The following is a 62,834-nucleotide window of genomic DNA, read 5'->3' on the forward strand; positions in this document are numbered from 1 at the left end:
TCCAAAGAAAATGTCATGCAACGGTGTGTAACATTCTAATATATAACTTGAGTAAATGTGATGTATCTTGATCTAACCTAGTAGTTTCATTAGCATTTGCATGTGATCAATAACTGACCGTCAAATCAAATAAATTCACTATGGTTCAAAAACATTTTGACAACATGTATTAATAAACTATTTTTGATGTAACTGTACATCTTAAAGTAGAGTGCAGAACTTGGAAAAATAATGACTGAGCAACCTGAACCAACTTAAATATATCTTTAACAATACCTGAATGTCAAAAAAATTGACAATCGAACACTTACATTTTTTTCCAGTCTTACATCACTCCACTTATATCCTCTACCTCTTAATGGGAGAGGTGAGCTGCAGCTTGCCCTGCCAGTATTTTGAATGGTATCAGGGTCATTCTCAAACACATTTGGAGCTCATTGGTGAGTCTGGATATTTAGTTTTGATCATGGTCGTAGTTCAGAAAGTTGCCTCACAGCTATATGTTGAGCCAAACATGGTCAGCATGTGACCAGTCTGTCCTCCTGTCGTCTGTCCCATGCCTCTCAACTGTTTTCTGATTGCAAAGCTACTATGTATAGCATCTGCAATACAGAGATTTCATTGGCTGAGCGTCACATGGGATGGTTGTACTTGTACGTAATTGGTCTGTGTGTTTCCTGAGCTGATAACCAATGCCGTAAACACTGGAAAAGTTGAGCAGGTAAAATAGAAGCTACTTTAATTTAAAATCCCTACGTTTTACAGATTACAAGTCCAAGTCTGTATAAGAAGGCGTCTAGGTCAGGATCTGGACTGCGGTCCACCATTTAGTGACCCCTGCTTTAGTTGATCAAGATCATTTAATCATTTTACAAATTGCTGAATAGTGCAAGCAATAATAAAATAGATATTTTTTCATAAAATAAAGTGATTAATGTTCAAAATGTATTGGGTTTCCAAAATAAATGTAGTAAAACACAAAATAAATAAGGGACTGCTCTGTACCACTGTACCACAATTAAATCAGATGTACCAAAAACAATATGGACGCAGAACCAATTTCTGGGTCACTGAGCAGGGCAGTAAGCAAACACAAAACAATAAAATATCTGAGCAAATAATCAGCAAAATATAATTCAAGGCACAACATAAATAAACACCATTTTTTTTAGTATTACTCCGCCAAGGAATGCAGCTGAGTTATGTGACCATCAGCACCTTCCTCTGTGAATCTGTCAGTCCTGTGCAACATTACTCAAAAACAGACAAACGGATTTGGAAAAAAAAATTCAGAGAAGGTCAGAAATGACACATGGACCGAGGATGAGGTAGAGAGACGGGCACTGAGCAAGATGGAGGCCATTCTGACAAACGTGGATCATCCACTTCACATCTGCCTCAATGAACAACAAAACATCAGTGGACCGCTCCTATCGATGCGCTGCAAGACCGAAAGATTTAGGAAATCTTTCTTGCCATCAGCAGTCAGGCTATTTAATTCAAAATTAAACAGATAAGAACCCTGACAACTGAATTTCCCTTCAGGGATGAATAAAGTGATTCTGATTCTGATTCTGATTCTGATAAGATTTTGGCAGTGATGCTTATAGTCCGGATCCACGGATTCGTGAAGGATTTCCCATTGCAAGATATCTGCGTCAATTCCCCGCTGACAATCATGTGATCCTGCTACAAATCCACCGTTGCCGACTTATCGGAACTGTTACAATAAACGATTGATTGATTAAATTGTGGGGGTGTTTCTGAGTCCAATCTTTTCCTGCCGCCCGCTACATATTTAGGTCAGGCGATTCCCACAAGAATTCATAACACACGTCTGTGTTTAGCACAAGGTCAGAGAATGAGCAGTCTTGGCGGATTATTGCACTCTCTGAGTGCTTTTCTTGTTGATGTATATTTTAAGGCTTTGTCAACCCTCCCATACACTGCACATCACCTCAGAGCAGCACTACGTGCAGCGATCAGACGTCTGTGTAAAACGGACAAGGCCAGATACTGAATGCTGCTATACCATATGCCCTATAGTCAAGGGAGACAGAGGAGACTGACGCTATGGTGGCTGAGCCAATCAGAGTCCAGCGCTGTACATTACGCATTTTATTTCGATCATAGACTGTATATAATCTTTATATGCAGTCTATGATTTTAATTAAATATTTTTATACATAACATTTTTTTAATATTGTTTTAAATTTTGTGCTAAAAAATGCTTATCTTACCATAAAAATTATTAAATAATGTAGCAATTGCAGGGCTGAACTGATTGAACTGTGGTGCTGCAATGTACTATGGGAGTTCAGGGTGTTGGGGGTTTAAATGTCATTATTGTGGTTTATGTTAGTTATTAGTATTTGTGTTTTATTGTGTTTTTCTGGTTTAGTTAGCCTAGTTTGATTAAGCATTATGCTGTCAGGACCGTGAGTGTGAAGTGTGTTTGATGACTTCATGCCACATTAATGCTGTAGTGTGAGTCAAAATAAAAGCATCTTATGGTTATATAGTGTATAAAAAAATCAGTATGTATCATCCAGTGTTGTTATTCAGCACGAATTTCCAGTACAACAAAATCAGAGTAACATCTGAACAGCAAAATTCTGTGATGTAGTGAGACTTTGGCAAAACCAAACCCAACCACAAAATCTGCAATACAGTGAGACTGAGAAGTGAACTGTGATATAGTGAGGGACCACTGTAATGCTTTATTTCTTTTACACTTCTGCTAGTAACCTTGTCTTCAAAGCCAGTATTCTCTGAACTCTGATTTATTTCATGCTTGTTTTATGCTTGCCCCGTCTGCAAGGTCCCCGCGGTTCTGTGCGGACAAATTACGTAATTTTAGCAGCCACGTCCCCTCAAGCGGCCGTTCTCAAATGGAAAATTTCTGTGTTGTGCACCTCCGCATTTTTCTAAATATGTGGACAGACCTGCAAAGAAAAAACATGGCAGAGGACCAGGACCTACATGTAGCTGAAGTCTATGGGCACGAATACGATTCATCACACAGAGATCACCGTGACAACCGGGTTATGACCAATTCTTGGTGTGAAAATAAACTTAACTGCTGAAATGCAATTAATTGGTAAAATGCGGTGTTGTAAGTTGTGCACACCATATGGTGTACACAATGTCAAACTTCTTCTACTCTAGTTTAGTAGTAGAGTAGACTAGGTAGACATGTGTTTAGATACACTGCCCCCTGCAGTTTGGGAACAGACGCTGCACGGAGTATAAAGTTACATACGGTCTATGGCTTGGATTTCCACCTGGCTCATTTCCACACAGCTTGTTCGTGCGGAAAGTATAACCCAGCCTTTACTCCCTCAGCCAAAGCCTGTCAAAATGGGAACTTACAGAAAGTGTGCGTAAAGGGCTGTAAATATAAAAAACTGCAAGTGTGTGTGTGTGTGTGTGTGTGTGTGTGTGTGTGTGTGTGTGTGTGTGTGTGTGTGTGTGTGTGTGTGTGTGTGTGTGTGTGTGTGTGTGTGTGTGTGTGTGTGTGTGTGTGTGTGTGTGTGTGTGTGGTTTGATTGCACCTGATCACTCATCATCCCTCACACAGTTACCTTCATTGCTGTGTTCCAGTTGCTCTGTGTTTCCACCACCTTCCTCCTCCTCTTGTGATCCTGTGTGTGTGGACATTATATAGAGATCGGTGCTTGCCTGCCTGCACTACACTGTCACCAAAAACCTCCCCACCTCTCTCTGCATGGAATCAATACCATGAGACTCCAATCCTCTTGCAGCTCAGACCATGCTATGTGAGCACCGTTCTGAATGGATCTGACATGAGCATGTTGCCATAGCAACACAGCTTACCAGAGCTGTTTGCATGGTATAGAGAAAGAGAGGAGTGTTTTAAGGTAATGTACACTGTGTCTGCAAGGTTGAGTCGTTTCTTAGCAGTACCTTAAATTAACAGTAAAGATGTGTGGAAGAAGCAACTTAAATGATATAAAGACTTAAAAGAAATCAGATTGGAAGTAGGGTCATTAAACTTCACAAATGAGAGGCAATAGGTAAGGCTTCTGGTGTGTGGTAGCACAAATTGTCCATTGAACTGTATGTGCAGTGTTTGACAAAGATTGATTGATCTTAGGTTTCTGAGTGGTTGGTGTGGGTAACACATGTAGGAGGAAAATAAATTCTGTGGATTATTGCTGTTGTTACTGCTCTTCTAGATGCTATTGTCAATTTCAGGAACACACAGGAGCAAATGGGGAACAAAATCAGTGGATGACACAAGTGCCATGGTCTACTAAACAGGATTTAGGGTTACTGAGATAACTTCATGTTTAACTCTGGGTCCTGATAACTTTTGCTCAAGATCTATCTGCTCTGAAGCAGTTTGCATTTGAGGTAACAGATCAAGGCGGATTAAAATACAGCTTACTGTCCAATCCAGTATCTTGGAAAATAGAGTCACTGTTCCTGGAAGATCCTGTAGAGTTCAGTGAGCCGATAGTGAGGGAGAAAGACGAGAGTTTTGTGAGGCATTTCATTGTTCTATAGGCCTTTGTAGATATAATCCTAAAATAGATACTTATTGAAACACTACAGCTTTATAGCCTACTGGTTGGCCTTCAAGGTTCTGCTGTTAGTTTACTTACCAGTTTTGTAGATGTTTTACATATGTTCCTTAGCTGCCTCCAAAACCGATAAACACTGTCCAAGTTGCAGCTGAAAAAAATAAGCCTATATTTGCTTGCAGGCCATAAGAATGAAAGTGAATGTGAGATTACTGAATTTCCCTTCGGGGATGAATAAAGTGATTCTATTCTATTACTGAATTGATCCCCATCACCGTGAAAATATGTTTTGGTACTTGGTTATTCTGTGAAAAATGTGTATTTTGTGTGAGTAGCATAAAGGGACTAAATCTGTAATTACGCCATACAATTTTGCGATGCATGATGATAATTAAACTGAATATCGAATAAGAACCCTACATCAAAGCAGCTTACATACAATGGGACAGGGATATTAATGAGCCTGTTAATTATGCATTTACATAGTCTGGAGTTTTATTGCCAGCTTTCCCTCCTGACTTTGGCTGCAGCAGCTGCATTGCTTTTTTATATTATATTTGAAAAATAATCATATTGGACTAGGATTAGTTTTTTATTGTGAGAAATATGCCGCTCCTGTTCATGTTTGTGACAGGTCATCTGATGTCAGCACCAGCCATTTAATTTCATGTGAACTCGCTCATAGCCAGATTCAAAAACCCTGGATCCACGTACTGAGTTAATAACAACTTAATGTGACTGCTTAGGCTGACTGCAGTTTAGTGAAGCCAGAAAAAAAAAGATACTATGAATTTGTTAAAGTTGCTTCATGATACAGACCTCTGGTGTGTGGAAGGTCAGTGTGTGTGTTTGGTGAAACTGAACCCAACTGCCAAATGAATTTAGTCATTTTGTAGATTAGTAGCTAAGGTGGCAGTTACTTTTTCATAGGGGAAGGTGGTCCGGACAGCATTTTTCCTCCAGTAAATAAAATCATCATTCATTTCATTGATTATTTCATCCATTTATCCATTTTGTGTTTTCTTGGGTTGTCTTTGTTTTATTTAATGAGCTGAAACAAGGGCTGCACAATGGCTCGGTGATTAGCACTGTGGCCTTGCAGCTAGAAGATCCCCGTTTCGTGTCCCAGTCTGGGCCTGGGATGTTTCTTTATGGAGTTTGCATGTTTTCCCTGTGCATGCGTGGGTTTTGTCCGGGTACTCACGCTTCCTCCCACAGTTCAAAAACATGCTCAGGTGAATTAGTGATTCTAAATTGTCTATAGGTGTGAATGTGAGTGTTCTTGTTTGTCTCTCTGTGTAGCCCTGTAATAGACAGGTGACCTGTCCAGGGTGTCCACTGCCTTCACTATCTATCCCAGCACCTGGGATAGATCCAGCCCAATCACACCCCAAGATTTTTGATTTATGCCTGCTCCCTTTTCGAAAGTCTTTGCTATGTTGAGCTCCTGTGCTTGACTCTTTGTGACTCTATAGCACCTCTCCTATAGTGAACATCCAGTTTTGCACCTTGGTAACATGTCACAGATATTTTTGGCCTTTTTTAAATATTCTGTGAGAAACACTCTTTTGCTAAATGAGCAGTCAATGCCATAGCCAAGTATTTCAACCTTCAAAGTGCAGTGTACCAATGACCTTCTCAGGAAGAAGTTTTTAGATTTCTGGGGTTTCATACAAAACAGATGTAAGAAACCTATCCTGCCCACTTGCAACGTGAAACTTCCCATGTATTTACTGTTCTTCAGGAACGTTTTCTGGCTCAGATACATATTGCTAGGTGAGCTGGTGTCTTTGAGCTGCAGCAAATAGGGAGGGGTTGGTGGAGAGAGAGGTGAAGGCTTCTTAAATCTGAATGTTGTAGAGACAGACAATAAACCTTCTACCTACAGATGACAGTCTGAAGCTGTGCCAATTGTCACAGCACTATTAATGGTTAACCCACTAAAATTTATTTGAAAAGTGATGTAATCCAGGAACACCTCCACTTCCAGAAGTCACTTTTAAAAGAGAAGGTGCACCCACAGTGTAATGTTGGAAAAAGCAGCCTTTGTAGATTCCAACACATTTAACCTTATCTAATTGGCTTTTACCTTTACTTTTAACTTTAACTTCTTCCTTTGTACCCTGACCACAGGCAACCAGAGGCTTTTCAAGTGTTGGCAAAATGGAACAAAGTGTCAGGATCCCCGCTTAGTTTACTTTATTCATCTGTGGTTTTCCCCTCTGTGATTAGATTTTTTTTGTAGTTTTGCATTTTCGTATGAGATTTGGTTCGGTTTCTGCCCCCCAAGCTTAGTTTCACTTTCCTGTTTGGTGTAAATTTGTTTTTTTATTAAAACCTTTGAATGCTCTGCCATTCTGTCTACTGTCTGCACCTGGGTTCCCAGATACACCATGACAGTAAGTATTGGAGTGGTACAGAAAACCAATAGCTGTAACTGAATTTTAATATTTTTATGCTATTGTTGTGTAGAAGCTTTTCGAAAACTCCGTTAAAATGATTTAAGAAATCAAATACTGATACAAATGCATAGGAAAAACATCCAAAGTTTATTTATTTCAATAGTGAAAATTTTGTGCATGTCTGGTGTTTTATCATGTTGTCAGCAATTACCATTACTACTGCATTGGGATGAAAAATTGGCCCTGGATTAACCTTGACTGACCCATTACAATTGGTCACACAACAGTCATCTTGCAATACTCCTTTATTGTTCTTCTGTGTGTTGGTGTGGAGGTGTCCAAAATGACATTTCAGGAGTAAATATGCTGCTGTCAGTTCTCTTTCTGAATGCTAGATATACAAAACAATGTACGACATCTCTTGCAATATGTGGAATGCTTCTTGTTGATACTAACTTGCAGATGAATATCTTCTGCACTACTTGATTTCTAGTTTTCTGTTGTGCGTGTGGTGATCTAAATTTGTCAGGAACATAGATGACTCCGAGCTCCCCTCTCTCCCTGACACTTCTTACACACGGAAAACCCAACAGATCCAAAGATTTCTTTTGAGCAGTGTGTGGCTCAACCTGTTGGGGTGAAGGTAAAGGAGAAAGAGAAAAAGATAGTAGAGTGAAATGGATAATGACTAAGCGAACATAAAAACTGACAAAGTTAGTGGGACCAAGGGCTGCAGGTCATTTAAAAACTCAAGTAAAAGCACATTTTAAGACCACCACATGAACCCGATGGTCAAAGATGGAACATACTGGCTTGATTAACTAGAGGTAAGACTAAACAACCAAATTGGAAGAAAACTTAATTTTTAATATAGACAGGGTAATAAGGGAAATCTAAGCGTGGACATGGCTAGGGCAGCCTGAGGGGGAACTAAAGTGAAGGGAAAAATATGACTCTTTAAATTTTATTTGAAATTACCAATAGTGGGACAGGATTTAATGTTGAGTGAGAAACTTGATGGACAGGTAGAGCAACAGCTTAGCCAGTTGCCAGTTCACTGCCATGTGATGGTTTGCACATTTATGAATGCTTCTCCAAACATTATAAAGTAGTTCAGTGAAGACAGTAATGTTATTACTAATTTCATCAGTTTTGATTACATGGTGTGCTGAGACCTTGAGGCCACTCTGTGTCTACCATCCCAAAACCATATCTCATCCATTTTCCAAGTAATGCAAAACATCCCCACAGACCCAATTATGCAAATGAAAAGCAATAATAGGAATATTCTGGCACAGTAAAATCAAAGCATTTTAAAAACATAATTTCCCATTTACAAACATTGCTGTTCAATTGGAATATCTATAAGAGAAACTGGTGGACAGTGAGTCAGTGGACAGGAAAGGAGGGGCTGGGTAGGCAGTGGTGGAGAGCATTTTGAAGTGTGGAATAGAGGATGGATGTAGTCACAGGCAGGATTTTCTCATCAAACTATTTCCTTTTGGGTCTGCATCTCATCATTATGAGGAAAAGACAATCTTACTACTACTATGACTACTGTGGAGTCAACAAATGGATAGTTCATTTCAGTGAAATCACATGGTGAATCACAGGACTGAAAACATATATAATTACTGTCAATTTTCCATCTTTATGCTTTTTCAGCCCAACTAAATCCATGTTTTGATTTTTCAAAAATTACGTATGCTGCACATGTCTAATTATAGCCTAATTGATGATAACCAGCAGGAGGCCTGAATAATCAAAATGTGGTGTGCTGAGGTGGTTAGTGTGTGAGCTGGGGTAGAAGAGCGAACAAGAGGGCAGTCACTGTGTTAATGTATGTACTCTACTGGCACCTAGTGGCCAAATACAAGCATATTCACCTGTGCCTCCCCCAGCCTTACCATACAGTCTATGAGCCTTACACACAGCAACACGTTGTGGCATGAAGGACTTAAGTAAAGACACATACTATAAAACTGTTAGACTAACAATTAGGTAAAAAGGAAGCTGATGATCCTAAACAGGTTTACATTTTCTAAGTGTGTCGGAAATCAAAACTTAGTTGCCAATATGACCAATAAAATTGCTTTTTCAATGTTGTTAATGCTCCCCTCTAAAACTCATCTTCCTGTCATATGTCCATAAACATCTATGTGCCCAGTACACTTGCTAACATACTGCTACATCATGAAGAAAATGTGATCTTTGAGTGCCAGATCAGTAAATTTTGAGACAGTGTTTAGCTAATCTGAGAAAGATTTTTTTTAAAGGACTGAAATAAGGCAAGAAAGGAACATTTTTATATCCAGTCACAGTGAGTCAGAATACTGCAAGGATGTTAATAAAATAGCAAAGACAGGAAATAAGATTGAAAAATGGAAAGTTATAGTGACCTACAAGGAACACTCACACACCTTTGACTGCGCCGACGAAGCCGAATACTTCATTAAGAAGAGCTCGTCTTACAGTCCCTGACAAAAGTCTTGTCGCATAAGGATATAGTAAACTTAAATGGCATATAACTTTATTTCTAATCAATCAGTTCTCACGAAAAATGGTTCATTTTAATGTCAAGGGCTTTCACATTAATAACTGGGTGCAAATTGAACCCGTCATAAAGTGTCCTGATGTTCACGTCTTGGTAAAGCCCATGACATCTGTTTTTGCAAGGACAAAAGTCTTGTCATGTCTTTAAATGATTCAACCAATCACGGATTAGAAGTTCACCTGTGACAAATTCTGTAACTGACACATCCCCAGGTGTGTATAAAAAGAAACCCAAGACACAAGACCTTCATATGAAGCCCAACCTGACCCCAACAGCAATGCCAAAGATCCAAGCACAGACCAAAGTGCTGATTATCAAGACCCTGAAGATCAAGTCTGCTGGAGGCAGCAGGCGAAGCAGGTCGTTCCAGATGTCCCTCCCCCCAGCGACGCTTTCCAGCTCTTCCTGGGGGATCCTGAGGCGTTCCCAGGCCAGACGAGATATATAATCCCTCCAGCGAGTTCTGGGTCTACCCCGGGGTCTCCTCCCAGAAGAACGTGCAAGGAAAACCTCCAAAGGAAGTCTCCCTGGAGGCATCTGAATCAGATTGCCAAACCACCTCAACTGGCTCCTTTCGATGCGAAGGAGCAGAGGCTCTACTCCGAGCTCCCTCTGAATGTCTGAGCACGAAGCCCTGCCTCCCCTTCCTGAGGCGTCAAATGGTTTGCGAGAACTTCCCCGAGGCTGACCGAAAGTCCTTCTCCATGGCCTCCCCCAACTCCTCCCACACCCGAGTTTTAGCTTCCACAACTGCCACAGCTGCTGTGCTTTTGGCCAGCCGGTACCTGTCAGCTGCTTCGGGAGACCCCTGGTCCAACCAGGCCCGAAAAGCCTCCATTTTCAGCCTGACGGCCTCCCTCACCGCTGGTGTCCACCAGCGGGTCTTTGGATTGCCACCGCGACAGGCACCAGTGACCTTCAGACCACAGCTCCTAGCAGCTGCTTCTGCAATGGAGGCTTTGAACATGGACCACTCAGAATCCATGTCCCTAACCTCCCCTGGGATGCAGGAGAAACTCTTCCGGAGGTGGGAGTTGAAAACCCTACGGACAGAGTCCTCCGCCAGACATTCCCAGTTCACCCGCACTACACGTTTGGGTTTATCAGGTCTGTCCGGCAGTCTTCCCCGTCATCGGATCCATCTCACCAGTTAACAGCTCTGCTCCTCTCTTCACCCGAGTGTCCAAAACATACGGCTACAGGTCTGCCGATACGACTACAGTCGTGGTCAAAAGTTTACATACGTAAAACAGTAGTAGTAATACTAAAAGTACAAGCAGTAGTAGTAGTATAAGTAGCTGTTAGAGTTGTTGAAGTAGTATCAGCATGTGTACTAGTATTACAAGTTTTAGTAGCAGTGACAGTATCAGCAGCAGTAGTTGGTGTATTACTGCTACAACTAGTAGTAGTAGTAGTAATAATAATAATAATAATAATAATAATACATCAAATTTATAAAGCGCTTTTTGGGACACTCAAAGACACTTTACAACAAGACAGACAGATAAGCAGAGTAGTAGTCGCATTTCTATTAATACCACCAATACTACCAATAGTAGTTATAAAGTTTTGATGTTGACAATAAAGTAGACCACACGAAAATCGATTGATAAATGAGCAAATTATGATTTATTTTCAATGTGCATGCATTGCTTTGAATGGGAACTTTGCCCCCTCCAAGATGGCCGCCACGTGGGCACGTCGATTAGCCGGGTGCTACAGCGCGCTGGCGCATCCACTCTTCATATCTATGAGGAGGAGGAGGCGACGGCGACGATGACGATGTACCGGAAGTCATTCGCGTGTTAGCGTGTACTTCGTAATGTAGCATCATAGGAAGACACTAATTTGAAAAAATCTTCATTTTTTTGATAGTGAGTTGTTTCTTGCCGGGACTTATCGATCCGTTTTGGGATCGTCAGACAGCAGCAGTAGGCTGTACCCTGCATGTACTGTAAGTGAGCTGCGCGACGGGAGTTTGATAAAACGTCTATTAGCACTTCATTCAAAATGAGAACTGTTTTGATGGTGGCCGAGAAACCATCCTTGGCCCAGTCGATTGCCAAAATACTCTCCAAAGGTAGGTACGACTTCATAGTTATGTAGTATGCCAAAGAGAGTCATTAATTATAATTCAACGTTGTGGTAGAATCCTCGAGTGCAGTGTCAGGCAACAGCCTAGTTTGAATACTTAGATATGTTGACGTAATAATTGTTTGAGACAATTAACTCAGTTGGGACGAGTTACGGTTCACTTTAAGTGAGCAAAAGTTAGCCCAAGCTCTGTTAAAAATGTTGCATTTAGCCAAACTGAAATGCAGTATCTACACAGATTAATTTAAGACAGAGGTCCTCATTTGATGATTGTTTGAATTTAATAATAAATGATGTATACAGCTTTTGGCAAAACATAAACAATCGATGTAAATCATGCTTGCGACGTCTTGACCAGCAGACATGTAGATTAAGTGTAGAAATGTAAATTTTGAGATTTTAAATGTTTCATAATACATTGTTGAACCACATAAATAAAGTTGTAACTTTATTTATGGGGGATGGGGGATCTCAAAATTAATATCCGGATGCACAAAAACCACAGTCTACGCCCATGGATTTCATGATTTGTTTTGATAAAACAAGGCTAGTTAAATCACATATTTAAATACAGCTATAAATTAATCCATTTTATCATCATTACTAGAAAATGGGTGGGCATGAAACAGTTTGTCCTAAAATGAAGGTGCACAATCCAGTTAATTTATTATAGTACACCCAGTTCTGAAAACTTGAGAGCCTTTTCAGATTTTTTGTAGTTACTGCTCCCCAATTATGTAGGATAGTACTACTACTAGTTGTAAGTTTAAGCTTTTATGGATGGACCTCAAACAATAAGGAGAAATGTGGCAATGGGCCTGTCACAATTTACCATGTGGACACAATAATGATGCCATTTAATCTCAAATGTCTTTAATTATTATGGTATGCTTTGATAATGGTGAGACTTTCAAAGTCCACTGGAAAACAGTAACAATTAGTGAAATGGACCGTTTCTCAGTAGCCACTACCTCATGCTCTGTCTAAACAACCACATATTGTTAGTTTGCCAGTGTCCTGGATTGACATTAGTACAGTCAGTTATGTTCAGTTTTGCCGAGAGATGGCACATATACATGCTACAGTGATGAACTCAAACTCCAGTGAGTAGCTGGCTGTGGGGAAGCAGCTGGGGTTTTTCTTAAGGACAGGCATCCGCAGGGATACAGGGATGGTCTCTAGACCATATGCATTGTCAAGTCCCCTACAGGAGTGACTGGTGTGGCAGCTGGCCTCATGGATGACCTGAGGAACCCGGTTTAAGTCGATGTTCTCCCTAGAGAGAGATGAAAAGTTGAAAGTGATCAGAGGCAGGCTTTCATTCCACTGTTAATGTGGTAGACAATGTCTGGTATATACTGTATAACTGTAGGACTGTCCCTCACTTAATCATCAATTCATACATTGGTTATTTTTCTCTTGTTCAGTTAATTGTTCTATAAAGCTCTAGAAAATGGTGGCAATTTTACCAACAATTTCTTTGCCTGAGGATAACTTTAATGACAAGTGATACTCAGTATCTATACTCACACATAGGTCCAAGTCGCAATGCTGCGCTCATTGATGCGGCTGGGCAGGTTAACCAGTTGGCTGTAGTAATCCTGCAAACTGTATGTGCAGAAAGATTCCTCCACACACTGGCTGCCCAGTGGCATGGCCAGGCACCGGTGGAGGGCTATCAGGCACAGCAGAAAGACGCGCAGCAGCTAGACAGAGAATAACCACGATTTTTGTCAGTGTTGACTAATTTCTGCCAGGTTTCCCAATATTTTTAGAGTTGGTCATGTGCAGTCAAGACACGTCTAATTCTTGGTCAGGCTTGTTACTCATTAATCAGATAGCTCCTAATTTTAGACTATGTTTTGTTCCAATACTTGTACTACCTCATGTGTTTCAAGGGCATTTACCCTTTGGCTTTTTTCAGAAACTAACAAAGTGTTTTGATGAAAACTATGTTCATGCTCATATTAATCATACATCAAAGTAAAGTATTAGAAACAGTTTTGTTTTGTGTCTGTACCAACACTCAGATAGCACTTCGTCATTAGATCATCGTTACGTCCAGACCAAGTTTTGCCTCAGTGTAACTTTGAAAGTTAGTAAAAAAATACATGAGTTAGATAGTTCACTATCCTTTATGCTCTTCATGCTGAACATGCTCCATATACCGAGCCACTCATGCCTACTACAGTAGGTGCTTTAAATTCCTTGAATGAAATTCTTGCATTAATCCATAAAGTACTTAGCCCTGTAAGTCCTGAAAGATATTTTTCTGTCTTGTTTACACAAATGATAATCGTCATGCTGTTGTCTTGTGCAGATAAGATAATATTCTGAGTGCACAAGATGACTAAAATGAAAAGAAATATGACTTATTTATTATTTATTTTGGTTTGTTTCCACTTTAATTGCAAATGTAATTATTTTTATGTAAGTTGTCAAATTCAGAGCCACACTGTTAGTGACACAGATTTTTGACTTATCTTAACTGGAAAAGTACAAGTGGAATTTACAACATTAATGGTGTCTTAGTTTCTTTAAGTGCCACAGTAACATATTCATGTGAACCAGCTTGAACAATGACAGGATCTCACCAAAGGACAATGCAGAATCATTAATATGACTGTGACTTTTCTAATGCAACATGGCAAGATGTAATTTGTAGATGAGAACTATGGGTGGACTACCGTAAACTTTGGTACTTGCATTCATGATTTCCAAAGATGAACTGCAAATCACTCTGGTGATTTTGTCACTAACTAACATTAAAGTCAGCCAATCAGGTTTTCTATTAGATTCTGTCCTTTGTTTTAAATGATTAACTTTAGAAGATGTCGAGTTGACTCTGTATGTCAATTCACTAAAGTTGAATATTAGCTTTCCACTGGAATGTACAAGGACTGCAGATGAAATAATGATTACAACTACCAGTAACTATTTTACTGTGTATGTTCGTGTGTGCATATTGCATGAAAGAAAAGGTGAAAAACTGTGAACCTATCCTTTAATCAACTAGTTTGCTACTCTACAAGGCAATAGAATCTTATGCAGTGGCTATCAAGCAGTTATCATCAGCACCAACATAAAGGCAAGTTTCTTACCTGGAGCTGTTCCATGTTTGAAGTGACTGGATATTGCTGCGATGGAAGCCTTTATCTTTTGCCTTCGGGATGCTGATTGGTGCTGCAATTTAGTTGTTTTCTTTATGCGTGCTGTCTTTGGTTGCCAGTATGCCCTTTAGCTCGATCTACAACTTGTATCTGAACCTTCTATTTATATGCCCTGTTCTTGTCTGGATTTCTGTCAGCCCCTGTGTATCTGAATTGGTCCAGTTATTAGCATTGGATTGTCCACGTGAAGGAGGCTGGAGTGGCTTTAGTGCATACACGGGATGGGGTTGGGAACATGTTGGTCACCATTATAATAGTTCGTGTCCATGTTCCTGTCATTAGCATTCAGCCTTGAGAGACTCCTTTTATTCAGAAAGGACGTCAGCATGTAGCATTGAGTGCTAATAATCAATAGGAGGATTCTAATTACTCCATCATTGACCTAAAAAGCATCACAGCTTTCAGAGATCTCATGGTTCTCCCTTACTTGCCATCACTTTGACCTCCTGTAAATCTACATGTCTGACTCATCAGCAAGTGGACACTAAGTTTCAAAAAGGATAAAAGTTTGTCATTATTCTGTACAGTTTTGAACATGCTATGAAGTTACAAGTATTGTGTGTTATATGTATAAAGGACAACTGAAAGCTAAGTAAAGCTGATTTCATTGAGGATCATCGAGCTATTGAGGAAATGCACATTTCTTTGTCAAGACTTGCATGCTGTTAAGCTTCAACACAGTGAAAATGGCAGCTCTCATCTGGGATTATGAGGCGCTTTGCTTCATCAGCTATATGTTTTTACTCTCACCTAACAGTCTCTTAACAGACAAACATTTTTTTTATTTTTTATTGATGTTAGATCCCTTATGTTGTTAACCCTAAGTCCAAATTCTTCTGCAGGGCATGACGTCTTTTGTATCAAGTAACTGCATCCATTACTGGACTGCACTTCAAATTTTTAAAGTACCATTAAACATATTCAACCTTCTTGGAAGTTTTCAGTTCAGTTCAATTTTATTTATATTGTGCCAATGACAATTCAGATTGCCTCAAGACAGTGAAACTCAAATGTTTGAACTTGAACCCCCAGACCAGTCTCTAAGGTGACATTTGCAAGAAAAAACTTCCTTTTGACAGGAAGAAATCTTGAGCAGAATCCAGCTCATATGGGGGAATCCAACTGACTGGGCAGGTTAAGAGGGACAGGGACAGGAGAATAGGTTTGGTGGGGGACAAGGAAACATTTAATATGCATTGTCATATGTGCATAATAAGAGTAACAGATGATACATACAAAGTACAAGCCAACATTGAAACTGATTCATAAGTTTACTATTATGGTGTAAGGCTCTGGCATTAAATACACTGCATATATAGCTGGTAAGTAAGATGCAAATCAAGTATAGTAAGGGCAGTGCAGAGTCGATTTTTCGAAATGCGCACCAGGACACAATGGGCTGGAGAAAAGACAGCAGCAGCATCTCACAGTGCACAGCATCCCATCCCACCTTTGTCCCCCTAAGAGCAGACCTTTTGCAATGTCCCAGTGCGCGGCTGCAGTGGCAGCGGCGGTGTTCACTGCCTGCCACGCCGCTCCGCACCTGAGGCGGGCCTTGCCTCCCGCTCCCCGTCCAACTCTGGGACCAGAGACACTGGAAGAAAGGACACAATGCAATAATGGTATATATATAGTAAATACATAGGTAATGAGAGAAGGGCTCAGTGCATTGAGAGAGATCAACCAGCAGCCTAGGCCTATAGCAGCATAATTATGGACATAACTAAAGGAAGTCGAAGAAATCAGTTGTGCCCCGTACATGTGGACTCCAACTGACCCCCTCAGGTTCTTCCTTTTTATGTCTTTTGATCATTGACTTATGTCCATTTAATTTAGATTATGTTTTTAGCAAGAATTTATATTTAAAAGACTTTCATATCAAAATGAAAACTAATTTCTACAAAGTAATTAAAAATATTACTTGCCTGCAAGATATGTAATTCTTGCCTATAAAGTATAGAATAAGTTATTACATAAATATTCACCTCTTCAAGTTAATATTTAATAGATGCACCATTGGCTGCAGTTTCAGGATTCAGCCTGTGGATAGGTCTCTGTCAGCCTTGCACCTCTGGACACTGAAGTCTTACCCCATCAAAAACAATTCTCTATTGTTTTTGTCCTGTTTAAGTGTATACTGATCAAAATTCATCAATTAGCCACACTGTTGCTCAGCTGCTTTACAATGCTGCTAGGCTTTTTTTTTAATTCAAACTACTAATTTGTGATGGAGATCCTCTCAGTGGAATGACTCCATCAAATTACACACAGCATTCAGTGGACATCAAACCCCACACATCACAAACACACTATACTTCTCTGCAGCAAAATATTGGGAAATCCCCAAATTCTTTCCAGTTTTGGAAAGAATGGATCCCATTTTGCAAACTGTGAGTATAATTTAATACTGCAGCGGAGAATTCAGAAATATAAAAATAATGAATTGAAGAACTTAAAGTAAATCTGGACAACAGTGAAGCTTTATGGCGCAGAGAAATAAGACTAATATATCAGTAGCATATTGTTAGCAGGATACACTCCTTGTGGTTTTGAATATTTTCAAGAGTTTTAATAATCTAAAATGCATCTGCAGTTTGTCACTTCTGTTCATATCCATGTATTTGTATTTAATCTTTAATTTCAACTTGGACGTTACAACGTAGAAATAACCCTATGATAAGAGCTCTGTAAATAACTTACTGACTATGTTGACTTTTTAATACCTCATCCTTTCTTCTCCTCCTTTAGGAAATTGTACAAGTCGCAAAGGACTCAATGGAGCATGTTCAGTTTACGAATACACTGGCAGCTTCGAGGGCCAAACTGTACGCTTCAAGATGACTTCAGTTTGTGGACATGTAATGAGTCTGGATTTCATTGGTGGGTATCATCCATATTAAGGTTCCTGCTCAACAGTTCTCTGACTCTCATCGAAAGTGTTTGCTTGCTTAAAAAGCCCAGGGTTTCTCCCTTCTCATTTACAGTTGTAAATACAAGTTTATATACACTTCTAAAGTGTCAGTCTTTAACCCTTTACGCTTCAGTGCGTCGTAGGTGTACCGCCAGCGGTACACTTACTAATTTGCATAGGAATTTCAAGAATGTCCGACGGCTGCAAACACGATTATACAAATACTATACGCCGATGGAAAGCTTAGATTCTCATGAATCCGCCGGTATAAACCACTTTCAGATGTGATTACCACAGCGGGTGAGAAAAACACATTTGTTCGACAAAAACAAATATTCATCCATCCGTTCTCTATACACGGCTTCAACGCACACAGCGCAACTCACATTTCCGGGTTCATTATTACACACAGAAAAAAAGATTCCACAAAAAACGGTCATAATCCAACCTTTTACATCCAGACGACACAAGCCAGTAAACTATTTTGTCCAAAACATGTCCTGAAGTCGGTATAAAATCCACGAATCGGTCGTTTTCAAGGAAATGCACCTCGCGATGTGCGTCCAATATTCCCTGTATTTTTCGTCATTTTTTTAAATTTAAAAATACAATATTAGCGATTGACTGAAGCTTAAAGGGTTAAATTTCACTGACTCCAATTTTCTATGATAGAATCATTGAAATACATGTCTTTGTCACACACACACACACACACACACACACACACACACACACACACACACACACACACACACACACACACACACACACACACACACACACACACAATCATGCATTTTAGTTCTTTCACATTTTTTGATTCATTCAAGAAGAAATGAGATACATTCAAGTTAGCATAATTCACTGCATGTATTTCCACTTTATTCAGAAGATATATAACAAACACAAAAATGTAAGCATATAAAAGGAAAAAGAAAATAATTGTGTGTCGTCTCTCCAAAGGGCAATGTCAATGGCTGTCTTGGAGTACAACAACATTGACATTGCGGGATGGGTTACCTTTGCAGGTTTAGCTACAAGACAGCTAAAGACAGACAGTGAAATACAGATAGTGAAAGATGGATACTGAGGAGCCACAGATCATCAGAAGTCTAAAGGGAGACCACTACTGCCTTACTCCTGGATGTAAAAATTAATTTTATAGAGTTAAAGCCATGGACAAAACAGTCCACTTTCGTAAACTGCTGCTTCAGTGGAGAACAGTACTGATTTGCTGGCTAGTGGCACTGAAGAGGAAGAGCCTGTAATGGACTTTGACTTCAGGGTTTGTGGTGAGCACTTTCTGGAGTACGATTGCTTTGAGGAGAAGGTAGTGGAGTCCAGCAGGCTAGTTGTTGATCGGACCAACAGACTAAAACCTGGCATTGTCCTGTCAGTGTTCAACTTCACTGGTTGTAACATTGATCTATTGACTGTCCAACATTCTCTGAAAATGGCTGTACAAGGGCATCAGTCTGCCACAGGAAAACAGCACTGAACAGCTCTAAACGCATAATAGAAACAGCTGTATTCACTAACACCTGTCACAGACATGTTGATGTTTGATCAGAACATCATCACTGTCAGTAATAAAATTCCAAGTCATGCCTCTCTGAATGTCTCTTACTGAACACGTTTCAATGTGAACACCTATTGTCATCCTTAGTCTCTAAACCAGCGAAGCTAACCCATCCTGTGATATCACCAATTCTCGTCCTCCAAGATGGCAGCATCCTTTGGAGAAGAGACACAAAAGAACTTGTTTTTCCTTTTATATGCTTACAGTTTTGTGTTTCTTATATACACCACTGGTCAAAAGTTTTAGAACACTCCAATTTTTCCATTTTTTTTATTTGAAATTATACATTTTAATGTCTCATTGTACTCTGAAATGAATGCATCAGACAAATTAACAAATGTAGTTGAAAGAAATTCAGTTTAGAAACCAAAATGTACCAGTATTCAAAACTTTCAACTCATCAAAGTAGCCACCTTTTGGCATATTTAACAGCTGAACACACTCGTGGCATTCTTTCCGCAATGGAAATAAAATATTCTTCATAAAATTCTTTCCACTTTGTTGCAAAAATTCCCATAAATTTGTGGCACTTGTAGGTTGTTTTGCTTTCACTCTTCTGTCCAGTTCATCCCAAACCAGTTCCATGAGGTTTACGTCTGGAGACTGTGCTAGCCACGCCATGTTTTCAAGCTTGCCATCTTGTTTGTTTTTCCTGAGGTAGTTCTGGCATAGTTCAGATTTATGTTTTGGGTTATCTATCTGTAAGGTGAACCCCTGACCAAGTAGGAACATACTAGAGGTTATTGCATGGTGCTGCAGAATGCTGTGGTGACCGTTTTGGTTCATGGTATCTCTAACTTTGTACAAGTCACTGATCCAGCAAAACAGCCCCAAACCATCACACTTCCTCCTCCATGTTTGACTGTTGATGTCTCACACTGAGGAACCGTCCTTTTGCCTACTGGACAGCGTCCAAAAATCCTGCATGATAGAACCAAACATTTCAAATTTTGATTGATCAGTCCATAATGCCTTCTTCCCGTCTCAGTAGTCCATTAGCAGAGTTTCATTCCCCAGGCAAGTGGCTTTTTATTATTCTGATGTCTTAGCAATGGCTTTCTTTCTGCAAAACCTATTAAGCCTGCAACTCGAAACCGTCACTGTTGAAACAGAGACTTGCTTACTATGACCACTGTTACGCTGGTGTCCTTTGAGGCACAAGCTGTTGACTCAGAAACTTTCCTTCTGATTATGTTGTGTCTTTGGATCTTCCAGATCTCTTCCTGTCAGAGTTTCCCCCAGTTTCTGAGTGCCTTTTGATGTTGAAGAAAACTGCACTCACTGACACTTTGACTTTCTGCGCAATTTCTCTGTAGGAAAGACCTACATTTTTAAATATTCTGTTCTGTCTCTCTTCTATTGTTAATTGCCTTTTCCTCATCATTTTTATAGCAATATACTCCTCTCTGCAATAAATGCTGTTCAAATATTACTCTCATGGGTATGGTGCCACACTGTGTTCCAACACTACTTTTATGCAGACAGAGGGGTTGTAAGTAATCAAGAAAAAATGGGACATTTGTAGGATTTGTTCTGGCTTTGGGTCTTTCAGACCTCTGCCTGTCAGTTTCCCCCAGTTTCTGAGTGCCTTTTGATCGTGAAGGAACTGCACTCAGTGACACCTTTCTTCGCACTTTCTCTGTAGGAAAGACCTACATTTTTAAGTGTTATGATGTTCTGTCTCTAATTGCCTTTCCCTTGCAATTTTATGGCAACATACTACATTCTGCAGTACAATACTCTTCAAATAATGCTCTGGAGGGTATGGTGCCACGATGTGTTCCAACACTGCTTTTAAGCAGACAGAGTGGATTGTCAGTAATCAAGAAAAGTTGGGACACCTGTAGGATTTAGTAGTACCAACTTTCAAGGTTTGATCAACCTCCATTGATTTGCATTTCTCTGACTACGTTTTCTTTCTTTTTAAAGGGAAATACAACAACTGGGACAAGGTGGACCCTGCGGAACTCTTCAGTAAAGCTCCTACAGAAAAAAAGAGGCCAACTCCAAACTCAACATGGTCAAATTTCTCCAGGTAGGTTAACACAGTGATTAGCTTTAACAGGACATTGGCGATTTTGACATTTTATACGACTAGTCTCATGCCTTTTGTCTTTGTTACTCAATCCAATTTTCTGGTGTCATGTCAGGTTGAAGCCAGAGGGTGTGACTATGTGGTTTTGTGGTTGGACTGTGATAAAGAAGGCGAGAACATCTGTTTTGAGGTAATTCGGGTCCATTTACACTTATTACCATAAGATCCATATCTGGATACTGACATCTAATCTGTGCCACAGATTAGGTATATGTTCTACATCTTTTTACTTTGCTACCACCTCAGTTAGAAATATGGTTGTCTTGTGCAGGCTACATTTGGGTCATTCCATTTCAAATCATGACATTTTTAATTTCACAATGCTGCATATCATTACCTCATAAACATGTACTTGTTAGCACTACCCACTAGTAATGGCAGCATGCTTTTTCTACACTATGTGGAGCTAATACAGTTGTGGTCAGAAGTTTACATACACTTGTAAAGAACATAATGTCATGGCTCTCTTGAGTTTCCAGTTATTTATACAACTCTGATTTTTCTCTGATAGAGTGATTGGAACAGATACTTCTTTGTCACAAAAAAATTCATGAAGTTTGGTTCTTTTATGACTTTATTATGGGTTCACAGTAGGGCAGGACCAGAATATCCCGAATATCCGAATATTCGTTAGCTACGGCAGTATCCGGATATTAATTTTGGTATCCGACATACTAACCTATGATGTTTTTGTCATATTTTGGACCACATACTAAAACATACTGTAGCACTGAGCGGCGACTTAAGGCAGGAATGACGAAGGATCTTACAGTTAGCACACCAGGCTTTATTGTCTCTACCACAATAAGCACTCCAGAACTCACAACGTATCGGCTCGCAGGCCGAGGTCACTCCTCTTGTAACCCCCTGAGCTACGGTACACATGAAAACAACAAACACACAAACGAACTCAGAACGCAGAACTGAACTAAGTGCAACCAGTAATTAAAGAACATCTGGAACAAACAAACAACCCCGTAAAACAATTCCCAAAGAACACATAATTCCCCCCATGATGCCTAGCGGCCCCCCTATCCGGAACACAGTCACAGTGGCCCCCACGGCCGCTACAATACTAAAAAATTCAAAGTGATCCAGAATCCAGGATCCTTTCTGGATTGCCACCAAAATTAAATCAGCTCTTCCTCTTACCATAGTCTACATCCCCTCAAAATTTCATGTGAATCTGCCCAGCCGTTTTTGAGTTATCTTGCTAAAGGACAGACAGACGGACAGACACACAAACGCCGGGTGTCACATAACCTCCTTGGCTGAGGTAAAGATAAGACCTTCTGGAGGAAAGTTCTGCGGTTAGACAAAACAAAAATCGAGCTGTTTGGTCACAATGCCGAGCAATATGTTAGGAGGAGAAAAGGTGAGGCCTTTGACCCCAAGAACGCCATGCCTACCCTCAAGCACGGTGGTGACAGTATTATGCTGTGGAGTTGTTTTGCTGCCCGTGGAACTGGTGCTTTACAGAGAGTAAATGGGATAATGAAGAAGGAGGATTACCTTCAAATTCTTCAAGATAACCTAAAATGATCAGCCCGAAGGTTGGGTCTTGGCCACAGTTGGATGTTCCAACAGGACAATGACCCCAAACACACACCAAAAGTGGTAATGGAATGGCTAAATCAGGCTAGAATTAAGGTTTTAGAATGGCCTTACCAAAGTCCATTGAGAACATGTGGCAAATGCTGAAGAAACAAGTCCATGTCATAAAGCCAGCAAATTTAACTGAACTACACCAATTCTGTCAAGAGGAGCGGTCAAAGATTCAACCAGAAGCTTGCTAGAAGCTTGTGGATGGCTACCAAAAGCACCTAATTGAAGTTAAAATGACCAAGGGACATGTAACCAAATATTAGCATTGCTGTATGTATATTTTTGACCCAGCAGATTTGGTCATTTTTTCTGTTAACCCATTATAAAGTCATAAAAGAACCAAACTTTATGAATGTTTTTTGTGACAAAGAGTATCTGTTCCAATCACTCTATCAGAGAAAAATCAGAGTTGTAGAAATAACTGGAAACTCAGGAGAGCCATGACATTATGTTCTTTACAAGTGTATGTAAACTTTTGACCACAACTGCACAGTGCTACTTAACATTACATGACACCACACCTGACCACACTCAGCTGAAGGGTGTATTTAGGTTTAATAATCAAGAAGCCGATAGAGAACCATGCAGTTAAGCATTTGCAACCTGTAAAATCTTAGATCATATAGAAAGTGGTTACTGTATCTGCAAACATGCTCCAGACAGTTTCTCTTACCTCCCAGGTGCTGGATGCCATCCAGCCAGTGATGAACAAAGGGTGTGCCAGGGAGCGGAGCATTTACCGTGCCAAATTCAGCTCTATTACTGACACTGATATCTGGAAAGCAATGAACCACCTCGGAGAGCCCAACAGGAATGAAGCCCTGTCAGTAGATGCACGTCAGGAGCTGGATCTGCGCATTGGCTGCGCCTTCACCCGGTACACTTAGTTCACTGGCTCTGCCACACAACCATTTTAATGTCAGCTGACTTTGACTTGACTTTGAAATATCTATTTTGACACATAGATATATGTTTAAAAGCAGTGTTGGGACTAACGCGTTATTAAATAACGCGTTACAATAACTACATTACTTTTGCGGTAACGAGTACTGTAACTAATTACTTTGTCAAAATCAGTAACGCGTTTATCGTTACTGCGTTTTTAACAGGCTCATTACTTCACGTACATAATTTAGAACTACAATTTCCGTGGCAGACGTGAAGCATACATGACGCAGCGACGTGTAAGTGAATGCGTGAAAACAACAATGGCGGCAGTCGACGACAGTCAAGGCATGGGATTTCTCTCATGGAAATATGGACATTATTTTTCCTTTCTGACGGTAAAAGACAAGAGGAATATTGTGGTGACCTGTAATCTACGTGGAGGTTCGAAAACTCTATTCACATCAAGGACTAGCAATTCTAATCTGATGAAACATCTTCTGAAACAACACGCCTCTACCAAGCTAGTTGAAAAAGACCCTGAAGGTAACACAGGTAATGCTGCTGTTAGCTCCGCTGACGCTAAAGGAGGAGCCACTCCAGTGAAACAACGAAAACTTGATTTTACAAAGCCGGTGGCGCAGTCTATAACGCAGACAGAGCTAAACAGACTGATTGCCAGGTATGTTGTGGAAGACATGCAACCTATCTCAACGGTTGAGTCCCCTGCTTTCAGAGAACTGGTTAGCAAAATACCTGTGCGATGGAGAGACCGTGCTGCGCCATCACCATGCAGAAAGACGTTTTCCCGTTACCTGGACCAAGAATATGCTAACATGGAGTCAGAGCTCAAAAAGACTTTTGATGAGTTAGAACATGTCTCCACAACAGCAGACATTTAGACTGTGCATACTAAAAGTTTTCTTGGCGTAACCGCACATTGGATAAATCCACACAACATGAAACGTGAGAAAGCAGCGTTGGCATGCAGGAGATTTAAGGGCCGAAATACATATGACAGTGTTGCAAGTGAGCTGGACAACATAAACTCATCCCATGGCCTATCCTTCAAAATCACAGCAACTGTAACAGACAATGGTTCCAATTTTGTCAAGGCCTTTCAAGTGTACCAGCCACCACCTGAGTCGGACGACTCTGAAGATGGGGAGGATGAGGTACCTTTTTTTCCATTGGGGATGTGCTGCTGAACGGTGCTAATGATGCTGATGATGTGATTTCTTTACCTCCACATCAGAGATGTATGTCACACACATTGAACCTCATTTCTTGCACTGATGTGGATAAGTGGCTGCTGTCAAAACCTGAAACGAAAGCCATTTACAGAAGTGCCACCACAAAATGTGCAGGGCTGTGGAACAAGGCCAGTCGTACCACAGTGGCCACTGAGCTTGTGGATGACATTATTGCAAAGAAGCTACAAGTACCTTGCACAACCAGGTGGAACTCGTTCTATGAAGCTCTGGAGTGAATTTCTAAGATACCTTTGGTGGAGCTGAACACCCTCTCATCCAAACTACAGTTGAAATGTTTCAATGAAAGGGAGCATCAGTGTATCAGAGAGTACTGTGAGATTTTTCAAAGGCTTTATGAATGCATAGAATTAGAGTAACTCTTGATTGACCAGATGTATGGGCCTGTGGCCAGATTACTAATGGGCACAGAGCTCCGCTTCGAGTCAGATGCCAGCAAGGTGGAGGTGGGGTACTGGTTTTGGCTGTTATTATTAAGGATGAGCCAGTTTGGCCTTTTTGGATTGAAGATGGGCTTAAAGTCAACTCCCAAACTTACTGCTAGTTTTTAGAAGATACTTTCTCCAAGCAGTGGTAGAGGAAAAAGTGTCCATCATTCAAGAAAGCCATGAATTTTATGCAGAACAATGCTCCATCACATGCATCCAAGTACTCCATTGTGTGGCTAGCCAGCAAATGCCTTAAAGATGACAGAATAATGACATGGCCCCTTTCCTCACCTGACCTAAACCCTACTGGGAACTCATGGGCCCTTCTTAAATGTAAGATTTACAGTGAGGAATAACAATACATCTCTTTGAACAGCATTTGAGAGTCTGCGTTGCTGCTGTATAAAATGTTGATCATCAACAGATTAAGAAACTAACAGATTACATGGATGAAAGACTCATGACAGTTATTGAAAAGAAGGGTGCCTATACTGTTCACTGGATATTTGTTGAAATGTCGTAAGTACTTGTTTTTTTGTAAATTGCGATTTTATTTGTTATTCTTACTCTAATAAATGAAAATAAACAAATCCATCCATCCATTCTCTATACACCGCTTTATCCTCACTAGGGTTGCGGAGGGTGATGGAGTCTATCCCAGCTGACTCGGGCAAAGGCAGGGGACACCCTGGACAGGTCGCCAGTCTGTTGCAGGGCTACATATACAGACAAACAATCACACTCACATTCACACCTACGGACAATTTAGAGTGATCAATTAACCTCAGCATATTTGTGAACTGTGGGAGGAAGCCGAAGTACCCGGAGAAAACCCACACATGTACAGGGAGAACATGCAAACTCCATGCAGAAAGATCCCAGGCTCAGGCTGGGATTTGAACCGGGGCTCTTCTTGCTGCAAGGCGAATGTGCTAACCACTACTGCACTGTGCAGCCCACAAAATAAACAAATGAGATGGGAAATTTTCAGTTTTTCATTTAGTTGCATAATAATTCTGAACACTAATAGTTGCCTAATAATTGTGCACACAGACATTCTCCTGAGAAAGCCTAAACTCGTTTCCTTTGTTTAATGCTTAGCTTCGAAGTTTATTAACATTTTAGATTGACTGAGAGTACTGTATTTCTTCAAAAATAAAAATTAATCCTCATGAATACAACTTGCTTAATAATTGTACATGTAGCATACATCACTATGGTGGAATATTGTCCCACTATTCTCTGCAGAATAGTTATAATTCAGCCAAATTAGATGGTTTTCGATCATGAACTGTCCTTTAATCACAATTAGATCAAAATCCAGCAACTTCAAAATGTTAATTTTTTTTTTTTACAGATGGGGGATGAAAATCTGTTCTTTGTTTTATATTCAGATATGTCTGGTCGATGCTTCACCACTCTAAACAAGTTTGATTAAGTCTGATTGAAGGTATTAAAAAATATATAAGTCTGTCTTTTGTGGGTTTATTATTTTTCAGGTTCCAGACCAAATATTTTCAGGGTAAATATGGCAATCTAGACTCCTCCTTGATCTCATTTGGACCATGCCAGACCCCAACACTTGGTTTCTGTGTAGAACGCCATGACAAGATCCAGTCCTTCAAATCAGAGACATATTGGATTATTCAGGCAAAGGTAAATCCCCACCTCACTCTCCAGACAGACTGTGAACAGTCAGTTCAATCTCCTTGTTTTTGTAGTGACAAATACTGTGCTTTGGTTAGGTGTTCAAAGGAAAGGACAGCCCGCTTACCCTGGACTGGAACAGGGTGAGGGTCTTTGACAGGGAGGTGGGTCAGATGTTTGTCAACCTGGCCAAGACCTCCAGGGAGGCTCAGGTAAGAACAAAATCTTGGTGATGTGCATATATTCTACTACCAATGTTACTGACACCAAGGAACTGTACTTTGGGAAGACTACAGAATCATGTACACACCACATTTTCACTTAAAACTGAAATGATTCAAAAGTGCATCACCTCTCGATAATTGCAGTGCTGAACAGTAGGGTATTTCATTTTATGAACAATCAACAACTGCTTCTTCAAAATGAAATGATCGAAAAGTCACAATTCATTGAACAACAGTGACGACCCCTGTGATCGCTGACACACAAGTTAGAAAATCGTAATTCAGCCATAACTGTCCTGAATATAGCCCAACTTCCTGACCTTTGATTTAGGCTCTTAATGTGGATCTCTCTTGCTGCAGGTGGAGTCAGTGACTAAGAAGGAGAAGGCCAAACAGAGGCCCCAGGCCTTGAACACAGTGGAGATGCTGAGAGTGGCCAGTTCTGCCTTAGGTATTTACAATGCCTGTAAAAAGTATTCCACCCCCTTGGACCTTCTGCCCTTTTGTTGCTTTTATACATGAAATCATGGTCAATGTACACTCAACAAAAATACGGGGCGGAACAAATATTCGGATATTTGTCTTTAATAGGGCCCGAATATCCAGAGACCAGAAACCACTATTTGGGCCAGCCCTACTAAACTTCAAGTAGAGAGGGTGTCTGCCTCCTCAACCCAAAGTGGGAGCTGATTCCACAACAGAGGAGTAACTGTGAAGCCTCTGCCTCCCATTCTGTTTCTGGAACCTCTGATACCTAAGACTAAACCCAAAATGTGACAGCACTCTTGTGAGAAGAATAGTTCAAAATTTTATTCCGGATTTTACAATAAGTTAGTGAAGAGGATTTAATCGAGGAAATACATGATCTCTCCTACTGCATTTTGTAATGTAGTGTTTTGCTGAGTATTTCTCAAAGCCGGACAGTGTGTTTGGGATTTACATAAACGAGTTCTTGTGTGTAGTCATGGTAGTCAAGAAACATGTCACCCAGTTTCACCGTTCTGTTTTTAATAAACATGAGGCTCCATGGCATAGAGATATAGGATAAGTCCGGCATTGATACAGATTCAATACTGGTAAGCTGGATTAAATGATTGCTGGTACAAGAGTTTTAACAATATTAAATACTGATATAGTATGTACACTTGGTAGTCTCTTTGGCTCTATTGCCAATAACAAAGCTCAGAATAAAAAAAATCACCATATATGGCATGTTACGGAAAATACACTATCAAATTATGTTTAGATCTTTTAGTCTCAGATAGCATTGCATTAGTGTAGATGGACTGTCTAAAATATAGAAAGATACAACTCTCCTTCTGTGGAATTCAATGCGAGTCCAGCTTAGGAATTTCAGCCATCACACGAGATAAGCATTTAGCTCTTGGTTTTGTGATAGTGTAAGAAGAAGAGAAAAAAATCTGATATTTGTAATGTCTCAGGCATGGGTCCCCAGCATGCCATGCAGATTGCAGAGCGACTGTATACACAGGGCTACATCAGCTACCCACGTACTGAGACGACCCACTACCCAGAGAACTTCGATTTGAAGGGAACACTGAAGCAACAAGCCAATAATCCCTTCTGGGCAGAAGAGGTAAGGGCCACTGTGGAGCCAAGGATACACAAAAGCATCTATAGCCCATTACATTCAAGGACAGCAGTGTGTGCATACAGAAATATATTCATTGTAGTTATGGCCCTAAGCAGGCCGTCAGAAAATATGACTCCAGTGTGGTTCCAAATATATGTAGGATTTTTACCTCTCCATCAGGTGAAAGCGCTGCTTTCAACTGGATTAAACCGACCCCGGAAAGGAAATGATGCTGGAGACCATCCACCTATTACTCCAATGCGTGCTGCTTCAGAAGGGGAATTGGGTGAGTCATAAAAGCAATATAAAAAATATAAAATAAATGTCATCTCAGGGACCAAAACGTAAGTGCACGACATCAGTTGTCAAAGGAGACATTTTAGTCTACAGTCAGGGACAAAAATATTGGCACCTCTGGAATTTTTCCAGAAAATACACAATTTTTCCCAGAAATTGTTGCAATTACAAATGTTTTTGGTATACACAGGTTTATTTCCTTGATGCATGGCTTAAAGTATTCTGGCACTGTGTCAGAATGCCAACGTTTGGCTCGAGGAAATAAAAAGATATTAGTTCGTCTACCAATGGAATAAGGGGAATGCAACTTTTGCTAGCAACTAAACTAATAACATCAGCCAATGGGAAGTAGAGTGGGGGCGGGTCTTAGAAAGAAGTTGCTGCAGGTGAGTCTATTGTTGTAATAGTTACAGTGACGTCATGGTGCGAGCTCGCAATGATACAGAAATCCTTAACAAATCCATGGATCCAGACTCAAAAAGCCGCATCGCTGCCAAAATATAATCAGGTGGTCCTTGTGTAACTTATAACCTTTCATGAAAATTTCATCCAAATTTGTTAGTCCACTTTTTTGAGTAATGTTGCGCACAGACAAATGGATGGAAGGACAAACGTACGCCGATCGGGCCCATAACTGCGCCGCATTCCTTTGCGGAGTCCTCTATGGGCGGAGTGAAAATAAATGGTGCTTCCCGTGGTTGGAAGAGTTAAACAGAGATGGCAAGCCCTTTGGTTGCTGGTTCAAAAAATGAAGGAACTCGTTGCTTGCTTATGTACTACGTGCTCAAAAAAATCCATGAACACAACTAGCAGCAAAAAGTGCTGTCAGGTCACGGGTCAGACTCCAGCCTTAGAGCTGCTGTCAGCTCTGAAGAGACATGAACATAGACTGTATATAAAGATATAAAAATATTTATTTACAGTTTATGGACACGACAAGGGGGGTGCGAGCGACTGGGAGGAAAGGGTCTGTCTAGGCGGAACAAATTATCTGAACTATTGTTTTACCATCGGCATGTTTTTCGCAGTGCACGAACTGCACTGGCCGTTCGCGTAGTTCGGGCTCAGACGTACGAACTCCCGAAACCGGGAGGACGCATCTTTAATGTTCAATTGGAACACCGGCGTACTTGATCACGTTGCCACCTGGGCCCATCTACCCCGGGGATGACTTTACAGAGTGTAAAAAACTACAGAGACATTAACTGTAAATTGTAAATTTGTAAAACTGTAAATTTTATATATATATAAAGAGTTTATTTGCAAAAACAGATAACTCCATTTTAAAAATTTTCAGAAAACTTATTTTTATTGTTTTCTTGAGATAATGATAATAATAACAATAATAATTTAATTTTTCTGTATTTGTCATATATTTTTCTACTGGGTCAAATCCACTCAACTTCAGTTTGATTGATATTATCATACACACAGTTTTTTTCATTCTAAAACTATTAAAATGTGAATATACAGGGGCTGTGTTATTTTGTCTTGTTTTTCACAGTAAAGATCTGGGGCCTCATTTATAAAACACTGCGTAGGATCCATACTAAAAGTTTGCGTACGCCGAAAATCTGAAATGGGCGTATGCCCTTCGCCCCTGAATTATAAAACTGTGCGTAAGCACAGCTGCATGCAATTTCTTTATAAATCACACACCAGCTGGAAGATTGCACAGGTGGATCCACCTCACATTCTGCCCACAACACACCCACATTTTACCATGAATGGTCAGTGCAAAGTAACTCATGAATGTATCTGTATATAAATAAGCTGCGGGATCCACGGCATTTTACGCAGCGCCGGCCTGCAGTCTTTTCCCTACACCGCTGTGCGTCAGGATGAATGAGTCATGTGTTGACCCAGGTCACCCTGCCACTAAATTTGTTATGATCATGTCCGATGTACAAATAATTTCTACACTGATTGAATGTACATTTTTTCAGTTCACATAGACAAATTCATCTTCACTTGGAGCCCTTACAGCAACATGAGTGCAGTCAGTTACGCCGATTACATTTGTGAAACCGGACATTGCTGCAAATTTCCGTTTAATGTTGGCCTGTTCACCCACAGTGTAAGGAAACCTGATGTATTGACTGGTCATGTTTATAATGTCATCCAATACAGCTGGCATTATTGCGCTGAGGGATGGTTGTGATATCCCAGACCTAAAGGACATCATTTAACTGTATATCAGACCCAGACAGGATTTAGACAACAAATGTAACCTCATATATTCTTCATATAAAACACATACCTGTCGGCCACTTAGCGCTGGAAGGAGCCGGTGTCGCCAGAAACCCCCGAATCGTCAGCTCCTGTGTCTGTACCGGGATGGTTTGGTTTCGGCGGGTGGGTCTGTCTAAATCGGCTTAAGCAAGCTTAAAATGTGCTTAAGCAAGCATCAAAGTTGGCGTACCGGTGCGCACATTCTCACGCCAAGTTTGTTTTTTATAAATCACAACCTTTGCGTAGAAAGTGGCGTACTCCACTTTCTAGCCCTGTTTTGTGTGTACGCAAGCTTTATAAATGAGGCTCCGGGAGAGTCAAACTCATCTTAGTTCATGTTCCACATTCAGCCCAATTTATCCAGTGGGCTGTACCAGTAAAATCACAACATACACTACCGGTCAAAAGTTTTAGAATGCCCCAATTTATACAGATTTTAGTTGAAAGTTAAGTCCATTAAATAGCTTGAAATGGTACAAAAGTAAATGGTGAACTGCCAGAGGTTTAAAAAATAAAGGTAAGGTAACCAAAAACTGAAAATAATGTACATTTCAGAATTATACAAAAAGGCATTTTTCAGGGAACAAGAAATGGGTTAGCAATTTATAGCTGTTCTACAGCAATGGAGGTTGATCAAACCTTGAAAGTTGATGCTACCAAATCCTGCAGGTTTCCCAGCTTTTCCTGATTAGTTACAACCCCCTCTGTCTGCATAAAAGTAGTGTTAGAACACACCCTGGCACCACAGCCTCAAGAGCAATATTTGAACAGTATTGTACCGCAGAAAGTAATGTGTTGCTATAAAAATGGCAAGGAGACAGACCATCATAACACTTAAAAATATACATTTTGAAACGAATCATCATGAGGAATGCAGGGAGATTTTAGAGGGGGTCACTTGTAATGAGCAGGGGGACAGAATTTTAATTGATTCACAATCAGTTACTTGGGTTTTTAAATAATTACAAACTAACAAAGCAACAGGGCCAAACAATATGTCTGCTTTTCTTCTAAAAACATTTGCAGAGGAACTCACTCCTCCTTGGCATCAACTCTGCCAGCTCTCCACAGACACTTATTCGGTACCAGAGCTGTGGAAAAGATCAGTCATCATTCCGGTACCTAAGAAAGTATGCCCCCCCATAAACCGTTAATTCAGGAGCTTTGCATGGAGGTGGAGCCACATCTGGATCAATATCAGTTTGCATACAAATAGAACCACAGTACAAGTGATGCTATTTTAACTGTAATGCACCTAGTGTACAAACGCCTTAAGAGTCCCTGTGCATATGCCAGATTAGTTTTTATTGATGTAACTCTACTATGAGTTGTATTCAACCACACATCCTTCTTAAACTGACTCAGCTGGATGTGAACCCTTTTTAATCAAGTGGTATCACTCTTTTGTGTCTAACAGGCCACTACAGGTAAAAATAACTTATTCTCTCTGATAGTGCATTAAGCAGCACTGGGGCTCCTCAGGGATGTGTCAGTTCACCATTTTTATTTACATTGTACACTAACGACTGTGTCAGCTCCCAGCAGGACCAGTACTTTGTAAAATTTTAGATGACACTGCAATATTTAGTCTGCTAAAAACCAGTGACAACTTCAGCAGCCGCAGAGCGGAGTGGATGGGTTTGTGAACTGGTGTGCTGCCCACCAACTGCAGATCAACACAGGAAAAAAAGTAGAAATGCTAGTGGACCCCAGGGCAGCGGGAGATCACAACTCTGTGGGCATACATGGGTACAGCATCGAGCAGGTCAGGTCATACAAATACCTGGGCGTGAACATCAACAATGACTTAAGCTGGAACATGCATGTGTCAGGTGTCTGTGCTCGAATCCACCAGCGTATGCATTACCTCCGTCGACTCAGACTGTTTGGTGTCTGTAAAAATATTATGTTGATTTTTTACAGAGCAACCACTGAGTCTGTGTTACAGTACCAGCTGGTTTGGAAATTTGACCGTGAAATCAAAAGCACGGATACTTAACCTGTTAAAAACAGCAGGGAAAGTCATTGGTAGTCCAGCACCTCTAACCACTCAAGATCTGTTCGAACAAATGGCCCTCAGACAAGCAGAAAATATTTTGTCAGACACCTCTCATGCACTGCACCCTGAAAACATTTTACTAAACTCAGGAAAAGGGTACAGGGTACCATTATGCAAGCACAGTCGGTACAAACATTCATTCATCCCTCTGTCAGTGAAGCTCATCAGTGAGCAGATCATCGGAGATGAACAGGGCAGGAAGCCAGTCAGGTCATCCAGACAACTGTGTGTAACAGTGTAAGGGGTGTATGTGTAATATTTTTTATATACATCATGCTGAGTTTGCACATTGCACTTTTGTTTGTTTTTAACCAATGTGATAATGAATTGCACTTTTATTTCAGTAATGTATTTATTTATTTATTTATGGATGTTTATTTTACCCAGATGTTTATTTTATCTAGTTGTTTATTTTATTGTATGAGTGGTATATGTTGTCTCTGCAGCAGACCGCTCTGTCTAAGACAAATTTTTCCCAAGGAAGACCACTAAAGATACCTTGACCTTGACCTAGGACCAGCAATAACTACATAATCTGAAACAAAACTTCGGCATTGAGTAGGTTATACAGGAAGAGCCATAGTGCCAGTAACTGAAGACAGTGCCAAACATGACTATTTACACAACACTGCATTGAAAAACAGACACAGTTTGACCATGGCATAGGGAATATAATGTCCCTATAGGACTACTAGTATTTCACTGTTGCGGAGACAGTGTGAAGTACATTGCATAAAAAAATATTACTCAACAAAGTGTGCAACAGAACATACAAAGAAGCCTGATGAATATGGGCAATACTTTCATGAGTCAGATGAAACCAAAAACTTCACGCGAGATGGGGTTTCACATGTTCATGATCAAGACCACCACAGTGGGTGCATAGTGCTGACTGTAAAACACAAAGCCCAGACAGAGCCCCTTGATGGATTCCTTCATGTTCAGTTTCTAACCCTGCTTCTTTCCCATCTGCTGTTTTCACAGGAAGTGATGGCTGGCGGCTATACGAATACATCACAAGGCATTTCATTGCCACTCTTGCTCAGGATTGCAAGTACCTACAAACCACTATAGACTTCAACATTGGCAAAGAAGCCTTCTCATGTAGTGGAAAAACCCTCATATCACCAGGTAAAGCTAGCTGAAATTGGCACTCTGCATATTCATAACATCAAATGACGAGGATTTTACAGTATTTTTAAATACAGTTGGACCTTCAGTCACTTAGAGGTTGTCAGTAGCTCTGGTTTCTGCAGCTTAAATAAATGTCTTTTAAAGATAATTAGCTGAGAGCTGGGGGCTTGGGATCTGAGACTTCACGGACGCACTATGCTGTTGTTGTGTTTTGGAGTTAATGTTAGGGTGAACCATCCTGTTCTTCGATGGTGCCCACAAGAGTGTAGGTTGATTTTATTTTTGTTCTTTTTTATTCAACATGTTGGCTACTCAAGGGAATACTTCTTTCAGGGCTTATATTATTCTTTCCAAACTTACATTTGTACGGAGGCTAGGTTTAGGGACTTGGACAAAAAAACTAAATAATAGAACAACTGGGTAACATGGTTGACATGCTTGAGATACTGTCATGGAATGTAAAAGGGGCAAATGAGACTGTTAAGGGAAGGAAGCTTCTGCTATATTTAAAACACAAAAAAGTGGACATATGCTTCTTACAAGAGACCCATTTGTGTGATGAGGAATCCAACAAACTACAAAGAGATTGGGTGGGTAGGGTATTTTTCAGCGCTAACTCATCCAAACAGAGGGGTGTTGCCATCCTAATTGGTAAGAATCTTAAGGTCCACAAACAATATTCAGATGAAGAGGGCAGGTGGTTGGCTATAGACGTGGATCTTTTGGGGGTCAGATACTCCCTTATTAATATCTATGCTCCCAATACAGACTCACCAGGGTTTTTTGTAATATAGCAAAACAAATGGGTAACTCATATTTTATAATTGGGGGAGATTTCAACCAGGTGAGAGACCCAGCACTGGACAAGTCGACACCTGCAAATACAAGACCAACACAAAAATCTATTTTAGCTGTGGACACTATGGTAGAAGAATTAGGTCGATATTTGGAGACTCCTGCACTCTAATGAAAGGGAATACACCTTCTATTCAAACCCTCATTCTACCTACTCACAAATAGGCTACTTTTTAATATTGAAACAATTAGTTGGCATAACCATCAGCACACCTATTGGTAATATTGTATTGTCAGATCATGCCCCAATAGAGACAGTGTTACGCCTCGGGCCTAGATCTAGGGAGTCTATAACTCATTGGAGACTCAATACCTCATTACTTAATCATGAAACATGTAGTAATTTTATAAAGCGTGAAATCTTGGAATATTGGGTTCAAAACGAAGGCACAGCCTCAAACCCCAGTCTAGAATGGGATGCATTTAAAGCCCACTTGAGGGGTCGCCTCATACAACACTCCTCTTTTCTTAAAAAGCAATCCATTAGTCGCCTTCAGGAACTCGAAATAAAATTAAGGATTTGGAGAAAATGTATGCATATCAATCAAACCTAACAGTACTCTCACGCTAAAGCAAACTTAAGTTGGAATTAAAATCCATACTACAGAAGAAAGTAGAATTTATGTTATTTCAATGCAAACAGAGGTATTATGAACAAGGGGAAGCTGCAGGAAAATTCTTGGCTCAGAGGGTGAAACAACAATATAGCAGTACTCTAATACCTGCTATAGAGAATGAAGAAGGGATATTGATGACAAACGCTGAGGAGGTTAATGAAACCTTTAAACTAGTTTAGAAAAAATTATATACTTCTCAGTGCAATACAGACCAGGACGATTTAAATAATTTCTTGTCACGAGTACATTTACCATCCTTATCAGTAGAAGAGCAGAGAGATATTGGAGGAGATATTACACTTGAAGAGGTCAAACAAGCTATAAAAAAATTGAGTGCTGGGAACTCACCCGGGGATGATGGCCTCCCAACAGACTTTTACAAGAAGTTCTCTGACATGCTCGCTCCATGGTTACTCGTGGTATTTCAAGATGCACTCAAAAGGGGCAGTGTGCCAGAGCGCATGCAATCTATAGTGATAACACTTATTCATAAAAAAGGAAAGAATCCTCAACAATGCGGTAGCTATGGCCCAGTCTCACTGATAAATGTGAATGCAAAAATTTTAGCTACAAGATTGGAGAAATATGTACCAAGCCTTATTCACCTGGACCAGTTGGGCTTTATTAAAGGGAGACATTGTGCTGATAATGTTCGCCGATTATTACATTTGATGTGGCAGGAAAAAGACAATGTTGAGCCCAGAGTTGCTTTCTCGCTAGATGCAGAGAAAGCGTTCGATAAAGTGGAGTGGACATACTTGTTTCGGACGCTGCATGGGTTTGGGTTGGGCTCCTCATTCAAAAATTGGGTCAAGCTGCTGTATCATAGTCCCAGGGCTTCAGTCTTAACAAATGGAAAGAGGTCTACACCATTCCCCCTCTTTAGAGGTACAAGACAGGGATGTCCCCTAAGCCCTTTAATCTTTGCGCTGGCACTGGAACCTTTAGCAACTGCCATTAGAGATAATGTAGATATAAAGGGAATAAAAATGGGACAGGCAGAACATAAACTGTTGCTGTATGCAGATGATGTTTTGTTGGTGTCTACAAATCCAAAAACAGCTGTACCTCATATATTATCAGTGATCAGTTCCTTCTTCTAATTCAGGATAGAAAGTTAATTGGAGCAAATCGGAAGCAATGCCTCTGTCCAAGGTGTGCCTGCCGCATGTCAGGCAGGGATGGCAGTTTAGGTGGCTTCCCTCTGGCCTGACTTATTTAGGAATTCATTTAACTCCAGGTCTGAAGGAGATAATGGAGGAAAACCTTCCCCCCCTCATACTGAAAATTGAGAGTAAATTTCAAAATTGGGCTAAGCTGGGACTTTCTTTGTTGGGCAAAATAAATATTTTAAAAATGATAGTTGTCTCACAAATTAATTATATTATTTATATGTTACCCCTGAATCTTCCTCTTGCTCTGCTGAAAAAGTTCAATAAGGTGGTGGAGACCTTTCTATGGTCAGGTTAAAGGCCATCCCTTAATAGAACTAAATTGTACGCTGCCAAAGAGGATGGAGGCCTTGGAATGCCAAGAGTAGATTGGTATCACTATGTTTTTTCACTTAATCAGTTATCTAAAATATATATTATAGATGATCAAGCTCCGGCCTGGGTGCCAATTGAGAGAGAACTTACAGAACCTTTTCCCATCCATACCTTTGTAGCACAGACAGAGGGAGACATCCCATTTAATAACCCACTATTGAGGTTTGTGAGAGAAACTTGGAGGACTTCACACCAAATTATAGGGTCAGAGCCCCTTTTTACTTGAAGATCATCACTTTGGAATAATAAATTGTTGAAGGTGGACAAAAAGGCCTTATTGTGGCCGAATTGGATTAAAGCAGGGATTGTATATATTGAGGATGTTTTGGAGGGAGATAAATTGATCTCCTTTGAACAGATAACTAAATACCATATACCTAAAACAGATTTTTGGAAGTACCTCCAATTTAGAAGCTGTTTTTTTTTTCAATGCAAAAGAGGACACCCCTAACAAAGCAAACATTGGTACAGGAAATGATACAGGACAAGCAGCTGACCAAAAAAACTGCATCTGCATCTTATAGCTTAATGAGACAGTCTCACCCACCAGGGCTTTTAGGTCTCAAGAAGGAGGAAGATCTAGGGGGGAAATAACAGAAGAGATGTGGAAATGCATTACAGGGTCGTGGTATAAAATAGCAAGGGAAATGCAGACCAGATTGATTACATACAAAATCATTCATAGGTATGGTATTATTAGTTTTAGGTGCTACTGGACCCCATGTAAGCTGGCCAAATTAATATTGCGGGACTCAGATTTATGCTGGAGATGCCATAGGAGCCACGGCACACTCTTACACATGCTTTATGATTGTCATCTAACCCAGAATTTATGGAAAAATGTAATAGGATTTATCAACAAAGTGCTGGGGACAAAATTTGTGTAAAACCCTGCACTTTGTGTATTAGGAATAGGTGTGAGGGAGGAGGGACTAACAGTCCAACGGACCGTGTGGTGTAGGCCGGCCCTTTCCACGGGGTGCAGAATCGTATTCAGACACTGGAAAACTAATAATACCATACCTTTTAGTGAATGAATGGGGGGAATGACGGAAATGGCTAGTTATGAACAGTTTATATTTAAAATTAAGAATAGATTGAATATATTTCAAAAGACATGGGGCCTTTTCATGGATGAAGTATTACATAGACAAGAATGAACTGAATGGATAGTAATGAGTGTTGTTTTTATTAAGATATACTGAACTTGAATCTTGGTACATAAAGAATGGATATTTTATAGGGATTTGTGACAACTATGCTATTATTATCCTAGCCCAAGTCCCTTTTTTTCTCTCTTTTTTCTCTTATTCTTTATTTGGGAAGATGAGTTGTATAATTGTTCACCCTGTGTAGCACAAAGATCCAACTATGTCTGTCGGCTTTGTTTGTTTTTGTTTGCTTTTCTTTGTTGTTGTGTGTGTTTTCATTATTTTGTTGTAAAAAAGTAATAAAAAATGAGTTACAAAAAATATAAAATGGACAGACTTGGTTTAATCATTATTCACTTAATAATTTTGTTTGGGTCATTGTACTGATGTGGGCCCTTTGCTTCATATTCCTGGTGTACCACATTACAATGATCTGGCAAGAGTTTAGAGTTTCTGGTTCTTTAAAACCGCTTTAGAATTCATGTGAATTCAGCTGGTGTCAGAGTGACAAGTGCTGAATGCTAAACACATTTTACACATAACTGAAGTCCTGTAAAATTTTGGCATTGCCACCTGTTTTTTTTTGTTGTTTTTTTTTTTTTTTTAAAGTAATTTAAACCTGTGAGTTACATGGAGGGTAAGAAGGCCTTTGCTCAAAGACTTGGTATTTCATTTCTGAATAGGTGGTGCAACCTAATCCTCATAAAGTGTATGTTCTGTTTTCAGGTTACACAGCAGTCATGCCATGGCAAGGTATCCCCCTGGAAGAGGCCATGCCAGATTGTGAACGTGGAGACAGTTTCACAGTAGAAGAGATCAAGCTGGTGGAAAAGCAGACCAGCCCACCAGACTACCTGACCGAGGCTGAACTCATCACCCTCATGGAGAAACATGGCATTGGTAAACTTCAGCACTGTCTATTAAACATTCTATAATTTCTGATTAAGTCTTCAAATTGAAAGTATTTGTAGGTGTGTGTGTATCGGTGTGTGTGTGTACACACAAAATGTTTTATTTTTTCATAGCAGCAAGTAGTTCTTTTCAAAAAGCTGAGGAGCTGTGTCACTGAGGCAGTCCTATCTTGGACTACACCTGCTCTAATTCAAAGCTAGCCTTTTTTTCTTGCCATCATGTAAGCAAATTAGTGAAAGTCCTGACTCACTACTTGATGCTGGTCTTTATTAAGCGCAACATTCGAAGATTTATTTGCCAAAACATGATAATTATTGACCTGCGCAGTGGATTGGTGGGTAGCACTGATCCCTGGTTCACGTCCCGGCCTGGGCTTGGGATCCTTCTGGATGGAGTTTGTGCATGCATGGGTTTTCTCAGGTACTCCATCTTCTTCCTACAGTCCAAACACATGCTGAGGTTTAATGGTAATTCTAAATTGTTCGTAGGTGTGAATGTGAATATGCTTGTTTGTCTCTATGTGTGGCCTTGTGATAGTCTGGTGACCTGCCAAGAGTGTTCACTGTCTTCACCCTAAGTGAGCTGGGATAGACTCCAGCCCAACCGCGACCATAATGAGGATTAAGTGGTGCATAGATAATGGATGGATGATAATTATTTAACAGATTTGGGCCTCTGTCTTCCTCATTCAGGTACTGATGCCAGCATCCCTGTCCACATTAATAACATTTGCCAGAGGAACTATGTGACAGTTGAGAATGGACGCAAGCTAAAGCCAACCAACTTGGGCATTGTTCTGGTACATGGCTACTACAAGATAGGTAATTTGCCTTCAATCAAAGCAAGTTGTCTTACATGTATACTGGATTTGTAGATGAGCATTTACCATGGGTTTTTCATACCTTGCTGAATCATCATTGTAAGTTCCAGGAACTGATGCAGTTAGTACTAAATGGTCAATCATTCAGGACATGGACTCAGAGTAGTCCTTTTTATTAACCCTCTGAACTGCTCATGACATATTTTTATTCACTGTGGACTCATTTTGTTAGTGCAATATTTATGTATTTATTTACTTAAATATTTTTTAACTAGGTAAATTAGTTGAGAACTGATTCTCATTTTCAATAACAGCCTGGCCTAGAGGCGGCACACAAACAAGATGAACAATAAAAGCGGATCACATGTACAGCAAAGACAATACGATATAGAGTCCTGCACCTCAATGGAAACTGCAACCATAACTGTAAATAGAGAGAACTAAAAAATGCATTTCTTTGATTATCTTACAGAAATTGAAAAATACCTGAAAGTAAGGGAAAAAATATGCTTTACATATTGTGTAGATATTTATCTGTTTGGATTTCTTTTTTCATTCTGTAAACATTGCCTAGCTGAAATAATCCCTGACTAACTGAGTAGTCCTTCTCAGGTAACTGCTGGTTACAGCTGAGTGACCAGTGGCTTCACTGCTGTGCCCTAGCCTAGCCGCGCTAGACAACCCACGGCAACGAATTTAATTCTCTGCCAGAGTGGGTCTAGTTACCCTCCATAAGGCTCGAGGCTGGATTCTCCTAAAACTGGCCGGACGAATCACCATGAAGTGTAGAGTCAGAAGACGGGCGTAACTAAGTGACGACAGAGGTGCGACGATTCTGACAGAAACAACCGGCGCACAATAAACAGTTATCTTTCGACTCGGCTTTGGCCACAGCCCTTAAAGATTTGAAGCTAAAATTCAACTTGAAAGATAAACAAAGGACGGCACTGAAGTGTTTCATTGAGAAGAAAGACGTATTTGGACTTATGCCGACGGGATATGGCAAATCCTTAATATACCAGTTGGCTCCGCTGGTTGGGAAGCTAATGGGACTTAGCCACAATCCGCCGGCGCTCTAGGAACTCCGTCAGCCTATTCGTTGCGCTGATTGGTTGTATACCTACCCAATTGCTGCAGAGTGATTTGAAAGACAACCTTTTAGCCCGCCTCCCTCCCTGTCGAGCTTCCCTAGACCCTTGTGCCTTCAGAATTCAGAACATGTGTCTAGCGCAGCTAGGCTAGCTGTGCCCAGGAGTTCGACTTTTTTGTTTGTTTTTTTAAAGAAATTGTTTATTTTGTGCAAAAGTTTTAAATGAGGCGTGCATTTCTGATGGAATATCATGATTTTAAGTTGAGATTTTATCGACTTTTCTGACATAATTGTCTGCATGTGGTTGACTGTGGTGGAGATGGTCAAAAAGTTGAAAATATTTCATTTTCATTTATAGTTTGTGGTTCTAGTAATTGGTGTAATCTTAACGTTTTTTTAAAAGGCAGCATAAAATTTAAAACTCACTGGCAGGTTTTAGAGTTCCAAAGGTTAAAATACACAAGCTACTACAGTGATAATGGAGACTTGTGAATTAGTTTTTTAGAATGCCATTAAAATACAAATGACTTGTGGCTTGCCTGTATGGTTGTCTTGCAGATGCAGAGCTGGTGCTGCCAACCATACGTAGCGCTGTGGAGAAGCAGCTGAACCTTATTGCGCTGGGTAGGGCCAATTACCAACAGGTTCTGCAGCATGCACTGGATATCTTCAGGAGGAAGTTTCACTACTTTGTGGATTCCATCACCAGTAGGTTCACAACTGCCACAGAAACACAGTGTGACAAGCTGCTTTGTTTTACAGTTAAAATTTGAAAATATCTTTACCATTAGAAAACCCTGTGTCCTTTCCCTTTTCTCTGCTGCTTTTATAGATTGATCAGTGAAATCTATTCAGAAATACATTATAAGGCTCTCACTTTCAAATTTGCTGGCATCTCTGATAAAATCACATAAAATTGATCTTTCTGTTTTCTGTAGCACCAAAAGGATTTGGGTTAGTTTTTCCACTGTTTGGTAATCAAGTCATTTTTGTTTCAGATAACCAAAAATAAACATGGCTATATTTTTTCTTTTTCACAGTTAATCTAGTGATAACAGCAGAGTTATCTACTAGAGTTAGCTATTTGATTCTTTTATACCATATTGATGGTTTTAGAATAACTGTATGTTGTTTCCAACATTCCCCTGAAAAATCCAAGACTGTTGTACAGTTGTGTGGAAAAGTGTGGACAACTTAGTTAAGTGAAATAAAAAGATCCTCTCTCATTAAATTTAATGAGAAAAATTATTTGAAATGTCGGATGGTCTCTGACATTTCAAATAATAGAATAGAATAGAATCACTTTATTCATCTCCGAAGGGAAATTCAGTTGTCAGGGTTCTTATCTGTTTAGTTTTGAATTGAATAGCCTGACTGCTGATGGCAAGAAAGGTTTCCTAAATCTTTTGGCCCTGCAGCTCAGGGATAGGAGCGGTCCACTGATGTTTTGTTGTTCATTGAGGCAGACATGAAGTGGATGATCCATGTTTGTCAGAATGGCCTCCATCTTGCTCAGTGCCCGTCTCTCCACCTCATCCTCCAATGTGTTCAATCTGATTCCAACCACAGAGCCAGCTTTTTTAGACAGTTTGTTCAGATGCCTTGCATCCTTCTCCTTTATGCTGCCTCCCCAGCAGACTGCAGCATAAAACAGGACACTTGCTACCACAGACTGATAAAACATCTGCAGCATCTTACTGCAGATGTCTAAAGATCGAAGTCTTCTGAGGCAATAAAGTCGGCTCTGGCCCTTTTTGTAGATGAAGTCTACGTTTGTAGACCAGTCCAACTTATTATCAAGGTGGACACCTAAATAATAAGTTGGACTGGTCTACAATGTAGTATAATGTGATAGTACTCAACAGCCATGGGCTGAGCAAGTAACTAAGGATCTGAAAATTGACCTAACTGGTGCCTATAAAATAAGAGAAGCTATACAAAGATATCAGAGTACATCCAGGCTGAAGTTTCCACTAAAGAAAGAAATGTCAGTTAAGGGGACATTTGAATGACTTGACAAGATGCAGAAAAATATAAAAACTGCTTTAGGGTCATGTAGCAGCCTGTAGAAATATTGCACAGATAGAGGGAAGAATGGATTTCACTAACTTCACCAACTGTCCTCTAGTTATTCAGGAAAGTGAAGCTTGAAAGGGGCTGGCTTCTACAGCAGAACAATGATACAAAGCATCTGAAACTTAAAAATCAATGGAGTGAGGCTGTAAACATTCTGCATGTGCAAGACTAACTAAACTAACTAAAAATCTCACAACTAGTACAGGGTGTACAAGTTGGTTTTTCAGAATTTAACACATCATAGCCAACACAACCACCCGCAGAGAGGAAGGTGCAAGTTGACGGGATTTCTGACATAATCCATCTGCTGTGCAGCTTGTTTTGCCCATAAATCCATCTTATGGTGGCTGTGTACCTAAAGTGCTTGCAAGTTGTGATTTGTGCTTGGAGGTGTAGTTACCAAGTAGCGATTTAGTAGATTTTTCAAACATTTGCTTATGCCAGTTGCTTTTTAATTTTTCTATTCTTTTAGATTCAAGAGATAAAAAGTACCAATACATGGGAAAGCATTTCCTTTTTTCATTTTAGCCCGGGCAGGTACTGAGCAAAAATGGTAAAGCTGCCAGGTAATGGCCATGACAAAAATGAGTGATCATTCAGAAACAGCATTTCAAAGGTGGATGTGAATGCAGTGTACATAAGGCTTAAAGTTTTAAATGAACTGATTCACATTAGCAGTGTTGTTTGTTTTATTTAACAGGCATGGATGAGTTGATGGAGGTCTCCTTTTCCCCCATTGCTGCCATTGGGAAGCCCTTATCCCGCTGTGGCAAATGCCACCGCTTCATGAAATGCATCCAGGTCAGCAGATATGTGTAAACTACTTGTAGATTTTGCATGACTCAAGATTTGTCTACAATAACACCCTGGAGTGACAACCCTGTGTAGATTTGAACTCAGAAAATGCTTGGTGGTTCGGGGAGCATCAATATTTTATCAACTGGTTCAGACTGCTACAAGTAACATCGCAAGATAAGATGATGGCGTATCACAACCTCTTTTGCAACAGAAAGCATAGGGTAAAGAACAAGGGGTTTCTGGAAAGTCAGTCTTTTGATGTATATATATTTGAACGTTTTGCAATCTAACAATGTCTGTCAAGAAAATTATCAGTAACCTTTCTGATATTCTGTACATATATTATCACACTCACATGGTTCTATAGTCCACCCTCAAACACGTTTTTACCTTGAAATCACCAAAGCACCATTTATGTTCCCTTTTGAGACCACATAATGTCTGACTGTTAAGCTCTGGCCTTCAAAGTTTGGCTGATGTGCTCCCTTTATTACCATTTCAAGCTGATGATACAACCATTTTGAAATTCATGAATGAATCATGTGGCTGCGGATATTTTGGTCATTGTCACTGCGTCTGTACATGCAAAGTGGGTTGTGTGCAGCTGTCAAGTGGAGTATTCTAGTGAAAAGCTAAAGCTAACCCTTGTCATTTGGGAAGTACATAATGCGAGAGTCTCAAAGAGGGAATTGAGTTTCTCAAAACTTAAATCGTCAATCATATTTGCTAGATTATCATCTTCTTCCAATGCCTGCCAGTTGAGATCGTTGGAGCCAAGTTTCTTTTGTGTATGGAGGCTAAGTTGGACAGAGTGGGCTTTGACAGTCATTAATACTATTTCTCCAGCGTTTCCTGTACAGGATGAAATGATCTTTGACCGATGGCCTCCTCTACTGGGAGGTGGTTGTATGGAGAGTAGCAGGAGATGATGACTCTTTTAGGGTTTCCCTTAAACGCTGCAGTGACAATGCGCTTGCTAACTCTAGTCACATTTGTAAGAAAGGGAAGGGGATGATTTTTAACTACAGTCTCTACACCACTGACTGATGCTCCGACTTCGTTTTTCAAGGCAGATGCATTAAATGGTCTGTTTGAGCTAAGATTATGGGCAATTATTTCAGGATCACTTTCTTCATGTATGTGTCGGTGTTCTTGAATGCACAGAGATGAATTGTTATAGGTGTTGATGTGCTTGTTGAGCTTATCTCCTGACAATTGGGATGAGAGAGTGTGACGATTTAGAGTACTAATGAAATAGGGTCTCTTTGATCGGGAGAGTCCCTGCATGATTTTGACATCAGAGGATACCTATCTGGAAGAATTTCGAGTATTTTCTTCATTGCAAGTTGTTGAGACCTCTTTATAACCATGTAGGGACTGAGTGGCATGGGCTTCAACTGTGGAGCTATAATCAGAAATCATCATGTATTTCTAGTAGCAGAGATGCTGTGACCAGTGTTGCCAGATGTCGCGATAGAAACAAGCGACTAGCTCTATGGAAACAAGCCCAAAACAAGCCCAACAGCTGAACTGCCACATCGTGTAAATGAGACGCCTCCTGATAACAGCATAAACATATACATTTATTTTTGTATGCAGTAAATTTACAGTAAATGGTCAATATAACGTTTGAAGAACTTACATTTTTAAACTCTGATGAAAAGAAACTTAGATTCTAAAGCTCTGATTAAAATAAAAGACATTTGGTCCAGTGCATTATGACTTCTTTGTTGGTCAAAGTAGATCCAATTAATTTGCCAAGATTATTCACAGCACTCATGGATGTGAGAGATAGGCTGTGTAAGTGGCTATCTTTAGCACATTTGTTTGTCTTGTCTCGTTTTGTTTTGTAGTGGTGGAACCAATGTCCATAAGCCTCTTCTCTACAAACATTTTTTTTTCAAAATCTTATCTTAACACAATTAATGTATTATCTTTTTCATAATTAGTAATATTAATTTGCCTTTATTTGTCACAAACGCATTACAGCACTGTGAAATGTTGCTTTTCACTTATCCCAATTGGGGTCAAAGTGCAGGGTCAGCCATAGTACAGCACCCCTGGAGCAAGAAGGGTTACGGGTCTTGCTCAAGGGCCCAACAGTGGCCGAATCGGGGTTTGAACCATTAACCTTCTGATCAGTAGTCCAGAGACTTAATCATTGTGTCACTTTTTTTTTTTTTGAAATTCTCTTTTTATTCCATAAATATGTCAGTAGATACACAATTTCTTACAAACGTACATTGCAAACTTTTTTTCAAATTTATAAATGAACAGACATACAGAACAGGTGTATAAAAATCGTAAAAAATACAACACCTAAATACACACCAGGAACAGAGATAATCCGACAAAACAAAGATAAACAAAACAAAAACAAATGAACCTGTGTTGCATAGAACCGGGGAGTGTCGTATTGCAACTTATGTCATATAAAGTCTGATCTATATGGGCTGATCCAACCATTCCAACATTTCTCATCTGTTTTGAGTCTCAGTGCAAATGTTAATTTTTCCATTACATGAAAATCATGGACCACATTAAACTAGTCTTCTATAGAAGGTGGGTCCTGACATAACCATTTTTTTGTAATGCCTTTTTTGTTGGCAACCAGCAGAGTTCTAGACAAGTATATTTTAGGATAACCAGTAACTTGTGGTGGCATCTTACAGAAGTATAAGACCTGGAAAGAGAGATCAATCTTGATTCTTAAAACCTTCTCCATGCTATCTCCGATGGCCTCCCAAAAGCCGTGAATCCTAGGACATCCCCAAAACACATAACGGTTTGCCCCCAAATTTCCACATCCTCTCCAGCAAGCTACCTGCCTCTCCCTGAATTGTTTCTGAGCTGGTGTTATAAAGAATCTGACCATATTTTTCCAGTTAAACTCTCTCCAAGAGAGTGAACTGGTTGTTTTCCATTGCTTGTCATTCAGGTCTTCGCATTCCTCCAGTGACATGATAAAATTTCCCTCTCTTTCCCGCTTTTCTTTTATGTGGGATGTATTCACCCCATTTAACTCTGAGAGACCCTTGTATAATTTGGAGATTGTTCTGAGTCCTGCATCTGCCCTATAGGCTGTGATAAAGACTCCTAATACACCAGGTCCAGATTTTGATTTATCCAAGTCCACTTTATTTAGTATTTTGTCAATATGGTGTCTCAGTTGTAGGAACCTAAAGAAGTCCTGCCTGTCTAAGCCATACTGCTCCCTCAATTCTTGGAAGCTTTAAAGTGAGGATGTCCCAAAGAAATCTAGATATAACCCTAACCCTAACCCACCCAACTGATCAGAGGATATGGCTCCCTTTGCCCTAAGGTTTAAGCTACTTTAAACCAGGTTTTAAGTAATGTAGCTGCAAGGGGACACAAGCCAGTGTCTCATTGTGCCGGTCCCAAGCCCGGATAAATACAGAGGGTTGTGGCAGGAAGGGCATCCGACGTAAAACTCTGGCCAAATCAAACATGCGAATCAAATGTATGACTTCGATACCGGATCGGTCGAGGCCTGGGTTAACAACGACCGCCATCGGTGCTGTCGACCTACAGGGTGCTGGTGGAAAATGGACTACTGTTGGTCGAAGAAGGAGGAGAGGAAGGTGTGTTCATAGGAAGAGAGAGAAGAGGAACACCAAGAGTCTAGGACTGAGAGTAGGGACTTTGAATGTTGGAACTATGACAGGAAAAGGTACAGAGCTGGTTGACATGATGCAGAGGAGGAAGGTGGACATACTGTGTGTCCAGGAGACCAGGTGGAAAGGTAGTAAAGCTAGAAGTTTAGGAGCAGGGTTCAAGTTGTTCTGTCATGGTGTAGATAGGAAGAGAAATAGAGTAGGAGTTATCTTGAAGGAGGAGTTTGTTAGGAATGTCCTGGAGGTAAAAAGAGTGTCAGATCGCGTGATGAGCCTCAAGCTAGAAATCGAAGGTGTGATGTTCAGTGGTGTTAGTGGGCATGCTCCACAGGTAGGATGTGAGCTGGAGGAGAAGGAGAAATTCTGGTTGGACTTTGATGAAGTGATGCAGAGCATCCCTAGAAGTGAGAGAGTTGTTATTGGTGCAGACTTCAATGGACATGTTGGTGCAGGAAAGAGAGATGGTGATGAGGTCATAGGCAGGTTTGGTATCCAGGAGAGGAACGCAGAAGGACAGATGGTGGTTGACTTTGCAAAAAGGATGGAAATGGCTGTAGTGAATACTTTCTTCCAGAAGAGGCAGGAACATAGGGTGACCTATAAGAGTGGAGGTAGGAGCACACAGGTAGACTACATCTTGTGTAGACGGTGTAATCTGAAGGAGATCAGTGACTGCAAAGTAGTGGTAGGTGAGAGTGTAGCCAGACAGCATGGGATGGTGGTGTGTAGGATGACCCTGGTGGTGAAGAAGATGAAGAGGGCAAAGGCAGAGCAGAGGACCAAATGGTGGAAGCTGATAAAGGAAGAGTGTTGTATGACTTTCAGGAAAGAGTTGAGGCAGGCTTTGGATGGTCAGGAGGTGCTTCCAGATGACTGGACAGCTACAGCAAATGTGCTCAGGAAGACAGGTCAGAGAGTACTTGGTGTGTCATCTGGAAGGAAAGGAGATAAGGAGACTTGGTGGTGGAATGAGGAGGTGCAGGAGTGGATCCAGAGAAAGAGGTTAGCTAAGAAGAAGTGGGACACTGAGAGGACTGAAGAGAGTAGACAGGAGTACGGGGAGATACAGCGTAAGGTGAAAGTAGAGGTGGCAAAGGCCAAACAAGGGGCTTACGATGACTTGTATGCTGGGTTGGACAGTAAGGAGGGAGAGACTGACCTGTATAGGTTGGAAAGGCAGAGAGACAGAGATGGGAAGGACGTGCAGCAGGTTAGGGTGATAAAGGATAAGGATGGAAGTGTGTTGACAGGTGCCAATAGTGTGATGGGAAGATGGAAAGAGTACTTTGAAGAGTTGATGAATGAGGAAAATGAGAGAGAACGAAGAGTAGAAGAGGTGAGTGTTGTGGACCAGGAAGTAGCAAAGATTAGTAAGGATGAAGTGAGGAGGGCATTGAAGAGGATGAAGAGTGGAAAGGCACTTGGTCCTGATGATATACCTGTGGAGGTATGGAAGTGTCTCGGAGAGGTAGCAGTAGAGTTTCTGACTGGGTTGTTCAACCGGATCTTAGATAGTGAGAAGATGCCCGAGGAATGGAGGAGAAGTGCTGGTGCCCATCTTTAAGAACAAGGGAGATGTGCAGAGTTGTGGCAACTACAGAGGAATAAAGCTGATGAGCTACACGATGAAGCTATGGGAAAGAGTAGTTGAAGCTAGACTAAGGGCAGAGGTGAACATCTGTGAGCAGCAGTATGGTTTCATGCCAAGAAAGAGTACAACAGATGCAATATTTGCTTTGAGGATGTTGATAGAGAAGTACAGAGAAGGTCAGAAGGAGCTGCATTGTGTCTTTGTAGATCTGGAGAAAGCTTATGACAGGGTGCCCAGAGAGGAACTGTGGTTTTGTATGAGGAAGTCTGGAGTGGCAGAGAAGTATGTTAGAGTGGTGCAGGACATGTATGAGGACTGTAAGACAGTGGTAAGGTGTGCTGTAGGAGTAACAAAGAGGAGTTGAAGGCGGAGGTGGGACTACATCAGGGATCAGCTCTGAGCCCCTTCTTGTTTGCTATGGTGATGAACAGGATGACAGACAAGGTTAGACAGGAGTCTCCATGGACTATGATGTTTGCAGATGACATTGTGATCTGTAGTGAGAGCAGGGAACAGGTGGAGGAGAAGCTAGAGGCATGGAGGTTTGCCCTGGAAAGGAGAGGAATGAAGGTTAGCCGCAGTAAGACAGAGTATCTGTGTGTGAATGAGAGGGACCCAAGTGGAAGAGTGAGGTTACAGGAAGAAGAGATCAAGAAGGTGGAGGATTTTAAGTACTTAGGGTCAACAGTACAGAGCAATGGAGAGTGTGGAAAAGAGGTGACGAAGCGTGTACAGGCAGGCTGGAACGGCTGGAGAAGAGTGTCAGGTGTGATGTGTGATAGAAGAGTTTCAGCTAAAATGAAAGGAAAGGTTTACAAAGCTGTGGTGAGACCAGCCATGTTGTTTGGTCTGGAGACAGTGTCCCTGAGGAAAAGACAGGAGGCAGAGCTGGAGGTAGCAGAACTGAAGATGCTGAGGTTCTCTTTGGGAGTGACCAGGATGGATAGGATCAGGAATGAGTACATCAGAGGGACAGCACATGTTAGAGGCTTTGGAGATAAAGTCAGAGAGGCCAGACTGAAATGGTTCGGACATGTCCAGAGGAGAGAGAGTGAATATATCGGTAGAAGGATGCTGAGTTTCCCACTGCCAGGCAGGAGGCCTAGAGGAAGACCAAAGAGGAGGTTTATGGATGTGGTTAAAGAGGACATGAAGGTAGTTGGTGTGAGAGAAGAGGATGCAGCAGACAGGGTTAGGTGGAGGCAATTGATTCGCTGTGGCGACCCCTGAAGGGAAAAGCTAAAAGGAAAAGAAGAAGAAGAAGATAGTTATACTGTTACTCAACAACTGCTATAAGACTGACTACAAACACCCTTTAAAAAATCAATTATAATAACCTTGACAATAGTTGGATTTGTGGTACCCTTGTTTCGACAGTTTAATCTGTGGAATGCACTTGGCAGTGAATAGTCTGTTCAACAGTTTCCAATCTAACATGTGTCTATAGGCAAAGCCCAGCAGGCTCCATTGCTCCCACTGTGACGAAACCTATAGTCTTCCCCAGAATGGAGCCATCAAGCTGTACAAGGAGCTCCGCTGTCCGCTGGATGACTTTGAACTTGTGCTGTGGACATCTGGAGCCCGGGGAAAGAGCTACCCCCTGTGCCCCTACTGCTTCAGCAACCCGCCTTTCCGAGACATGAAGAAAGGTAAGACAAAAATTGAACATCAACTCTGAATTGTCATAAAGTGGGTAACTAGCCCAAGCCTTGAAACCCTCCAGCAAACATGAAACTAACCTTAAAGGGGAACTTCGGTTTTTTCAACCTGGGGTCTGTTTCCAAATGTAATTTCATACATGTGAGTGATGGAGAAATGAATTTTCGACATAGCTCCAGTATTTAGCCAGGCAGGCAGCTTAGCAGCTCAGCTAGCAGCTCAGGTAGCGAAAAGTATGGGGCAGCTGACCCCCCCGCGTCAAAGTCCGCCCTAACGTGCTTTTTGCCCCACACTGACCGGCTCAGATAGTCTCAATGAGTGTCCCACAACATACTAGAGATGAGAAGTGAATGGAAACCTCCACATTACCTGGCGATCGCTCTTTGTTGTGGTCTGTATCCAAATCTCAGGACGGTAGAAAGCAAATCTCGTTCCGAAATCGCGCGACAGCTTGCACCAAAACCGGTGTTTTGGTGCGAGCTCTCGCGCGATTTCGGAATCACCTCCGGATCACCTCCAAAATCTAATCGATTGTTACTTTTGCTCTTCCGGACATTCTGTAAAAATTTGGTGAAAATCTGTCCATAACTTTTTGAGTTATGCTGTTAACAGACAGACAGACAGACAAACAGATGGCCTGGCAGAGGTCTGCGCTCTCGGAGTGCTTTTCTACTTTGTATTTGTTTGTTTCTGTCTAATGCAGCAACACCTTTTGAAACACAAAGATTTTTCCAAAAATATTTCATGATAATATTTGAGACTGGAAAATTTTCAGAGTGTCTGAAACCTTTTTTCCACCACTGTATGTTCTAAAAACTGGAAGTAGATTTGGGAATTGACTTTAAGTCCATCTTCAGACGAAAAGGTCTGACTAGTTCATCCTTTATAATAGCAACCCAAACTAGTCCCCCACCTTGACCTTGCTGGCATCTGACTCAAAGTGGAGAATTGCACCCATTAATGATATGGCCATGGGCCCATCCATCTGATCCGTCAAGAGTCACTCTAATTTCATGTGTTCAGAAAGCCTTTGAAAAATCTCGAAAGTCCTCAGATATCTCTTGGCCCAGTCTTGACATTTCAACTTATGAATCTTGTTCAGTATTGGTCATGTTTCAGCCTTCCTGACTTAAGCCATGTCTCTGAGCACCGAACACCTTGTACTTCTGGACACTCCAGGTAGGTTGCATTTCTGAAATATGGCACCACTAGAGGTTAATGGGTTCCTGGTAGCTTCACATTTAATTCTGCTCAGGTCTTTAGCCGTTAATTTGTATCTTTAATTCTCCACACATTCCTTGCGACCTTTAATTCAGTAGGTTATCTAAGTCAAGGGTGCTAGAACCCTCTGAAAGGCATCTTTACATTTTTTTTTCTTTTCAGGGCCTGTTAAATCTTTTTTTTTTTTTTTTTTTTTTTTTTCTTTTTTTCTTTTTTTTTGTCTGCAAGTCCGCTCAAAAATGACACCAACCACTCATGGTGCCATTGCTTAAGCTTCATGTGCAATTTTTTTTTCTTCTTTGTGACTGTGACCATCACCGGCCCTCATGGCAAATTAACCTATCATGTTTATTTCAAGCTGTTTTCTACATTATGCCATTGAGGGCTGTGCACACCCAAGTGAAACATAAAACAAACACAGGACAGACAGAAAGGTGAGGCATAGACAGTGTTCTAAGAGAAAAGGTGCATTTTATTTGTTTGTACTCTTTAATTCACACCTTAAAACCATTTACAAATCTAAAACCCTTCACAAACACCTAATACGACAAAGTCCCAACTGGATCAATCATGAAGATGTCAGGAGGCCACAAGAAGGATAGATAGAGCAGAGTGAGATCCACAGACACTAACCCAGCAACCAGGGCCTGTTAAATCTCTTCTTTGGCTCATTTTGTCTGACCTAAGGAAACTGCCTAATAATGATGCACACCTTTATATAGGCTGTTGATCTCTTTGATCTCCCTCCCTCAGTACACAAATACACATCACCTGATAATACTTATATCCAATTAGCATTGAAATTCATATAGGTTGGAATATATGCATGAAAATGACGATAAGATCAAGATACTCCCCTTATAAATAATTGTGCATACATTGTAAAAGACTGATCACAAGCCGTAACAAACCTTTCATTGCAGTTGTTGCTGCCAACGGTGACCCAAACAGTTATTAGATTTTGATGGGCACTTACTTTATCCACAGGGGTATTATAGGTTTTCAGTAACTCTTCAATAAATCATCCATCCATCTATTTTCTTCTGCTTATCCGGGGCCGGGTCATGAAGACAGCACACAAAGCAGGTCATTCTAGACGTCTCTCCCACTAGCAACGCTTTCCAGCTCTTCCTGAGGGATCCTGAGGCATTTCCAGGCTAGACGAGCAACATAATCCCACCAGCGGGTTCTGGGTCTGCCCAAGGGTCTCCTCCCAGGTGGACTTTTTTGGAAAACCTCGAAAGGAAGCTACCCAGAGGCATCCGAATCAGATGTCCAAACCACCTCAACTGGTGTTTTTTGATACAAAGGAGCAGCAGCTCTACTCCAAGCTCTCTATGGATGTCTGAGCTTCTCGCCCTATCTCTAAGGCTGAGCCCAGCTACCCTGCGGAGGAAGCTCATTTCAGCCACTTGTATCTGCAATCTTGTTCTGTCGGTCACTACCCAGAGCTTGTAACCATAGGTGGGGGCTGGAACATAGATGGACTGATAAATTGAGAGCTTCGCGGCTTGCGGCTCAGCTCCCTCTTCACATTGATGGTTTGGTACAACGCCCACATTTTCTGCTGCTGTTACACCAATCTGCCTGTCCATTTTTCTGTCACTCGTGAACAAGATCCCGAGGTACTTGAACTCCCTCGCTTGGGGAAGTAACCCTCACCCCCATCCCAACCCCCCTCAGTAAATACAGAGAGTCCAACCTGTCTCCACGATTTTGTTTCTGGTACCCTTGCTGTGCATGGAAGTGAGCCAACCTATATCTAGCCAGTATAGCTCCATCTCCTGCACCAGCTCAGGTTCCTTCCCCACCAGTGAGGCGATGTTCTATGTCCCCAGAGCTACTCTTCACCACCAGGGGGCGGTGCACCCGTACACTCGCTCCTGCCTACTACTTGATCATTGGCGTAATTATTCAATAAGCGATCATTTTAAATCATTTTGTGTTTTGTGGGCTATCTCTGTATAATATTCAATAAATAGAAAGATTAGTTTGATAAACTTGAACATTTAGGTGTGAGAAATATGCAAAAATAGAAGATTTCTGTCTTTTGCTCAGTACTACATGTATGCAGTCATGAAAAAGTTCATTAAACCCCTTTGTTTTCTTCAGTTTCATGTTCATTTTATTGCCTGGTTCCACTAAAGATATATTACCTGAAGGATACAATAAACAAGACAAAAAATGCAGCTGATTACGTAACAATTTATGTCCTATTTGACATGCTTAAGCTTAATTGTAATCCCAGGCTATGTGAGAGGTCATGTCCTGTCATAAGCACCACTGCACATGCAAAGGCCTAGAGTGGTTTCCTGCTTACATTCAAGCCATAGCACAACTCAGAAGTTGTCAGCTCTCACATGATGCCTAAAACTAAAGAATTATGTGAAGCCACAAAGACAACCGTCTTGGCAATACTGGAAATTGGCATGAGTGAGAGACAGGTAGCCAAAAAATGGAAAATTTCCAAGACAGCCATTCATTACACCAAGAAACAAACAAGCCAAACATGGTATTACCAAATTGCTAGCTGGTCGGGGCAGGAAATGTCTTTCTACCCCACGAGATGACCATGCACTTATCCGTTCCTATATCAGGTATCGTTGTCAGACCTCCAGCAACCTTACAAGTGAGTGGGCACTGTTGAGAAATAGGACTTGTTCGGGAAAGACAGTTGGAAACCAACTTATGAAACTGAATTGAGTATTTGATACTACCACCAAGATCTGCACCCACAGTGGCTCCACATAGGCTCACACCCTAGGCTTCCGTGCTTACCGCGACCCACCTACTCCTCGCGGTTCCTGTTGCTGGCGACGGCTCGGTATGTGCCCGACACTCCAGCGTCGTACATTTTCTTGGCTGGTTGATTCAACAAGCTACCACTAGACATCGACCCACTGGGAAAGTGCCCAGTATTCCAGATGGCCAGTCCACCCCAGACAGGAGTGGACTGGCCACAATGCCAGAAGCTGGTGGAGTACATGCCAAGAAGCATGGCTGCAGTCATCAAAAACAATGGTTATGAAATCAAGTACCATCTCCTGTGTGTATCCTGTGACTAAAACAGACAGAAAACAAAACATGGAATGCATAAAAGCACTCTTATTGACAGTACAATGCCATAACTATTGATGTAAGAACTTAAGTGATTTTAGTTATCAAGAAAACCGTGGAAAATGGCTAGATATCAGCTCTTAAATTGAACTCTTTTGAGCTATTTTTGTTATTATATTTGTCCAAACAAATGTACCTTCAGTTGCACCAGGCATTACAATGAACAATAAATTGAAGAAAACAAGGGTGGTCTTCTACTTTTTCCATGACTGTGTATCTCATGCAAGCCAGTTTTGTCTTATTAAATCATTTAATGTGTTCAATGTTTAATAATGTATATTATTAAACATTGAACACATATGTTAAGGTTTTGTTTTTTTTAAAAATCCACAATATGTTGTATTTCCTTTTTTGAGTTTGGTGATCTCTTTGAAATTATACCTACGAACCTATGAGCTATCAGTCCAGCAGCTGAATGAACAAATAATTAAATAAAGCAGTAGCTGAAGACACACAAATTGTAGCCACAAACTTAATAGAAACAAAATGCACATTTGATTACCACGATCTTCTGATTCTGTCTGCTCCTTCGTATTATTAGACTGGTAGTATGACCTTCTGACCTCTCTGTTTTCATGTCTGATTTTTCCAGGTATGGGATGTAATGAATGTACCCATCCATCCTGTCAGCACTCTCTCAACTCTTTGGGCATTGGACAGTGTGTGGAGTGTGATAGTGGGGTTTTGGTGCTGGATCCCACCTCTGGACCAAAATGGAGGATGGCCTGTAATAAATGCAATGTGGTGGTGCACTTTTTTGAACATGCACATAAAGTACAGGTAGGTAAATATTAGCTTATTTTAGATAATTAGATTAGTAAAGTAGTGTGACAGTATGCCTGTTTGTCTTAACCAATTCTGTATGTGACGTTTAGTTGTCTGTGAGACAAACAATTAGTGTCATAGGTCTGTTTGGGGTCAACATGCCTTCACTCTACCAGTAAACACATGGTCGCTTTTGTCCTGTGGCAATTCCAGTTAAGGTTTTAATGGATGTTTTTTAATTGTCTTTTTTCATTCAAAGCAGGAAGTGAATGGGTGCCTGGATATTTTAGTTTACTTTGAAAATTCATCATACTGAACCACGAAGTTTGTGGACCATGACACCACTACATTCATTTGACCCATTAATATGCTCTGTTCAGGGTGGCTGGAGCGACTGGGAGGAATAGGTCCATTTACGCAGAACTAATTAGCTGAACTATTGTTTTAACCTCAGCCTGTTTATTGCGGCACACGCCAATACTCAAACTGTGCTGTCACACTAACCGTCCCCAATTCATTCTACTCTGCTCACAGTGATTAGCTGTCAGCAGTTGCAGAAAATGAAGACATATTTGACCAGGACTGCTATGGCCCTGGGCCACTGCACTCCTCCTCTGTTATAATCTGTATTGTATTCAGCGGCGAACCTGTCAAGCACCTTCATCCACCCCGTTTTTTGTCCTCTGAAGGGGGGCCTGACAAAAGAAGTGCTAGTGTAGAGGAACAGGCACACATTTTTCCACATTAAAAGTCCACACAGTCATGTCATAAATGAGAAAAGGAGAGATAGCTATATACAAGAGAAGTACAATGATGTACTCCTCTCTCACATTCTCCCAGCTGGCCAATTCCAGCTTACAGTGGTGTGAGTGTGTATTTTCCAGATCATAAAGTTTTGGGGTCCCAAATCCCCTGACTCCCAGAAGATGTAATTCTCCTGCATTCTCCTGCTTCTCTCTGCAGGTGTTTCAGACATCACCTGAAGAAAAAGAAATTGTAAATTCTTATCATTTCTCTTGATGTGTAATGCTGCCCCTAATGTTCTTTTCTGTTTTTGTAGGTTGCTCAGGAAAGCTGCGATAACTGCGACGCATCTCTGGTGGCAGTGGACTTCAACAAGACTCGCACTCCACTTCCCGCTGGCGAGACCCAACACAGAGGCTGTGTTTTCTGTGATCCTGTCTTTCAGGATCTGGTGGAGCTCAAACATGCCACCATGAGGCACTCCATACACCGTGGTGGGGGTGCAAGACGAGGAGGACGAGGCAGAGGCAAAGGACGTCGTGGAAATCCTAAAAAACCTAAAGACAAAATGGCTGCCTTGGCAGCTTACTTTGTGTAGATTCTGTGCCGTACATCCTGTCATTTGTTTGTATGGCAGTGCATGTCAATACATGGACTCCTGTGTTTCTTCTGTTTTGTTGCATTTAAAATGTAAAATATATAGTGAAACTATTAAAGAATATAAAAAGCATTGTAGAAACTTCAGTTCAAATACTTTTAGCAGTTCAGTGCTGGCACGTGGTGCAGTGGCTCAAACATGAGCCTGCGATCTTTCTGTGTGGAGTTTGCATGTTCTCCCTGTGTCTATGTGGGTTCTCACCATGTGCTCCAACTTCCTCCCACAGTTCAAATACATGCATAACCCTGTGATAGACTGGTGGCCTGTCCAGGGTAAACGCTGCCTTCACCCCTAGTCAGCTGGGGTAGACTCCAGCCAATCATGGACCGGTAAATAACGTTGGATCCATAAATACCTTGACATTGACACAATTTTCAGCATTTCAGCTCTGTACACCACCGCACTGGTTTTGAAATGAAACAATATGTGCTTTCAGCTTCAATTTGAGGGTATTTACATCCAAATCAGAAGAACAGAGTAGAAATTACAACACATTTTATTCAAGATTCAAGTATATTTATTGTCAGTGCATTTCTGCAATGAAACATTGTTGTCACTTGTAAAAACTGAAACAAAATCAACATAGTATAACAAAACAACGGACAGCTGCACTAAAAGTTTTAGTTATATGTCCCCTCCACCTTTATAAGGGAACAAAATTAATTGGACAATTGAATTCCACCACCAGGCTGTGGTGGAATTCACATTCACTATGACGATGACCAGAAACTGAAAGAAAGTCGTCCTACCTATCATAGTGGTCTTCGGTTTTTAAAAGATTTTCATTTCACCCACGAGGGCCCATCGCTGGGGGGAAAGGACAGCTACATTCAGATTACAGGTGTGTGTTATTCCCTCATTTCATTTAAAAGTAGCAGATGAAAGGTCTAGAGTTCATTTCAAGTGTGGTATTTGTGTTTGGAATCTGGTGAGGTTAACTTTCCATATGAAGTCCAAAGAGCTGCCACGACCAAAAAAATTCACTATGTTTTAAAATCAAAGCAAACCTATCAAAGAGATAGGAAAAACATTAAGTGTGACCAAATCAACTGTTTGGTGCATTCTTCAAAAGAGCACCAAAAGACCCGGAAGACCAGGGAAAACAAGTGTGGTGGATGACAGAAGAATCCTTTCCCTGGTTAAGAAAAGTTCCTTCACAACAGTTAGTCAAATGAAGAAAACTCTCTAGGAGGTAGGCATGTCTGTGTCAAAATCAACAACTAAGAAAAGAGTTCACCAGAGTGAACACAGAGGGTTCACAACAAGGTGTAAACCATTGCTGAGCTTCAAAAACAGGAAGGCCAGATTAGTTTGCCAAAAAAATATCTAAAAGAGTCTGTGCAGTTGGGGCACAATATCATATGGACAGATGGGCCAAAGATCAATTTGTACCAGAATGATGAGAAGAGAAGAGTATAGACAATGGAAGTAACTGCTCAAAACTTAAAGCATACCAAAGTATGTCAACATTCTAGCAATAAATTTTGTTCTGTATTTTCATGCCAAATTTTTTAGTTTGGTTAAGCTTTTAAAAGTGTCCACCAGTGTGCTTCATTATCAGATGTATTATTCATGCTTCCCATTCTTAAATTGTATTTTTCCTTCAAATTTCTCATTCTTTGTCAAGTAGAGCTGTAATGATTCATTAATCAAATGAGCAGTTGATCAATAAAAACTAATTCTTAGCAAGTATAATTGATTTTGTTTCAAGCGAATTCACTCATTGGTTCCAGTTTCTCAGATGTGGGGATGTGATGCTTTATATTCACTTTATAGCAGGGTCATGCAGAGTCCTTCGGAGGGCAGGTGCTCAAAGTTAAAAGGGGGCACATGGAGCACGAATTTGAAACACCATACAGAAACATACCTGACAATATGGGTCAATATATAATTGTGGGACTTTTTGAGTTTGAAAAATTCTGGAAAAAAAAAAAGTCTAATGCATTGTTATTTTTTCTTACAAAATATTCCTAAAATATTGTGTTTTCAGTAATTTACAAGCTCAGGCATAACTGATTTCAGATATTATTTAAAAAAAATGCACATTTTTTGCATTGAAACTCCTAATTTCACAGAATGCAGTTAACGGTTCAGATATTTTTTCCCAAAACACCTGAGATTCATGATAATTTTCTTGATAAATCATACTGAGCTACATATTTCACAGCTACTAAGTTTGTAAGTTCTTTACATCGAGTTTAGTAAAAAAAATAAATTCAAAAACATAATGGTAACTTAGTTGACGGCATGGTATCATAGTTGACAAAAGTAACATAGTTGACATAGTGGACATGATAAAGTATAATGATTTCTTTATCTGTTACGCCAAGCCTAGGGGTCACTTAGTGAAATACAAAGAGGCATCCTTCCCCTGGTCCCAAGCAGCGGCAACACACATTTTCTCATACAAATAAATGTGTTTATTTACAGTACATGAGAGATTCGAAACAATGGTGATTGGTAACTATTAACCAAAGCTGACCTGCCAACATAAAAGTGTTAAAAAGAACAACAAAGCCTTACCTCCCTATCCATCCATCCATCCATACTCTATGCACGGCTTTATCCTCACTAGGGTCGAGGGGGGTGCTGGAGTCTATCCCAGCTGACTCAGGTGAAGGCAGGGGACACCCTGGACAGGTCGCCAGTTGCCATTCACACCTACGGGCAATTTAGAGTAATCAATTAACCTCAGCATATTTTTGGACTGTGGGAGGAAGCCGGAGTACCCGAAGAAAACCCACGCATGCACAGGGAGAACATGCAAACTCCATGCAGAAAGATCCCAGGACGTGAACCGGGGATCTTCTTGCTGCAAGGCGAAAGTGCTAACCACTACTCCACTGTGCAACCCCTTACCTCCTATCCTAACCTAAATATTAGAAAAAACAAACGAGTGCAGTCATAACATTATCAAATAACAAAATCATGAACTATAAAAATTATTATTGTGTGTTAGCAAACTGCGTATTCCGTCTCTTGTGGATTTAATTAAGACCTTTTGACATCATAGTGATATAAACAAATAATACAGACTCAGACTAGTTTACATGTATTACATGCAAGTTTATTAACTTAGACATTGTAAACTTAAACTGACCCTAACTTACAAAAAACAACAACAATGGTATGAAAAATTGCTCACACAAAAATGCACTATGTAAGCTTTTTAGAAAATAGTGTTTTTGAACAAAAAAATCAAAGTGCATTGCATTGAGCAAAAAATAAAAGTGAATTACACTGAGTAAAAATCATAGTGCTCTACTGTGTCAAAATATTTAACAAAAAAAGTGTGCTGCACTGTTCCAACATTTTGAAAACAAAATAGTGCAAACCATTGTATCCTAATTACACTAATATTTTAGAACCTAAATTAAATGTTGGCATTACCAACTCTGGTTGACATTCCTGCTGTCAGCATGCCAATTGCACGCTCCCTCAAATCTTACCACATCTGTGGCATTGTGCTGTGTGATAAAACTGCACATTTCAGAGTGGCCTTTTATTGTGGGCAGTCTAAGGCACACCTGTGCACTAATCATGGTGTCTAATCAGCATCTTGATATGGCACACCTGTGAGGTGGGATGGATTATCTCAGCAAAGAAGTGCTCACTATCACAGATTTAGACAGATTTGTGAACAATATTTGAGAGAAATGGTGATATTGTGTATGTGGAAAAAGTTTTAGATCTTTGAGTTCATCTCATAAAAAATGAGAGCAAAAACAAAAGTGTTGCATTTATATTTTTGTTGAGTGTAATTTATTTTTGCTAGCACCATGTCCATTAGGAGAGCTGCATGTATGTGTGCAGGGGGCACAAATGAGTCCTCTGAGGTTCCAAAAAGAGCAAAAGAGCTCCCTGTCAAAAGGGAGCTTCCTCTTAAACCTCAGAGAAAAAAACAAAAATTCTGACCCAGAACCGGTAGATTAACAGACAGTCCCAAAATAAATGCAACATTGTTCCACAGGGTAACATAGTTGACATTTTTGCTGTTTTCAGGCCTAAAATCAACATGGTCACCTATAGCCAAACACCACATGCCATTTTTAAAGAAAGATTCTTCTAAATATTATATGTACAATTTAATAAAATTGCAATTGACACTTTTTTTAATCGATATATTATAGTAACATTGTTGACATGCGATAAATCCACACTTGACTCATACACTACTTCATATTAAATAACTCAGAAAGCCTTGGAGTCTTGCCAGTCTTTTCTTAAGGAGGAAATGACATCATATGGAGCAGGTCATGTGATCTGGAATTAACACACCTCCTTGAGAGGTGTTTTTGTAATGGGTAACTCAGTGAAAAGTGATTTCTCTGACACATATACATTTGTTATTTTCCATATATTTGATATCTTGCCAAAAAGGAAATATCTGTCATGATTATCACAACTTAATAAAAAGGACACAATCAAAACTATTTTTGAACAATTTCATTTTATTATTTTTTAGCTAATTAGAAGGTGGTTGGTATTATATTCAGACGGTTATTTAGTTGACATTTGAGTGATATCCAGTCATTTTCTATTAGTAAGTGATTGTTTTCATAATAAATATTTGTGGAATTTGTAAAGGCATGATCATAATGAACATAAAAGATTACTTTTTCTCTAAATAAGAATGTATGCAAGATATAATCCATGGACTTCAAAAGTCCCTCAATTATATATTGACCCATATAACTAGCTGATTGCTAATTGTAGCAACCCATATTCATAAATAATGTAACATGGAATTACAACATACTAAATCATTGTTCACTCCTCATATCTTTGTTAGGGGGCAGTCTATGTTTGACCTGATGGGGTACATTGAACAGCTTCTGTTGAGGGGGTTG

At 40.5% G+C, this 62,834-nt stretch overlaps 1 protein-coding gene across 1 annotated transcript; it reads left to right on the plus strand.

The window, feature by feature from the left end:
- Nucleotides 1-11,272: 11,272 nt before the first annotated feature.
- top3b (DNA topoisomerase III beta) lies at nt 11,273-58,056 on the plus strand. The gene is given in 19 exon segments (XM_022206880.2): nt 11,273-11,583; nt 17,516-17,647; nt 21,187-21,243; nt 21,246-21,292; nt 21,408-21,482; nt 23,638-23,834; nt 27,041-27,197; nt 27,287-27,400; nt 27,773-27,863; nt 28,855-29,009; nt 29,187-29,292; nt 34,579-34,725; nt 39,625-39,798; nt 40,503-40,631; nt 42,279-42,428; nt 44,497-44,597; nt 51,268-51,469; nt 56,410-56,597; nt 57,643-58,056. Coding segments are annotated over 19 exon segments (2,574 nt in total). The 5' UTR covers nt 11,273-11,513; the 3' UTR covers nt 57,925-58,056.
- The last annotated feature ends 4,778 nt before the right edge of the window (nt 58,057-62,834 follow it).

The sequence above is a fragment of the Acanthochromis polyacanthus genome, chromosome 7 (assembly GCF_021347895.1).
Source record: "Acanthochromis polyacanthus isolate Apoly-LR-REF ecotype Palm Island chromosome 7, KAUST_Apoly_ChrSc, whole genome shotgun sequence".
Classification (NCBI taxonomy): domain Eukaryota; kingdom Metazoa; phylum Chordata; class Actinopteri; family Pomacentridae; genus Acanthochromis; species Acanthochromis polyacanthus.